Source organism: Triturus cristatus, chromosome 2_2 (genome assembly GCF_964204655.1).
Source record: "Triturus cristatus chromosome 2_2, aTriCri1.1, whole genome shotgun sequence".
In the NCBI taxonomy this organism is placed as follows: domain Eukaryota; kingdom Metazoa; phylum Chordata; class Amphibia; order Caudata; family Salamandridae; genus Triturus; species Triturus cristatus.
In genome coordinates this window covers 829,979,017-830,051,105 of record NC_140582.1, presented here as the reverse complement: position 1 = coordinate 830,051,105, position 72,089 = coordinate 829,979,017, and positions in this window count along the sequence as shown.

The window sequence follows — 72,089 nt, the reverse complement described above, 5'->3', positions numbered from 1 at the left end:
TTCATTGGCTCCCACAGGGTCTATTGGGAAGATGGGCTCCTGTACACTGACCCCAGGTGCCCTAAACCAGGGGCAGCCAGGAGAGTAGTGGTCCCCCAAGTGTACAGAGAGTGCATCCTAACTTTAGCCCATGAAATCCCCCTAGCTGGACATCTGGGACAAACCAAAGCCTGAGACAGGTTGGTTTCTCATTTTTATTGGCTATAGATGTCAGAAATTGATGGAGTTCTGTTGCTTCTGTGTCACTTGTCACGCCAGTGGCAAGACAGGTGGACAACAAAGGACATCTACTTCCAGTGTTTGGTGTCATGACCCTGACCTCCTTGTGTTCTCACTCCTCCTGTACCTTGTGTATGGGGGGCTTGCGGAATAAAGTACAAACCTTTATGCCTCCCTGGCTGACTCATTGCCCCAGGAGTTTAACAACGTTCTTGGCATGCTAACTATCTCCCAAGGGCCTAGGCCACCGATTCATGAAACACACAAGTAACAGTAACATCCCCCAAGGCCTTCAGACTGACTCATCATGACTGTGGTGATATTTGGGCTGGCTTGTGACTATTGGGTTATTTGGGCTGACTCATTAGGATTTGGGAATGGTATTTATACCATACTCATACCACCAGTTCGTTGCTTACCCGCTGGTTGAAGAGGACAAAACCTCTTTAGAAATCCCATTCACCTGAACAGCTCCATGACCTGTCCGAGCTTCTTCTGTACTGCGGCTCTCCTGCGAATCTCTGACGCTGCAGACATCTTCTCCCCTGCAAATCCAGCGACATAGCAAACTCCATCCCTGCAATGCCGCACTGCTCTCCTGCAAATCTCCGAAGCTGCAGTCATTTTCTCCCCTGCAAATACAGTGACGCAGCGAATATCATCCCTGCAATGCTGCATCTGAAAGGAGAAAACATGGTTAAGTACCATCCTTAAGGTTACTACACTAACAGAAAGCGTATCAACCAAAGACCTGTTTGTTGATGCAGAAAATCTAAACACAGGACAACTTTTGAACATTGAGACATTGTGGGTATTATTTAACGTGCATACTGAGGCCTTGGTATTAGCACCTAGGCACATTCTTATGTGCCATCCTTTATTGTGCTGTAGTCTGTGAATCCAAAGGGACACTCAAGGTATACCTTAGTGTGTGATGTGAAAATACGCTAAAGCTTCTGCTGGGAGGGACCCAATACCCAGGGTAACAGGTAATTATTGGAAGTCTATGTAGCAGTAGATTAATTGTCGTGTAAGTGGCTGTTAGTACACATGTAAAAGGTGGGAGGGTGTGTTTCATGACTACTTATTTGTTGAATAACCTCTCTACTAGTATTTGTAGTACTGGTAACCACACACTACATTACTCACATATCACAGCAACGCTCTCCGGGACTGAGAAGAGACGTACGTACGACTACAACAAGATTGTGGTTGAGCTCAGAGGCACGCAAGATTCTGTTTGTTATTTTGTCCCAAATCCCTTCTGAAGTGGCAGTTAATTCACTGTTACAATTCCATGATCAGATGCCACCCTAGGAGAGATAGGAGATACATCATTGTCCTTGTAGACAACAGCCAGGTGAGTGGCATGAGAGTTGGGACTCACTTTGAGGGGGTCAGGATTGACATTGTTGGTTCCCTTGTTTCAGGACTCAGTCCAGGACACTGGCATGTGTCTGGGACTCTGGCAATGACTGGTGCCAGGGAAGACAAAGTAGGCAGAATACTGGGTACAGAGCTGCCCAAGTCAAACGAGAAAGGGAATCCAAAGAGGAGGCTCTGTACAAGAGAATAAGAGAGGTAAGGCTCTCGGGAGCTCCACATCCACATGGTAAAACTGAAGCTCAGTAAGTTCCTCACCCCCATTTGCTAATACAGATACTGACTGCAAATACCCACATATAGGATATGCATGAAAAGGCAGGGTCTGTGGAGCTAATACCTATGGTGATATTATAAATGTAACTCAAAGACAATACTCACAGTGAACAAGAAACACCACCTAGGTTGTCAGCTGTGCCCACAGATCCTGGTGATCAAACAGGAACACGCAAGTCAGTAACAGAAAGAGGGTAGAACTAAACACAAGCACGATAGACAAGGAGCTAGCAAGGAGAAGTGCTTAATAGGAAAGGAAGGAAATCACAGGACACACTTGGCAGAAAGCAAGTAACAAACATACAAGGTAATCAGAACCAAATAGCAGGAATGGAAAGACAGCAAACTGGGAACTGGAACCAAGGAAATAGGAAGAAAGGCAGGGACTGGAAAAGGATATACAGAAGGGGAGGCTACAAGTCTATACTAGAATAGTGCAGATTCAGGAATCAAGAAAACAAAGTATCATTGAAGGCAGTGCTGGAGCAGGAACAAGAATTGAGCTAAGGCTCAGGAGTCAAAGTAGCACTGTAGGCAGTGCTAGTTCAGGAACAGAGATTTACTAAAGCTATAGGAGTCAAGGTAGCACTGCAGGCAGTGCTAGTTCAGGAACAGGGAAATTACTAAAGCTCAGGAGTCAAGGTAGCACTGCAATCAGTGCTGGTTCGGGAACAAGAAAATTACTAAAGCTCAGGAGTTAAGGTAGCACTGTAGTCAGTGCTGGTTCAGGAACAATGATAGCTATAGTTCAGGAATAAAGGAATAGCAAAAGCTCAGGAAACTAGGATCAGTCTCACCAGAACACAACTACAATGACCAACACTGGACTGGAGGGAGCTGGAGCTTAAAAGAGCTCACAGTAATCAAATGCATCAGGTGTGAGCAGGCTAGCAGCAAGCCACAGGTGAGCTGAATTACTCCACCCATCTTTGGTCTGCAGAGGTGGAGACAAAGCAGTGAGCAGGAATTCTAGTTAATGGAGTGTGCAGCATGAGCAGACTGGCTTCCACAAAACCCGGCATGGATTTGGAATGGATGTCAATTCCCAAATGGTGTCCAAATGCCTGGAAGTCAGGATATGTATGCAGGGGAGAGTCTGGGAGCTTATTAGAACACTGGAGAGCATGAATCATGACACCTTGACACTCAATCTGCATTTGAGAGCAGATTTATTCTAGAAGTAATGGATTATGCTGCTAGGTACACAGAAGCAATTCCACTCAGGACTGTCACTGCTGCTGCAGTGGCAAAAGCCCTTCTTGGTATCTTTACCAGAGTGGGTTTTCCTACAGAGGTGGTATCTGCTAGAGGGACCAGCTTCATGTATGCATACCTAAAAGCTATGTGGGAAAATTGTGGTGAGAGCTATAAGTTCATTACCCCACTCACCCCTAGACGAATAGTTTAGTTGAGTGATTCAACAAAACCATGAAGGGCATGATAACAGGCTTACCTGCAAAACTCTGAAGAAGGTGGGATAGCCTGCTACCTTGCCTCTTGTTTCCATACAGAGAGGTGCCTCAGAAGAGGATTGGCTACATCCTCTTTGAACTTCTGCTTGGACATCCTGTAAGAGGCCACTTAAGTTTGGTGAGGAAAGGCAGAGAGAACCCCCGGAAACAGCCCTATCTTGATATAGTGGACTATGTACTGGGCCTGCGTTCTCACATGACTGAGTATGGGAAAAAGGCAAGAATCTGGATGCCAGACAAGAGCTTATCAAGCTCTGTAATGACCAAAAGTCAGCACTGGTTGAGTGGCAACCAGTACAATTGGTGTGAGTGTTGGAGACTGTGGCTCCCACGGCCCTCTAGGACAAGTGGACTGGGCCATATTCCATCCTGGAAAAGAAAGAGGAAGTCACCTACCTGGTGGACTTAGGTACCCATAGGATTCTTCACAAAGTAATCAATGGAAATCACCTGAAGCCACACCAAAACGGGCTGACATGACCATGCTTATGGTCACTGATGGAGGTCAAGAGGAGGAAAGTTAGCCCCTCCCTGATCTACAGTCAAAAAAACAAAAGGTGGTTCAGTAGAGGGTTTCCTGTTAGACTCTTTTACTGCACAACAGCAAGCTGATTACAGGCAAGTCCACAACTCTTTTCCTTGAACCCTGGTCAGACAATATAGCATATTCATGATGTGGACTCAGATGGAAGCTTGCCTGTCAAAAACTAAATTGGCTGACTGTCTGACCATGCCATGGTCTGCATCAAAGCTAAAGTCAACAAGATGGTAGAGCTAGGGATTATAGAACCTTCTGACAGTCCCTTGGCTAGACCAGTGGTACTTGTCTCCAAAACTCACTCCAAGGGTGGCAAACTGGAGGCGAGGTTCTTTTTGTATTACAGGTATCTAAATGGAGTTCATAAACCTGATACACACCACCTTCTAAGAGCAGATGAGCTTATAGACAAGCTGGGTGCAGACAAATCCTTGAGTACATTTGATTTAACATCAGGGTATTGGCAAATTGGACTCACCTGGGAGGAGGGATCAGCCTTTTCTACTCCTGAAGGCCACTTCTAATTTAAAGTGATGCCTTTTGGATTGAATAAAGCACCTGCCACATTTCAAAGGTTGGTGAACAGAGTTGTTTCAGGTTTGGACAACGTCGGTGCAGCAAATCTGGATGATAATGCTGTATTTAGTTCAACCTGGGAGGATCACCTGCTACACCTGAGGGAAGTACTACAGGCCTGGCAACAAGCAGGCCGAACTATCAAGGCCAGTAAGTGCCAGATTTGGCAGAGTTCAGTTGTCTACTTGGGTCACCTTGTAGGTAGAGGCCAAGTACAACGTCTCTAGCCTGGACCTTGATCCGGGGAGAACATGGCGGCCAGCTGAGGAAGTCCGGTCGGTAGCTCCTGAATTCTCCAGGTGATTCAATCAGGAAATCAGGATGAATGAGCCTCTAATGTACACTATATTTGATTTCACGGTCCACAAAGATTTAACTTAAAAATATATAAATACCGTTGTTCTCGGCGGGTATTATACTTGATACTCAAGGGCCAGCGGCACGGCATTTAGAATCCTGGAAGAAACTAGCTGACTATCGCAGCCCCACTGGTACTTTGTGGGCGGAGGCAGCAGCTGTTCTCTTGCGGAGTTGGAGGGCCGCCGCTTGATTTCCTTCCATGGCACAACAGTCCCCACAGCCCAAGAAACAGAGGGAGCAGAGATAAATGGAAGAAAACATACACCGTTAGAGGTGCAGGCTCAAGATTATAACCAGAAACGGAACACACGTTACTGTTTGCTAATATTGCTGCTACTACTTTTACTACTACTTCACGGAAAAGCCTAGTTTTGGTGCCCATATTTCATAAACAGAATGGAAACGGCACAGCAGCCCAGAGCCTGGAGATACTACCTTTTTCTACATGAGGAAGGCCTTTAGGAACTAAGATAAAAGTTACTCCTTCTTTATGTTCCTTTTATAAAGTTTAAGCTAAGTAGGATTCCCCAGGTTTTCTCACAGGAGAGTTGCAGGAAGGGGACATAGCCAAAAAAACGTAGACCCAAAAATGTCGATGAAGGGGGATAAACTGACAAGGAGGAAGTCACAGTTAGCAATAGATTCCAAGTCCGAGCAGTAGAAGTGAAACCAGTGCAAAATACAGGGGACGAGTTTGGCCCTAGAGGCAAAAATCAATGCACTGATGGAACAAGTATCTGTAGTGGAAGCCTCCTTAGACGAACTGGATCTGGGATAGCTGCCTTTCCAGTGGAGGTGAACCATGAAAAGATACAGTCTCTGAAAATAAATGAAAAAGAACTTAGGGACGAAATCAAGACATTAGAAAATAAAGCAAGGCGGAATAACCTAAGGATCTTGAATGTCCCAGAGGGGGTGGAAGGGGAGAATGTCAAGAGCTCTATGGTTGACATTCTGAAATAATTTATCCCCTGGTTAGAGCCGACAACGCTGGAAGAGGATTTACAGAGGGTGCATCATTACCCCTTTACAAAAGGGGGGATGAAAAGAACTCATGAAGAATCCTAGTTAACTTTAAAAGCTATATTTTAAATGAGAAAAACTTAAATGAAGCATTCAAAGTTGGCACTTACAATTAAGGAGAATGGTCTTTTCAATTTGTTCAAATATCTCGAAGGCCGCGTAGGACAGGCAGTGGGAACTAGGGAAACAAATTCAGGAGCTAAGGTCCCTGGGGGCGACCCCCCAGATGAGGTTTCCAGCTTCCTTAAAAACCAAATGCTCGAGGGGCGTAGCTAACGGCCGTGGAAAATGGCCGCAGACTAGAGAAGCTCCGTAATCCAAGGAGCCCTCTTTAACTATCCGATCACTCATCCGGCGGTTTTCTGCAGTAAATACCTCGACTGGTGGTGGCGGACATCGGAGAGCGACCGATCATCCCGGTCTGAAGCTGAGCGGGGGGCGCCGACACCATCGGCAGCGCGGCAACGGAGAGGGGCCTGCTGCCGGTGCACAGAGCCGGGGAGTGAATTTCCGGCGGGAAGGCCCGTGGGGCGCGCGGAGCGGGTGTGCGCAGGGGCTGACGACCTGGAGACGGCTGGAGAGGGGCCCCCCCCATGGGCGGGACATTGGATGCGGCGCCCCTGAACCAGCGGGAAGGAGGCAGGCATAACACTGGTGCAGGCGAGGGGGTGAGCGGACTGCCGCCCCAGGGGTGAGACGCGTCCCCCACCGCGGCCATATCGAGGAGTTGGTGGCGCACGCACGCGGGCTGCCCAGAGAGCCGCGACCACGACAGCGCGACCCACCGCAGGAGTCGAGGGACTACCCAGGTACTGTGGCGCTCTGCGACGCCTGCCAAGTGCTGTCGGGCGGCAGGCGCCGTCCCGCTGTTCCACACGCCCGCTCACGCGAGTAGCGCCTCAGCGGCTTAGATGAAGACCGAGGAGGAGATCCCCCCGCTTGAGCCTGAACAGTAAGCATACTCGTGGGGCTCTTTAGTGCCAGAAGGGACGGAACACGAGTAGCCCCAGCGTGCGTCGTGGTCAGAAAGCAGGCCCAGGGAGAAGCACAGGGGAGAGGGCGAGTCTGCGCGTGGAGCATACCCATAGCTACAGAGGGCGCCACGGAGTGGCAAGCGGCACCAACCTAGCCCAGAGCAGAAGGCCTGGTCCGGAGCGCCTGGCCGCCGGCACGTTGCACAGCACTGACCCAGCGAAGCAGGGTGGGAAACCCGACAGGCCGCTCGGGCGGAGTCAGCCCTTTGGCAGGCGGCGGTGATTACCACTCCTGCGCGTCTTCCCAGTGCGGGCATACCCCAAGCGACAATGAGCGGCAGAAATGCGAAGGGGCCGAACCAGGCGAAGCTGGAAAAGTACGCATACACGAAATCGCAACCGGAGCCTGCGAGTCACGAGGCGGGGCCGGGCCCGGGACCGACCATGGGGGATGCCAAAGAAGTGACGCTACAAGACATTATGGCCACACTGAATAAAGTGCACACGTCCTTGGATGCACGCATTGGATCCCTGTCGGCAGAACTATCCTTAATCCGGGCGGACCTTAACAAGATGTCCGCCAGGGTAACGGAGGTGGAAGTGACGGCAACAACTCTCACCACCGACACGGTCGCTCTTAAGCAGCAAATGCAGCAGCTCACAGCAGACAATAAACTACTAGCGGCCAAGCTGGAGGACCAGGAAGGGCGTTCCAGACGGAATAACATACGCCTTATTGGGGTGCCGGAACAGGCAGGGGGGCCTGCCATTGACCTGTTTGTAGAAGATCTTATCACAAAGCATCTCCGCCCCCGGGGCCTATCCAATTACTTCTCCGTGGAGCGGGCGCACAGAGTGCCGGGGGGTAAGCCTAAGCCTGGGGCCCCGCCGCGCCCTATCCTGGCCCGCATTTTCAACTACCGGGATAGAGACGCGATACTGCAGGCAGCGCGTGTCGCCCCCCCCTCTGCGACTCGATAACGCCAATATCACCATCTTCCCAGACTACACTGCTGCAGTCACGAAGCAGCGCCGCAGATTTCTGGAAGTTAAAAAACTGTTCCGCGACCGTGGACTCAAATATTCAATGCTGTTCCCTGCGAAGTTGAGGGTGGAAGCCGACCGAAAAACATGGTTCTTTCTGTCGCCAGAAGAAGCACAAGAATGGCTGGAGGGATGGCGTAGAACCCCGCGTTCAGAGCGCCGACAAGGAGGACACACTCACCGTGAGGAACCTGAAGAGGGAGAAGATGTAATGTGACAGACTGCAGGCGAGGGTGGCATTCATAGCTGCAGTGCGGAGGAATAAAAGGTACTACCAAGGCGGACGGGGCCTAACGGCTACAATCTGGAAATAGGCCAACAGGCCGGATACTCATTGACTTGGCTGGGCCACCACCGAGACTTCCCCGCGCAGAGGATCGGGGGAGTCATTGCTGCAACCAGAAAGATCCGAGGGAGTGAAGTGAGACTGCACCATTGCTCGCTCTCTGCGAACTATCAGAGAGGGACAACGAGACCGCTACGAATCCAGAGGGAAAGATGGGTCTCCGAGGACAGCGGCTGACTGCTCTTGCCCCCAAGTAATGATATCGGGGAGGGGTTTTAGGCACTCTGCACTGTTGGGGTGGCGGGTAGTTCGGGGTCCGTCAAGCGGGGAGGCAGGGAGGCGGGAGGGGAGGCTGGGACTGTTAGCACATTGTTGGATGCTTTTAGTTGTTGTTGTTTCTCTTAGGGCATTGGATGCACTTGTGTACACAGACACTGGGTACAGAGAAGGCAGACGCTCAATGTCACAGACTGTAAGTCTCAAACGGGATAGACATGATGGCTCAGGATCCCGCAAACGCTGAGACACTGCAGTCACAGGTGGCCCAATTGTTCCGTTATCATTGGTTACATGGAATGTCCGCGGGCTGGGGGATAAGATTAAGAGAGGTTTAGTCTTGCAATACTTGAAACGATGTGCACCAGCGATAGCTCTCTTACAGGAAACACATTTAACAGGAACAAAATATAAAGCGTTGGACAGATTTGGTTTTAAAATGGTTGCACACTCCGAGTTCTCTTCCGGGTCGCGGGGAGTAGGCATCCTGGTACGAAAACAATCCCCCCTGATTATCTATCAATCGTGGACAGATGAACAGGGCCGCTTTGCGGCTATAGCTTGTCAGTGGGAGGGTAGATCCTTTAATATAGTGTCCGTCTACATCCCTCCGGCGCTCCACGCTGTGGCCCTGCCAGCGCTCAGTAAATTTCTGCTCGCTCTCCCAGCGGGAGAAATGATAATTGGGGATGACCTCAACGTGACAATCAGCGGGACTGATGACCGGCATCCTCCCAAACCCCACACTAGTAAAATTTCCCACATAACGAGTTTCATAGATGCCCTGGGTCTCCTAGATGCCTGGAGATGCCGTCACCCCACGACCCGACAGTTCACTTACCAATCGGGAGTTCATAATAGTCTATCCAGGATAGATTACTTCTTGACATCGGCGGACAGCCTACAGAACGTAGTGGACATAGAGATCCACCCCAGAGGGATATCGGATCATTCCCTACTGCTGCTTACATATACGTGTCACCGCACAGTTAGGCGACGCATTTACCCCATATACCCAGGGTATCTAAATAATCACAAAATCGTTGCCGACCTCACCAAGGCGACGCACCACTACTTTACAGAAAATACACTGTCAGCCTCATCTTCAGTCACACTTTGGGAGGCCTACAAAACTGTTATCCGAGGGCAAGCCATTGCCTCCATAGTTGGTCATAAACGTGAGCAGCGACGGGACTTAGCGGACATAGAATCGAGCCTGCAGCAGGCTGAAGACCACCATATGCAGCACCCAACACCAGAAACGGCACAATCCCTCTGTGTTAAGCTGCAGGAATATAGAGAACACTTAAAAGGGATTACGAAGTACAAGTTAAAGAGTACACAACATAAGATATATGAAATTGGGGATAAGGCGGGTAGGCTTCTGGCTTGGCTGGACAAGAAAGAACGAGCAAGGAGCTGGATAGCGCAGCTTAACACTCGGGAGGGAGGGATGGTATCCGACTCTCAGGAAATTGTAGACGGCTTAGCCGCGTACTTCGCCCAGGTGTACACCCCTGCGACGACCAACACGGTGGAGGAGGCGCTGGGTTACCTCCACGACATAAATATGCCCACGTTACCACCGGAGGCGGCAGCCACGCTGGAAGCTGACCTCACGGCGGACGAACTGAAGTCAGCAATTGAGTCCCTACAGTCTGGGAAGGCGATGGGGCCTAACGGCATACCCATTGGATATTATAAGAAGATGGCGGGTACGCTCTCCCCTCACCTCTTAAACATGTACACCGAAAGTCTTGAAGCGGGGGAACTACCGAGGGACCAAAGTGTAGCGACCATTGTGGCGATTCCGAAACCGGGAAAGCCTCCCGCGGAATGCACCTCATATCGCCCCATATCATTACTTAATGCTGAAACTAAAATACTCGCAAAACTTCTGTCAACACGCTTAACGCCGTATATGGCGACCCTCATACACCCGGACCAATCAGGCTTTATGCCAGGTCGCAACACGGCCCTTAACCTGCGACGGCTCCATGGGGTACTGGGCCGTACGCCCTATATTGAAGAACCGGCTGTTATTCTCTCCTTAGATGCCCGCATGGCGTTTGATATGGTGGAGTGGCCCTTCTTGTTTGCGGTCCTTCGGCATCTGGGCTTGGGCCCTAAATTCTGCGCATGGGTGAGCCTGTTATACGTGAAGCCGCTTGCACATGTCACGGCCAATGGGCACATGTCAGGAGATTTCCCGCTAGGACGCGGCACTCGCCAGGGCTGCCCGTTATCCCCCTTGCTGTTTGCCATGGTGTTGGAGCCACTGGCAGCCCTGATCAGGTGGGAACCAACCATCAGGGGACTCAAGTGGGCGGTGGGGTGGGAGGACCGCATATCGTTGTATGCAGATGATGTCTTACTATACCTGGCCTCACCCAAACGTTCCCTTATGGTGCTGCTGAACGTGTGTGACAACTATGGGAGGGTGTCGGATTACACCATAAATTGGTCTAAATCGGTCTTATTTATACTTAGCGGTCCGCCACCACAACTGCCTAAAGGGTGTGACCTCCTAATCACGACAGACTGCTTTAAGTATTTAGGGATCTATGTGACACCTAGGCCAGAAGACTTTATTACCAAAAATTTACTGCCCCCCTTGGACCGTCTAAAACGGGATACCGCGCATTGGCACGTATTGCCCTTGACGCTGTTTGGGAAAGCAGCACTCTTTAAAATGATGGCACTCCCCCGATTCTTGTATGTTCTGGAAAATACTCCATTCCCAGTACCAGCGAGCTATTTTAATGCAATAGCCACAGAGGTCTCTAGTCTATTGTGGGGACACAAACCAGTGTGAATTGCAATGGAAAAGCTGGTTAGGGGTTGGTATGATGGGGGAATAGCGCTACCTAACATACAGCTGTACTATTGGGCTGCACAGTTAAAAATAATCAATCAATGGATACACGCCCCGCAGTCCGACCCTGCGTTCCAGGCGGACAGATATCTATTAGGAGATGGAGGAGTTATGGCAGCCCTATACAATAAAAAACGACCTAACCCACTGATTGGCCCGACGGCACATACAATAGACGTATGGTATATGGCGCAAAAGAAACTGGGATGGCAGGGGGTAATCACACAGCTTACACCAGTTTGGGATACAGGAAGGCTGGGAAAGCTTAGAAAGAGTAAAGAATTTAACGCCTGGGACGTCATAGGTATTTCTACGGTGGGAGACCTATGGGTGAGGGGTGGGGTGGTGGCATTCGAACGCCTGCAGGAACGATACGAGCTGGCCTCTGCTGAACAATTCAGGTACATACAGATTAGGCATGCACTGCAGGCAGCAAAACCGCCCAACACCGTCCTGCCGGAGGCCTCTCCATTAGAGGACAGACTCCTAACTGACTACATGACGAAAAAAGCCATCTCCTTCACTTACCGTAAATTAGTTAATAACCTACCTGACCCGACACAGGCGCTGAAGGTCAAATGGTCTGCAGACCTTGGGGACATGGATGACTCGGAATGGCAGATGGCACTCTCGTCACCGCGGGAAGTTGCAATACCCTCTAGATTGAGACTCATACAGTTGAAGATACTGCACCGGGTATACTTCACTAGATTAACCTTACACAAAATAGGGAATGCCTCACACCCGTATTGTCTGCAGGAATGCGGAGAAGAGGGGACTTTCTATCATACTATATGGCAGTGTCCAAGGGTTATGACATACTGGGTGGCAGTAATGCGGACTATCTCACAAGTGGAGGGGGTATCGGTAACACCAGAACCTAAAAGATGTTTGTTGAATATATGGGAGCCAAATGATCTAAACCATCCAGCACAGGACTGGGCCACATTAGGCATGATGGTCGCCAAATGGAATATAGCCAGGTTGTGGGGCTCCAGACGCCCGCCGAGGGTCGGGGCATGGTGTGGGGACATGGATGAGGCAATGGTAGCAGAGAAAACTACATATGTTAACCGAGGTTGTCCGCAGAAATGGGGGAAGGTTTGGGGTGCCTGGAACAAGTACAGGGGATTTATCTGTGAACCACCAGAGTTGCCAAATGAGGATATTTCCATCTGAAGTGGGGAGGGGGTGAGGCGCTATCTATGGGTCCGTAGGTGAGCTCTCACCAATATTCTGGTGTAACAGTGTTATGAGCGTCGACGTCTGATAATGTACCAACAGACTGCATTTGTATAGATATTCCTGTGATTGTGCTCTGCCCTAACTTTAATAATAATAAAAACAATTTAAAAAAACAAAAAAAACAAATGCTCAACAAAAGAGAACCCAAAGAGGTGGAGACTTTGATAGAACAGATTAAAGTGCAGCAAAATAAGTAAAAGTTAATATGACTAGAGAATAGGGATCTCGAAAGGGGTAATTTTGATTCGCCCTAAGAAGGAAGGGAGGATTTTCCCAGGGGAGGGAGGTTGGGGGAGTTTATAGGCTCTTATTTTGACTTATTCACAGAGGGTGTTGGAGCATATGGGTAAAAAAATATAAAAATAAAATTGTCAAAATTTGTGGAAATTGAGAAGCCCAGACCAGGCAAGGCACAGGGGACAATCAGGGTCAACAGAAACAAACTAGATGTCGGTTAACACACTTATTGAAGGCGACATGGGGGGAGATAATGAAGAAACAAAACTGGGCGGACACCGATGTCCGTACTAACCAGGCCTGCTGTGTTAAGGTGGTCGCTATTTTATTTAAGAAGTCAGTTAAAGTGTCAGTAGAAGAGGTGACCACAGATCCTAGGGGAAGATGGATCTCCATGAAAGTCAAAATGTTAGGGAAAACATATATTGTGGCAGGGTGTTACGGCCCAAACATAGATGACGCTTCCCTCTTGCAGTCCTTATATAGTCATCTTCTAGATACCACATCCCCTATAATCCTGGGTGGAGATTTTAATTTGTTAATGAATCCTAAGGAAGATAGGCTACCCATCAGGAAAACATCTAACCTACCCAAAATGAGGCTGTGGTTGAAACGTTGTATCGAAGATGTGGGGTTGGTGGATGTCTGGAAAGTCAAAGGTGTGAGAGAGCATAAGTTTACTTATAGAAAAAAAACATGGGCATGCCTCAAGGATAGATTTTTTCTTAATAAATAATGTCGTAAATAAAAAGGTTTGAATAGTGGAACATCAACTGGCACACTTTTCGTACCATTCGGAAGGAATTAATAATAGATAAGGCACATTCCACCTCAAGACTGGCGTTGGACCAAACTCTACTCTTAATTCAGCAAGAAGTGGCAAAACTCAAGGAAGAAACTAAAGGATATTCCTCTCTAAATGTATCTAGAACCCCTATTCAGAATACCTGGGATGCGTGAGGCAGTTATCAGAGGAAAGCTGATCAATTTAGTATAATTTCAGAGCAAAAATACTAGGAATAAAATAAGCCAATTAGAAAGTAGATTACACCAGTTGGGCAGGGCAGCAGAACAAATAAATAATCCTCAAGAGTTAAACAAAATTGATAAGGAAAGAAAAGAGAAAAAGGAAGAACTGGTCAACATTTTAGAGCACATAGTTAGAAATAAATGGGAGGTGAGCAAACTCTCACATTATGACTATGGGGAAGGATGGGGCAAACTATAACCTTGGAAACTTAAAAAAGAACAAAACCGAAATACGATTCCACCAATCTGGTTGGAGGGCCCGGTAACACCCAGCACAGGAGACTCAGAGATTGAGAATGTCTTCACTAAGTTTTTGGAGGATCTGTATTCAGAGGGAACAGTGGCCTCAGAAGATCAAATTAATTCCTAACTTGAGAGGATAGTAGTTCCAACTTTGTTGCAAGAGCAGAGATGAGTTAAACTCAGAGTTGACAATTGGGGCGGTGACAAGTGTGATAGGGAAATTAAAAAAAGGAAAGGCAGCTAGCCCAGATTAAATACCTAATGAGATCTATATGCCCTTAAAGGAGGAGGTCGCCCCTGTCTTGACGGAATTATTGAACAATGCTTTCTCAGAAGGTGTTGCAGGGATTCTGCTCATGCACAGAACTATGCGCAGGAAACCAGGACCTCAGTGAATTGTTGTGTACCAAAAACTCACCTCAGTACCCAGAACCCCTATCCAACTTGCATCAGTGTCTCATTCGTTCTCCGTATCATCTCGAAGCTACCAATGATTAGACAACCCAGAACAAGCGACTTAGAGTACTCTCAGGAATGGTGTGAATCAGAAACACCTTTTCGTTATTATTTTCATATCAGTCCACAACAAGAGTAATCAGAGACACGGTAAAGTTTAAAAATGTTTATTTTTAACTACGTGCCCTAAGGTGCAGTACTTTGGCTAACATAAGCAGACAAATGATTAAAAACAAAACCATCAGCATTGTTACAATACCATATAAAATGAAGGGAGAAATCATATTACAAATGATAGTAAGCTAGTTTTATGAAACTATTAGAAGGTCTCTAGGCTTGAATGGGGAACCCCATACCATAAATATCAGCTTAGGTGCATCACATCACAGGATCAGCTCTGCTCTGTGTCTGGAAAAGGTTTTCTCCAAGTGCCCGAATCATGCATGCAAATGCAATATTAAAGGCACCCGAGTTTCAGATATTTGCAGCTGTGTGCGTGTTATGGCTAGAGCGTGGGCCGATCAACCTGAATTCAAAAGCATACATTGTTATTTGACCTTGACGGCTTCTGCACACAGTGTTCAGACTAAGGTCATGGTGCACGTCGAGGGATGTGAACAACAGACCGTTCTCATGTGAAGAAAAAGCAAGCAAGCAGTTTTTCTTGTAATAACAGCTACCTGCTGTGTCGTGTGCAAAAGCAGCAAAGTGGCAAGATGGCGTTTTACATCTAAAGCGCTAATGCTAACATAGCAATGTGTGCACATAGAACCCCGTCTCCACTACAATGGGCAATACTTACCAAAGTCATTGGATGATACAACTATCTGCATTATGTTGAAACTGGGGAAGGACCTAAAATTTTGTGAGTCTCATAGGCCCATTTAATTATTATATTGCAATTCCAAGATATATATTCAGATAGTGGCTTGGAGATTGGGAGGGGTGATAGATCAGTTGATACATCAAGATAAAAAAGGTTTTATTAAGGGAAGGCAAAGATACAAGTTGACACACAAGTTGTGTGGGGCAATAGCTTTGGCCATTCAAGAGGGGATCCCCCTGAGAGTGCTTACTTTTAATGCAGCAAAGGCTTTTGATAGGGTTTGAAGTAGAAGAGACGTTTTTGGATGCAATAAAATCTCTGTACAGGAACCGAAATGCTAAGATACTGGTTTACAGCAATCTCACAGAGACGATAGTCATCACAAGGGACACACGTCAAGGTTGCCCACTTTCCCCACCGCTCTTTAACCTTTATATTGAACCATTAGCTAGTGTAATTAGAGCCAACCAAAACATTACCCCTTTTGAGTATCAAGGCTGGGAGAAGAAAGTTGCCTTATAGGCAGACGACTTAATGGTCTTTAAATTACTAAGCTCATTCCCAATAATATCAGATGTCTTGGACCAGTTTGGGAAAATCTCAGGTTGTCGAGTCAACCGACAAAAAACAGAAATTATGGAGTGGAACTCCCAAAGTAATAACCCTTTAGTAAAAGAGAGGATAAGATATTTAAGCGTCACGCACTAAAGGATATTGATGCAATAGCTTCTTGAATTTTATTAACATTGTATCTGAGACTAGGAAGTTAATAAAAGTACCCACTCTCATTTATGGAGCGATCTAACATTTTAAAGATGTCAATATTGCCAAAATGTACATATATATTTAACAAAATAACATTAGAATTCAAGCGCGATTGGTTCCGAAAACTGCAAGGAGAATTGAGCAGTTTCATATGGACCTCAAAAGGAACAAGAATAGAGTGAAAAAACAGGGAGGGATAGCCAGCCCGAAATTTGTTTAGTATTGCAGAGCATTTCAATTTAAAAACATAAGATCATTACTTAAAGAACATCTAGCATAAGCCCCACATCTTCACGTTATGACGTGGATGGAGACCAACTTCTTCCTCTATAAGTTCCGGCATCCAAAGTACTTTCAAAAGGAGAAACTGAAGATATTGTTATCGGCATGTAAACTTTGCTACCAAATCAGAAGATTCCTAAAAGCACCATACCACAGTGACTACGCCCTAATATGGGCCTCCCTAGGAACCCCAGAAAGCCTGAACAACAAACTCTCAAATCCTTTGATCGAGGAGGGCATAGCAAAATGGGGTAATCTTATTGTAGAGAACACCTTAGTAGATTGGGAACATCTGTCAATATTACTAATGGTAATTTATCTAAATTCAAATACTACCAATTGGCAAGATAGGCTAAGATCTTGGAGAACGATGGGCCAGGAAATAGCAAACTTGAGGGGAAATAACAAGGAAGCCTAGCACAAAAGAAGGAAGTTTCAAGATATTATTGGATGTTGACACTTGCCGGTGAAGAGGATTTAGCTTTGCCTACATGGGTCTGGGGGAAGGACCCCCTGACGCTCGATCTACAAGATCTATGGCAAGTATTGATGTCTGCTTTGTGGTATACTATTAAAACAACACCTCTCAGAAAATAACATTTATTCACAGTACACAGAGCGTATTGGATGCCGAAAAAACTGACGAAGATAAGTATTCAAGAGAGGAAGAGCTTCCCCAAATGTGGAGAAGAAAAGGCAAACAATATCTATATGTTTCGGTAGTGTCCCCAACTCCAGACGTACTTGCGAGACATGGGTAAGGTCCTCATGGATGAGTTGGCTCAAGAGGTCAAGCTAAGCATAGAATTAGTCATGTTTGGGGTTGTAGGTGGTGATGAAAATAGGGCTAATTTAAGTAATAAACAAAAAATCTGCTATTAGTTATAGTACTGCTGATTAGACGAGAGATCTGCATTAAATGGATAACCCATAGTCCTCCAACACAATGGGAGTGGCTAGCTTCAGTCCAAAAAGTTAGTAAACTGGATCCCAATAGAGTACAAGGCAAGAGGTCTGGATTCTAGGATTTATGGGAACAGGAATTCAACTTGGGGTCTAAATGATTATAAGGGTTTATGATGTCCAATGATTATGCATCATAGCAATGACCCATAAGCAAGGAAATGAACCTGATGTAGATCCCTCCTTGAACTACAGGGACAGGAAGATAGGGGGCCCGTTGGACTGATGGATCTCCCTTATCCCTCCTCTCCGGGTCATGGAGGAGACCCAAGTCGGCACAGAGGGAATACGGGACCCCTGAAATCTTCTATGTTGTTTATTGCACAAATGAGGACATAACAAACCTCTCCGGCCTAAAATCCAGACCATCCTGAATTAGGAGGCTCCCAAGACTCGGACTCGAGTCAAAGCTTTCCTTGGCTTGACTATAGAAGATTTGTGAAAGGGTATGATACTATTGTGGCCCCTCTCACTGTACTCATCTCCAAAAACCAGCCTAAGAAGATCATCTGGACAACAGGATGCCAAAAGGCCTATGACACTCTGAAGGAGGCTAGGAGAAAACAGCCAACCCCCTGCCCCAGGCACATTTGCAACCCAGACAGGTGGGAAAATTAAATAGTCAGAAGGCTAGCCGCACCCCTTGGGTAGGCTACCTGGGCCGTACAGTAGAAGAATGGTTCTGCCAATTTTAAAAGTTGCACAATAGAGGCTTCTGGGTCGAAAATGTGCCACCCTCCCCAGGAAGTGGTCACCTCAGGGGCAGATTTGCCACTGGGGCTAGTAGCCTATTGGCTACTATCACCACACCCCTAGTATCCCTAAATATAGGATTTAAAAGCTCTCCTGGCACCAGAACCTCAGTTCTGATTGTCTTGCAACCAGGGAAAAAATAGAGACCTGAGTCTGTGACTTCAGGATCTGCACAAAGCAAAATCAGGATAACGTACACCTTTGGCAACCACCCTGCAACTCACAACTGTGACTCATACTGAACCAGAGAAAGTAGAAAGCCCTCTGAAAGCCAAATACAACACTAGAACTTTCTTGGACTAGAGGTACTAGTCCCCTGCAGCCCACATGTAAAGCACGCTCCCAAAACCGAAGAATCACTGGCCATCGGGCATGTTGAGGGATCATCCAAAAGTAAATGGCCTAGTGCATTATGGAAAATATTGTCCTGACCTCTAGCAAGTTTCAGGTGGGTACCATTTTCCCCTGGACTCCAGGACTTTGAAGTAACCCAAGGCTGAGCTTGCCACTGCCAAGGGTTGTTGATGGCCAGTCCAGCTACCACTGCCTATGCCTCGAGGGAACCCCACAGCATCTACAACCCGATGCATCAGTGGCCCTGTTCACAAGATTTTGCACCCCTTTCTTCACCAGCCCTGTCTAAGCGGTAAAACCAGCAAACCTGTGGCTCCCACTTAGGCACCAGGGCCAGCCAGGACAACTATGTAACCGGAGTTTACGAGCCAGGTAAAATTCAACTGACTGTCAGACCCTGGTCCTCGGACCCACATCACCTTACCACCAAGTGGTTCCCACTGAACTCAACCTGCAAGTTAACGATTGCCACTATTATTTTGTCCCATTGAACGCAATGTTAACATTTTGCAAGAGTGAAATGCACTGATTTATTTTTCCTTTAAAAATCTATAACTCCGGTTATACTAATATGATTGTCTTCATTTTGTTGTCTAAATTTACATAAAAAGCTGCTTTATTTTTATAAATTGGTGTTAGATTTCTTTCTAGTCGTGTCGATCACTCTTTATCCATGTTGGTACTCTGAAAAGCTTAACAAGTTTCTCTAGTAAAGCCTGACTGCTCTGTGCCACACTACCAGGACTGAGCTAGCGATTTATTAGTGTGACTCCAAAGGACATATTTAGGCTACCATGAAGCTTTTGCATAATGAAGCTTATCCAGCCTGACCAAATAATACCCCACTGTCCTACATTTTTTATTAGTTATTTTTATTATTTCAGACGCTTCCTTCTTGACTTTAACACAGTTCATCACACATTGTTGAAGCTATTTTCAGTCTGAAATAAAAAAATAATGATTGCCAAGTTCTCAACTGCAATATTTATTTCAATTATTTTGTTTTAATCAATGCTGTTTTTCAGTGTGGCATATCATGGAGGCTTAAACATCCCAGAGCGCAATTCATCTGGACTTTGTTTGACCCACTTGGCACTTTTCTCGAATTGTAGGTCAACTCGGGTGCTGAATACTTTCAGCAAAGTAAACTTGCTCATTTGTTCCTTAGTGTCTGCTGATCCTCTTCAGTGTCACTTATACTGTTATGTTCATTGGATGACAGTAGGTGGTCTGCGTTTGATTGACACACTTGATCACAAGCGCCTTTTATCACTTGGCCAATTAACTCTCTAGATTTAGCCTTCGTCTCCCACACTCATTCCTTTCATCTTGGTCATTTAACTGCCTTTGTGATACTCCAACAATTGCTTCAGAGGTGCTTCTACACAACTCTGCGATATTTCTGAAACTTGCACTCATGTGAGATGTTGTTGTTCTTCATCCCTTTCTTCTTCTTCCGAATGTGCCATCACAGGTGCTCTTCTTGACTTAATACAAAGAACACTACTTCTTCATGCATACATCTTACTCTGTGAGTGTGTGATGCATGCAGACAGTGAGGTATCCCAGCACATTTTACAGCAGTGCTTGTGGTCAGAATGACTTGATAGGGGCCTTTCCAGCTTGGCTCCAAACCGGGGCCATGGTCATGGCACACCTCCTATTCAGAAACAGAATGCACCACGTCAGCCAGTCCTTTGCAGTAATCAAATATCATGTCATCTGTGATGATCACAAGTGCACTTGCAGGCACAGCAGGCAGTCTCATTGCACATCCCAAGAGTGTTTTACGAGGTGATAATTCTGTTCTCTTGACAGGTGTACTTTGAAGACTCATCAAAACCAGTGGTAATGCATATGGCAATTTCAGATAAGTGGAAGCACACACTTTATCCAATCGGGACTTCTACATTGTAATCTCTGTTCCACTTAAAGAGACACACACAGCATTCTAAAGACCTCATTATTAAAATGAGTCTCTTGGTCTGACTCTAGACAAACCAGAACTCTGTACCTGGATATTAGTTCCCACAACAGCAGTTTAGGTACAGTGAGACTGTCATTTTTCCGTGCTTGCTAGGCTTTAACCCAGCAAAAGAAAATGCACACTATAACCAGGACATATCTCAGCCCATTACATACAGGCATCTCAATGAACTCCATCCTATTGAATGGTCCACCTGATCTTCCTACATGACCCGGTTACTGGTGTTCTTTTTCTTATATTCATCTGTACATATGTTAAACATCTGTGGCATACTTCTTCTACCTAGAACTCTGAAATGTAGATTGAACTAATTCTATGAAAACAACCTATCCATAGCATCCCTTTCGATGTGTGCAAGAGCATGGAAAATCACAAAATGTCTGGCAACCCAGGTCTTCCATCAGCTGAACCCCAAATGTCATTCTCATCCATAATACAACATGCTCTGATCCAAACCTATTGTTCTGCTCCTGAAACCTCTTCATGCAACCATTTAATTTCTTCCCAAGTGTCAGCTACTGACAACAACATAGAGAAAGCAGTGTCCTCATCAGATTAATTTGTGCAACCTCCATTAAATGTGTAATCCACAAGTGCACAGTAACTTCATCTGCATATCGATTTCCTACTGTAACATAATCATTACCGGTTCTGTGAGCAGCTCACTTCACTACTCCATTTTCCTGGGGCAACTACATTGCGTCTAGCAATTTTTTCACATATTCCCCATTTCGTAAGGGGGTCCCTGAAGATATTATAAACTCCCTTTTGGACCATAACTGTTTCAAGCTATGGACTACACCTGTCATACTGACTATCTGTAAATAAATTCACTCTCATTTGTGCTGAAAGGCAACACGTTCTCGTGAGGGCAATCCATTCCTCTACTTGTGCACAAGTAATACATTGAAGCCACAAAGCTTCAATCACTTCTTTAGCTGTGCAGACAGTATAGGCTGCTCTCAGAGTTCCCCCATTGTTTCTTAATCATGAGCAGTCCCCAAAAATTACAGAATCAGGCTCATCAAGAGGTTCAACTTTTATGTCTGGTCTTGGCTTGGTGCAAATGTCCATAAAATCTAGACAATCATGTTCAATTTTTTCCTCAATAATTTCCTTTTCAAGAGCGGCAATAGAGTAACTGGATTCAGCATGCAACATCTCCTGAGTATCACAGTCTCAGCTGCAAGTATCTGTTGTTCATATTTTGGGAGACTGCTGTTTGTCAAATACAGTGTTTTTGTTTGAGTGAGCAAAATGTCTACCGAGTGAGGAACCATCACTGTAAGAGAATGTCCCATCACTATGCTCTCACATCTATCTCACATTTTTCAATACTGACCCTAACTACTGCAACCGCTGTAAGGCAGCCAGGCAAACCTGTGGCAATGGGGTCAAGAGTACTCAAAAAATATACCACAGGTCTTCATGACTTCCATCCATCTGAGTAAGCACTGAGAGAGAGCAGCCCTTCCTCTCACTGCAAACAATGAATATCTTTTTGTAATCGGCTATTCCTAATGTCAGGGTATGACAGAGATTTCTCTCAGCTCTAGGAAAGCTTTCAAGCAAGCATTGTCCCATGGAAGCAGATCAGGCACGTCTTTGTGCATCAGCCTTTGTAAAGGCTTTGCCACTAGGGAAAGTTTGTTATCCACTTTCTAAAGTAGCCAACCGTTCCCAGGAATATTCTGATATCTCTCTCAGTTCATGGTAGATTCATCATTAACATAATTTCCACTTTCTCTTGCGACACCTTTCTTGTTCCGTTCTCAATTATGGGTCTCAAATATTGGACTTAATTTTGATAATATTACAGCTTTCTTGTGGACACTTTATTTCTATTTTCAGCCAAATGATTCAGTAGAGCAATTGTATCCTGTTTGCAAGCTTCTCGTGTATTTGATGTAACAAGCAGGTCATTAATGTACTGTATGAGAACTGAATTGCAAGGCACCTGCAGAGTTTCAAGATTCCTTATCAAAATCTGATTAAAGATTGATGACTCTCTGGATACCCTTGTGGAATGCGGCACCATGCCAAACTCTATCTCTAAACACGAATGAGAACAAATACTGACTATCCTGATGCAACGGAATAGAGAAGAAAGTTTGACAGAGATCCATAACAGTAAACCATTCTACAGTGCAAAAAATCTGAAAACGTATTGTTACTGGCTTTGGTACCATGGGATAACGTGTCATCTTTTGAAGATCCTGTATAATCTGATATTTCCCATTGGGTTTTGGTAAACTTAACAGGGGAAATGTTATGGTATTTACTGTACCATGCTGATTTTGGTGCATTGGCCACCAAAATCCACATGTTATTTTTCACACACGATAAATAATGTACCCTGTGGTATGGTTATGGTGGTATTTTTATGATGTGCAATAAATAATACCTAACTCATAATCAAGCCCATTGTGAAAAAGTACAAGTACACACAAGCTGTAACAATTCCTGGAACCTATGACAACCATTCACAGTTGATAGAAGCACAATGTACTCACAATTCATGAAGGCTGGCAGTAAATACCACCACATTTGTTATCAGCAGGTGCAATTAAAGAGAGCACACTTTTGATAATGATGGCAACATCAACTAAGTTGTTCAAATATAAACATATTGTTTGGACATTGGCACTGCTGCTAAAGCCGATATTCCTGGCTTCCTCTCTTATAAGATCTCTCCACATGGAGATTAAGTCCAAACAATCCCAGTGAAGACCGTTTGTGATAAGTCCAGTGAATCAAGAAATTAGTCAACCATTCTCCCAACCTTTGGTAGGAATCTCATGTTGCAGGTACATACAAAGATTTCAAAGATCCTCCAATTCCTTGGTGATTGAAGAAAAGTTAGAATTGCCAGGTGAGCCTAAGGTAAATGTAGTCCAGGAGTGTGCCTACCTTTATAAATATAAAACATTGATAATGACAGTGAGGGTGGGTTGGGTGAAACACAGCAGTGTCCTCAGAAAGAAGTTCAATAGGAGAGCAATAAAGAGGACAAGGAGGATGGCAAATTCATGCCCAACTTTATTAGTATAGAATTAATTAACAGACCTAATAAAGGGGCAACATTTTCTCAACCTTGAGACTGATTATAAAGTAGACCAGAATTGCTAAAGAAACCTTTAATTTAAGCGTTTGTCCTAATTTGGGAAGGTGTAATAAACAAGAGCTGGTATCTGTGCTGCAGACAGACAATATTTAATGCTTACACTTAATTATCCTGTAAGGCCTTGCTGCTACTGATACACTCCCCAACATGGATACTCTGCTGTAATTAATCGATCACTATGTACAAAGCTGATGAGAGTGAGAATAAAAAAGGACTCAGTCTTCAGATAGGGTCTTAAATTGACTGAATACAACTTTTCAACCTACAATTGTTGAGGGTTCAGGGAATACACGATCAAGCACTTGCACTTTATTGTCTCTGTTATTTCATGCTGCTATCGACCTATTCTCCTACATGTGAGCTCTGTGAGCTCTGCTGATATTCTCCTGTTTCCATATAAATAGAGGAGTTGAGAGCAGGAATATAATAGTTGGCAAAGATTCAACTATGTTTGGCTGAAGAGGCCTTTGAACATGCTTCTGACATTGGTGCATTTCATGCCGATAATGTCACTGTATTTTTTATCACCATTGTAACCATTACTTTTTGCAGTTACTGATCCCCCACAACAAGGATCCTCAGCTGCTATTCATTAAGCAATATGAATGTAGTAGATAAGAGCAGCAAGACAACATGGGGAAGTGTGTTAATATTTCACAAAGGTTCTGAACACAACCTAATAGATTCTTCGCGACCAACAGCAAGCGCAAGTTTGGGTCAACTTACCAACTGCGAGTTAAAGGAACAGGCAAGTTACAACTTATACATCTCTAGCAACTTAACAGGAGATTATGGGGCTAATTCAAAAAGGTAAACTTATATGTGAGCAAATATACTAGTGTAAGTTTACTCTTTCACTTTTGAGTAACTTTACTACTTTGGCATATTCACCATTTATAAATGTATGGCATTCAATTTATGTAAGTTACTAAAAAGTGTACATTTACATGTATCCACCCCCTGGATCATTGGGTGAAGTCTGAAAAAGCATACTATATGACTTGTTAGTTACTACAAGTAACTTGGCAACTGTATTTTAAGTCTGCACATTTGATGGGACATCACACTCGAGGTGGGGACCTCCTCACAGCTTGCAGAACCTCTGCCACAGGGGTCGAAACCTCCACACAGAAGTAAATAGGGAAATTACATACACCTAAACCAGACTCCCATTCCCTCTCGACCATATACACAACGCCTATAATATAGGATTCGCTTTTTTCCTTTTTATCTTGCCAGCAAAGAAACATGCACTCATCCCTCATCAAGAGAAAAATACATTTCAGCGAGGAGGAGACAGCTCGTGTAGTGAAATTTGAGGTGAAATGCAACAAACAACTAATTAGACTGCCTTCATTCACCCTTCGTGGAAACCAGAAGGCAGCTTTATAGCAGGAGGTGACAGAGTCTGTCAACACATTATGGAAGGAGTCCTGCACTAAGAGGAATATTAAAAAGAAATAGAAGTTCAAATGGAGGTGGGTGAAGAATCAACTGGATAATCTTTTGTCTGGAGGGTCAACTGGATCCTGCCTCCATCTCAACCCCTCTCGAGGAGACTGTCCTCTCTACAGTGCACCCTACCTTCTATATGGGCTGCCACTGACAATTTGCAGTGTGCTGCCTGGTAAGATTATAAACTCTTCTCCATCTCTCTCTCTCCTTTTCTCTCTGTCTGCTCCTTGCTCTCTATCTCTCTCTAACTAAAAACAAACCTACAAACTCTTTCCCATATCTGCCCTACAACTGTACCGGCATTGTTAGGCACACATCACATATATTTCCCTCAAGAACACACTTAAACACAAGCCGTATGAATTTCTACATCCTGTATTGTTATTTGTATCCTCTTTTCAAATAGCCACTTTTTTGAGTACTTTGGTTGCAGAAACTGAGGAGAAGTAGTTCCATGTGGAACAGGGCAGCACACAAGGCAGGTCTTGTAAGGCAACTCACATACGCACACAGGTATGTCCTTTTGCTGAAAATCTGGCTAACACATTATGGGGATTTTTATTACTTGTTTGGTTAATCCCTAACACTGCCTCTTATCATTTGTTTTGGGATTGCATATGCTCTACTTGGCCCTCTCTGCAGGGTCACCCCCAACGTTTTTGCCTTCACTCCTATTTTTCTGAATTTGTTGTTGTTGGCCCTAGGACCATGTGCAAATTGCCACTGCTAACCAGTGCTAAAGAGCTTATGCTCACTCCCTCAATCCTGGTAAAAGTGGCCTACACCTGATTGGCATATTTGATTTACTTATAAGTTCGTAGTAGAGTGGTATACCATATCCCCAAGGCCTGCAAATTAAGTGCATTTAGTGGGCCCACAGCAAGTATTGTGCCACACACTTCAGTAGCCCCTTAAAAGATGGTCCCGGTCTGCCACTGTAGTTGGCAATATATCTTCCTTGCCAAGCCTTAAACTCCCCTGATATTGAATATACATCACCCCTAAGATAGGATCTAGGTAACCCATGGATCAGGGTGTATTGTAAGTAAGAGGTTGGGCATGTACCTTTAGGTTTTGCATTTCCTGGTAGTGAAAACCCTTAAATTATTTTGTCACTACTGTAAGGCTTACCCCTCCCAAAGAATAAGATTGTGTTGCCTTATGACATTTAATAAGAGCTAACATTTGATTGGGAAAAGTTGGTGTTTGAGAAATTGTAATTAAAAGGCCTCTTTATTGGTAAAGTCAGATTTTAAGTTACAATTTTTAAAATGCCACTTTTGGAAGGTTAGCATTTTCCCACTCTAACTATTTGGTACCTGCAGCCTGTTCCTGGGTCACATGACTGGGTGTAGTTGGCAGTTGAACTTTGTATATCCCTCCCAGACAGCCACATAATGAGGGGTTAGGTGTGCCCTGGATGGGCCATCAACTGGCAGGATTGGGGGGAAGAGCTGGGCACAGCCCTAATTGCGACTGAATAGGCTGTATGCTGCTTCACACAAAGGACTTGTCACCCCTGCCTTGTTGATGCAGCCAGCTTAGAGCCCGAGCAGGGGAAGCAAGAAACTTGAAGTTCCTCTTTTTCTTCAATGGGGCTGGCTGTATCCTGGCATCTGGAACTGGTGTGTGAGGTTCAGTAATTCAGCTTCTGTGTAGACTAATTTCATATTCACTACCATTCTGAGATTTCGTCCCAGTGATGTAAATGCCCACTCCAGTGGTAGAGATCTCAGAAAACAGTTGCATAATAGAAATATAAGGATTGACAAATACATTCATAAATCCAGTCGCAGGAGGCCCAATTGCCTCACCTAAGGGATTGGAGTCTCAAACATCTCCTTTTACACTGAGATTCCCACTTGGAATTGAAGACTTAAATCCAGGTGCAGATCTTCACCTATATCGAGTTTTTAGGTGGATGTGTCCTTACATAGACATATCCACATGGAAATTTACCTTTGTGAATAGTAGTGGTATAGTCTAAACAGCTGCTAAAATGAAATAATAAATCTACAAGGTGGCATGGATGCAATTCTACACGTTTTGTAATCCTTAGGTCTGGTCTTTATTATCAAAAAATCCTGAAAATCGACACAAACATAAATACATAGACATACATGCATAGATATGGCTTTGGATCAGCCCTCCCCAGTCATTGGTCTGTTTGGATGTCATTCACATTTTGCTTCTACCCATAACAGCAGCATTGGTTAATGGATCAGTCCAGTTCAGCCACAGGCTCAATTGCCTTTTGAGTGACTGGCTTTTTCCTGATTACATGTGTGCATCCACCTGAAAAGGAGAGTGCTTCAGAGCACACTCTCCCTTCAGAAGGGTCCTCTGTGAACTAAAGATGGTGGTGTGCCAGCATCATGGAAGGATAGTGAAATAAATAACCAAACCTCCTTTTAAGAATGCAAAATTGGATTCTAATTATGTTACATAGTATGTATGGCAAAGTGAACTCAATTTCGATAAATATTTTCTCTCTAATTACGAATGGCTGCTGTAGTCTTATCTCTGCCCCAGCTAGACTACAGATTAGTACTGTGCGTCCTATGAGGCGCATGGTAAACTTTTGATAACTAGGGGGCACATGCATCATTCTATTTTGTGAACGCAAACATTGGGAATCACAAAAATCGGCCATTTGCGAATGAAAAATAGCCCTAAGCAAGGCATCATGTAAATTCGCTAAATTTGCGATTACCTATTTTGCAATTTCCAATTAGCGAATCTGTATTTGCAAATTTGCTATTTGGTAATTGCAAACCTATGCATGAAACATTTGAAAATTGCGAATGAACCCGGATTTGCAATTTTGGAATCGCAAAATAGCACCAATTCAACTTAGGTGGTAAACAGGTGAAAAACACCTAATCAGGTGGGAACCATTGGCAAACTATGTAAACAGGCCCAGAAGGCCTCGGAATGTTGCACAATGGCAGCGCTGTACATCATGGCGAGGAGGATGAGGCTACGAGCAGCAGCACGGAGAAGCAGGAGGATACAGGAATGCATTTTTAGAGTGGGCGTTACATTGATGGGGTAGACAGAGGAAGAGATTTATGACAAATATAGGTTGGATGCAGACATGATCTATGATATGATAGCTGAATTAGATCCCCTACTGCAGCATCAGACTCGTAGGAAACATGCCATACCCACTCATGGCAGGTCCTATGTTCACTGCACCTCCTAGTGTCAGGTAGCTCCAGGGTGTAATAGCTGCAGCTGGAGGGGTTTCACAAAGTGCCCTATCGTGCTTTTTTAACTCATTCCTGGATGCCATGTTGCAGAGGATACACCACCACATAAGGTTTCCCACAATACCACAGGAATTTCAGCAAACCAAATTTGACTTCTATCAGATAGTCCAATTTCCCCATGTAATTGGTTGCATTGATGGGAAGCATGTAGCTATATGTCCCCCCTCAGTGAATGAGTACATTTACAGGAACAGGAAATCATACCATTCACTGAATAAACAAGTCATATGCAATTCCAAAAATATCATCACAGCCATAGTGGCAAGATTCCCAGGTAGTACGCATGATTCCTACATCTTCCGACCCAGTGGCATACATACTCGCCTCCTCGGGGGTAAATTTGGCGAAGGATACCGGCTCGGTAAATATATGTAACACTGTCTTGATGACTCTCTGGTCATTGTAAAACATAGCAGTGAGTAATATGTTGCCTTCTACCCTGTAGGTAACAGCGCATATGCTGTGCGCTCCTTCATACTGACACCATGCCTAAATCCAAGTACACCAAGTGAGCAGCAATACATTGCAGCACACATTTCTACCCACAATGTGATAGAGAGGACCTTTGGCTCACTGAAAAGTAGGTTCTGCTGCCTACACAAAACTGGTGGTGCATAGCAGTACAAGCTAGATACCTGCTGCAAAATTGTGGCCACTTACGCCATGTTGCACAACATTGCAACTTCAAGAGGCATAACCCTGGAACTATCAGACAGGGAGACTGAGGAAGACAATCAGCCAAGACAAACACTACAAGTAGGACGTGGTCCGAGGGCAGCAGAGGGGAGACAGAGACGTGCATAAATAACACAGAATTATTTTTAAGGTGGGTAATGATGACACGAGACACTACAGATTTTCATTGCTTATGTCATTTATTTAAAAAAAAAAAAACACAGGTAGTGTTAGTGCACACATACCAGGTGAAAACGTGCAGTGTGGCAGTCAGAATGCAAAAGTATATAATTGCCATGGAGCTTGAACGTCAGCCCTGACAAATGGATAAAACTGGTTACCTCACCAAATTACATTCCTTTTCTCAATACCACACTATTTTCTGTGGCCACGCACTCCAGTGGACCATCTTGTGGGCTCTATCACATCCCTTGTGGAGCCTTCTGATGCAGAAGTATTCCTTGTACTGCGCCTCCTGCATGTGGTCACTGGTGCCAAGATACTACTTAGGCTGAAGGCATCCTCACTATCCCCTCCACCCAGTAGATTGCTGCCCCCAACTGAAGCATTTTACAATAGCTCCACAGCATTGGTGACCTGTATGAGTGGCCTGGCCACGCCACCACAGCAATGGGTCATTTTGACCTGCATGCCCCCAGCACGAAGAGACAGCAGAGCTGTTGTGGTGCTCAGGCGGTTGATGGCCCTAGTGTAGTCATCTAAGTGCCAAAGTAACTGATGGTGCCTTTTGCGGTGGGTCACATGGTCTTCCTGCATCACCTTGCATAAATCCTGGAGGGCTTGGGTCACATTCCTAAAGTTTTCATTTGTTTCCCTCTATCCTTCCACCACTGCTGTTGTGAGCTCCTTCATGCTGTCCCTCATCTCTGCCATGTTTGTTGCAAATGTACCAAGTTGTGCCTGCATTAAATGCATGTGTTTGCATTGCTGGCGCTGCACTTTCAACATTTGGTTCTCCAGCCTATCAAAGCCAGTTGAACCATTGCCTTCTTCAGCTCTCATTTGAGCTCTTGCCCTTCGCCTCCTGATGAGGACATTGCTGCGCCGCATTTGGACTTGGGGTCTTGGTGTGGGGGTATGCCCAGCCTGTGTTGTCTGAGGGTCAGGTTGGCTCTCCTCTTCTATATCAAATGCAGGTAGTGGTGCCACTGGGGTCGTGCGTCTTGTAGGTGCAGGAATTGGGGGTGATGGGGCCACTCTGTTCTCATCTCCTGACTGGGCCTGAGTCTCCAGAGTGTCAGGGTCTTCACCTTCGTCAAACTCCTGCACAGCTGCATTTGTGATGTCCAACAGGGCCATTTCAGTTTTTATGTTTTTATATGTATGTCACACAGCGCATGGTTTTGTTTACTAACGTTATTTAGCAACACGGTGACTAGATATTTTACTTGCTTGTTGTACTTGAATGCACCTATGCTGTTTGGATCCCTTCTTGCCTTTCCTATTGGAGTTGCTGACTGCTGATCTCATAATGCGGTTGTGTGTAGCAAGTAAAATGTGGGCTGGAGTAGTATTTGTGAAACTAAGCCTGGTTTAACTTAAGGGGTATTTTTTTTAATTTAGCATTGAATGGTCATTTTCATGCACTTTACCTTGGGAAGCACTGGGCTGTGCAAAGGTGTCTACCTGCATCACTCCAACGACAGCTTCAGGCTGAAGGGTTGACTCCGCCAGGTCCTCTAGGGGTGTAGTGACTGTTTGGGTCGATGGTCCTCCTCCAATCTTCTTTGCATCAGCAAGCCTGGCAGTAATTGTTTCCTTTGCACGGCTCTGCAGGTCATACCAACGCTTGCACAGATCCGCAATGGTGCGCTGTGTGAGCCCACTGCACTGATTTTAGTTTGCATTCACAACCATATTTTTTGTTTCTCCGACTCAGGGACCTGGAGTGACAGTTTCCTGAACAGTTTTTCATGGCTCTTGATCACTTAATCACTGAGGACTTCCAACTCCTTATCGCTGAATGTCAGCTTCCTCATGCGCTGTGCTGCCTCCTTCTCACTGTTTCCTGTAGCCATGCTGATTTCCTTGCACAGGTTCAGCGGTCCCAAAAGGCTTCCTTGTGCTGTGCTCCTGCAGTCTGCATCCTACTCCTCTCTCTCAGTACACAGGTAACAGTATGGGATGACTCACTTCCTGGTTATGTCATCTGGCTGCATTGAAATCCCGGAATCGCTATTAGAGATTCTCTAATTACGGATTCGCTATTTTGCAACTCACAATTAGACAATCGCTAATTGCCATTGCGAATTTTACCGATTTGCTAAAATAATGCTAATTTTTGGATGCATATGCATTTGCTATTACCAAATAGCGATTCCTTAAAAATTGCTATTTAGTATCCGCAAAATAGAAGTTGGATGCATGTGCCCCTAGGTGCCTTAATGTGCATGTAAATACATAAAATATCTGGGATGAACAACTAACAAACAGTAAAAACTATTTAAGCCAATGCGAGGGAGCTATTTCACGTTATTCTCACAAATGTGGCATCAGGCTAATTGGATCAGCCATCACTGCTGAAACTTCCTATGGTTCAGAAATATGCGTTATAACTTATAAATGATCAACAACTGACAATTGAGAACAACTTCTTACAATGCTTGTTGCATTTAGGACCAGGAGCCCCAATGACGATATTAAGAGTAGAACTAAGGGGTATATTCACAAGGAAATGACACAGCACGCCACGCCATTTAAAAAATGCAGGGATGCGCCACATTCACAAGAATATGGCACACCGCTGTGTTTTCCCTTATGCTAAAAATAGCTGCCTAGCGCCGACACAGACACCCTTATGCCACAGTGCAAGGGTGCCTGAGTTGCAAGGATGATTCTGTGCATCCGAGCAGTGGCGGCCGGCACAGGTAAACGTGGTGAGGCGGAGAGTCCAAGTCGACAGACGACAGAGTAGGTATAATTTGAATAAAAATTAACACCTATTCTATCATCTGTCGGTTTCCCCTCTGCCGCGCCCTGCAACGCCCCATGGCAATTCCCTGTGCCGGCCGCCGCTGAACAAAGGCTACCTTGCACCATACTGCAAGGGTGCCTGTGTTGCAGGGAATCATCCCTGCAACGCAGGCACCCTTGCACTATGGTGCAAGGGTGTTTGTTTTGTAGGTAATGATTGTTTATGTGCAGAAAGTGACTCCTTCCTGCACATAAACAATCTTTAAAAGTGAATTTGCTCTTTCTATGTGCGCAGCAAAATGCAGCACACATAGAAAGATTAAAAATGAGAAGTAAAACTATTTCTCCTTTTTGTCCCAATCTAACGCCTCCTTTTGCATGGCGTTCATTTTGGCGCTGCATCATATTCACACATCCTTGTAATTCTGGGCTAGCATCTAAAGCAATAAGTGTTGCAGTAAAACGCCCACAGCAACATCCATTGCGATTGCAACACCCATTGCACGCCCCTTTTACACATATACCTGTGTGAAAAGGTACCATATTTACAATGCAAAGTTAATTAAGACAAAAAAATTGGATTAACGCAGCTTTGTAAATACGGCTCAGGGCATTGCGTAACTGGAACGTCGAAAAAAGTTATGTTCCTTTGGCGCAATCGCCTTGTACATATGCCCCTAAGAATGAAAAAAAGTAACAACCATTTCACACTCCAACCAGCCCTTTACTAGGTATGCCTTTGGCCCAATCCCGATCTTCAGTGTATCAGAAGGCTATGCAGGATCTTTGTGGATGCAACTACTATAAGTTGCTATCTTGGTTCTGGAATACTGCCATGAACCTTACTGACATTGTTAGCTAGAATCTTTGGCTAAAGCCAGAGCTCATGACTAAAGCAATATCTAGTTCATCAATTCTGGGCCTTTGCTTGGAAGAGGGGCAAAACCAAAAGAAGTATGCTCCTGTCAATATTTCAAAATTTTAAATCCGTTTTCTTTTTTGAGCCCATTTGGATTTGATTTTCCACCAGACGAAAGAACACTCTATTAAAAATTCAGGACAGGAACTCTACATGTTCTCTCTTACACTAAGGCCAGTAACAAGAATGCTAGCAACTCAGATCAATGCTAATGCTCCTTGGGATGAACTGAAGTTTTCACACTTCATGCCATGTGTAAAGTCACTGCATGTTCGGAGATAATATTTATGACCCTTGTTTATAAAGCAGAACATAAGGTGTAGTAGGGAGGCATTGCTGATCTGCTGCAGAATACTCCAAAGATGTGTTTCTGGTGGTAGCATCAGATGTGAATGCAGCTTGGAAGGTGACGACAGTGACAAAGGTTTGACCATCGAGGGCATGCACTCTGATACAGGTCACCAATCGCACTCTATTTGTACATATAACTGAGATGAGACACTAATTGCACTCAAAAAAATAAATGTTATTGTTACTCTCATACAAATTGGCTGAAAGATTGTAATTTATCTGTTTTATAAAATGCTAAGAGTTGCATTATAAGTCTTTTTAAACTGAAATAAAACTTAAATCAAATCGTAAATACTAGAGGCTGTCGCTCAGGGAATTACATTTTCCATACTTTCAAGATGGCCGTAAATGCAGGATGATGGCCGCCTTCAAAGTATAAAAAATACCATCGGGCATCTTGGAATGTTTTTGTTTATATTTCCAAGATCTCACAGTTTTGCGTCATTCCACGTTGATTTACACATTTTGCATTCTTTGTTTTCCATACACAGCTTGCATCCAGTTTAGGAATCTGGACACAGCACCTCCTTTGGGCGTACTTTGAGTAAATGTTCACTTGCTTTTAGGCAGCTGATAGGGCTGGATCAGGGTATCCACACATGGCATGGAGTCACTAGGATTTCAATTTTCCAAAGCGATGTAGGCCATTTCAAAAACGATATGCTCCACATGAAAAACTAAAAATATTGAATGTGCTCTCTTTTATTGACATCATTCTTTAAGGCAAGCCCTGATAATGACAAATGTGTGGCTTTTTGTGTAGCGAAGAGATTAACAGCCAGCTGGGCAACCGCTGTCCACCCTTCCTTAATACGAGGACAAAGTATACTACAGGAGTCTGCAAGAGAGCAGAACAACGTCCTATCTGAAACACACAGAACAGGAATGGATTCTGCAGATCAAAAAGACACATTTACTACTTGAACATGCAATATTAGATTATTCTGCTGTTGGCCCATTAAGCATACACCTAGTATTTCCTTCCCCATAAATCGCCTCTTCCTATCTCTTAGCTCTCACACCCTATTCCCTTTCACACAACTTCTACAGTCAATTATTTTCTATCAAATATCCTATTCCTTCGTGGGCGTCCAAGGACTCACCAGAATAATCCTGTCTCAATATACATCCACTTACAAATCTCGCTGTAGAGAATCCTTGTGGCTCCAGAGAGGTTGATGGACCTTTTTCACAGTAGGCGAATTAGAGCTTCCAAATCTATTCAGAACATCAATGACATTTAGAATTTTTGATCAGTCAATGATGAGAGGTTTGTAAAAGTTTCAAAACCTTTATTTCTCATAAGGTTAAAATATTGATCTCATTAATTAGATTATTACATTTAAAGAAATATATAAAAAATTGGTTAAGAGTCAGCATTAGGAAAATATGCACAGTGTTCCATAAAGAAACCCCATAAAGTAGCTAAAAGGACCTATTCTAAAGGAACCCATGACGAGTTCCCCGGGAGAAAACCGATTAAGAAATTAACTTCTCATAAAGAGTAATTCTGGAAACTCAGCCAAGTTCTCTACAGCTGCATTAACAACTGTATATGAGAGTGTGATTCTTGCAGTAGCATTGATCACCAAATATCTAGATGTAGTCGGCTTAGAGTAATAAGAAAAGAAATCAACTCTCCATAAAGAAGAGTTTCAGGATAAGGAAAGATCTAGCAGCGGGAACACTGGAATTAGGAGTCTGAGTCTATGTCAGAAAAATCCAAGAATCTCTGCATAACTTCCTAGGAACACTCATTAATATAGATTAATACTTTTGTAACATTTCAGAAGGCGTCATCTGTCGATATCCAATAAGGGTAGTTCACAAAATGGTATTGTCGGTGACACAATGCTCCTTCTTCCTGTTCCCACAGTCTGCACCTTCATTGCCATTACTCGATACAATTTATTCAATTCTTGTTACATGAGGAAAGGTGTTGCATGGATTCTTCTCATGCACAGAACTATGCGCAGGAAACCAGGACCTCAGTGAATTGCGGGGGACCAAAAACTCACCTCAGTACCCAGAACCCCAATCTGACTAGCATCAGTGTCCCATTCCTCCTCTGTATCCTCTCGGAGCTCCCAATGTATAGACAACCCAGAACACGGGACTTAGAGAATGGTGGGAATCAGAAATACCTGTTCGTTATTGTTCTCATATCAGTCCACAACAAGAGTAATCAGAGACACGGTAAAGTTTAAAACGTTTATTTTAAAAACTACATGTCCTAAGGGGCAGTACTTTAGCTAACATGAGCAGACACATTATTAAAATTAAAACCATCAGCATTGTTACAATACCATAGAAAATGAAGGGAGAAATCATATTACAAATGATAGTGGAATACAACCACCCTCCCTTCACTAGTGAGCTAGTATTATTATACTACTAGAAGGTCTCTAGGTTTGAATGGGGAACCCCATACCGTAAAGTTCAGCTTAGGTGGATCACATTACAGGATCAGCTTTGCTCTGCACCTAGAAAAGTTATTCTCCAGAATGTGTATCTAATGCATGCAAACTGCAATATTAAAGGCTCTCAACTTTCAGATATTTGCAGCTGTGTGCGTGTTATGGCTAGAGCGTGGGCCGATCAATCTGAACTCAAAAACATACATTGTTTGGTGGCTCAGACTGTTTCTGCACGCAATGTTCAGACCAAGGTCGCAGTGCACATCTAGGGATGTGAACAACAGACAGTTCTCATGTGAAGAAAAGGCAAGCAAGCAGTTTTCAAATAATAACATGTACCTGCAGTGTCGTGTGCAAAAGCAGCAAAATTGACAAGATGGCGTTTCTAACATCTAAGGAGCTTATGCTAACATAGCAATGAATCTATCCAAAACGCTGCCTCCACTACACCCTCCCTTGATCGGACCATGAACAATTAGGGATACAATTAAAAGAACGCAGAGTTCAAGTTCGACAGAGCGGAACCAAGTGCATGTATTGGAAATCCAAATAAAGGGGAGTGAAAGTTCGAAAAGAAAAAAAACGCGAAAATAAAAAATGTAGGGAAAAAAAGGAAATAAAAAACCATGTAACATCTTGCAAAGGCTCAGCGAGCCCAAATGCCGAATCGAAAAAAAAAAAAATGTGTCTGGGTCGTACAAGGAAAGTTTGGGCGACATCCAAGTTAATCCATCAACGTGTAAGCCGAGTAAGTAGCGACAGCTTCCAAGAGGAAGTCATTAGAATGTTCTGTAAATGTTTCCGCCATCCAGTCTAACAAGGTAAACGAACATACATGTTCCTCGATAACTGGGGCTTCTAGCACAATCAGAGGACAGCTGGCGTGTTCTTCAAGATAACTTCTTGCCAAGAAGTCATACGCTGCCGTACATATGTCCCAATTCCCTAGGACTCCATATGACGCTCCACAGGCCATGATCCTGACACCAGAACACTCCAACTCATGTGCCACTAAGGGACTCATCAGTCGATCATAATCCGGGGCAGGAGACACTGAGTTTGACAAGCACAAATCCAGAGCCCATTCGAAAGGACAATCTAGGCAATGAAAAACAGGTTGTACGCAAGTAAAGTAGGAAAACCGGAAGGACAATCCATAGGCTATGCTCAGGGTTGCCAGTGGTAATGTTCCATAATATTCAAGCATCCGGTTACGAAGATGGAGCAGCCTGGATAGGCTGTTGTGTGACACAAATTGTGCAGCCATTGCGCAGTAAGCAGACCAACAACAGTACACCAGCCGTGAGGGCGAGAATCAACAGGAGCCCGCCAAAGACGCTGGAGAAAATAGAATGAAAAAATGCCGGTATCACACCAAAAATAGTTTGGAAGGAGGTCACGAGGCCGGAGCCCACAATTTTGAAAAAATGCGCCAAGCCAGTTGTGGACGAGGCATTAAATATAGTTTGAATCAGGGCACCGAAATGCAGTGGAAGATGTTAATGTTAATAAACATGTATAGAGTGCACGTACGCCGGGTGGCTTCATGGCGCTAAGGCTCGAAAAACTGTCAGAGAAGACATAAGACTAGCCCTGTGCAAATAGCCACATTTTCAGGGATTTCCTGAATTGCAAAAGGTCTGTACAAGACCGTATTTCTAGTGGGAAGGAATTCCACAATTTAGGAGCAAGGATAGCAAATCTGCGGCCTCCTTGACGTGTCCGTTTGAAACCCGGGGTAGAAAGGAGTGAGAGATGGGCAGACCTTAAGTTGCGCGTGGGGGTGTGCCTGAGTATCAAGCTATTAACGAACTCAGGACTGATGCCATGCAAGGATTTAAAAATGATGCACCCCGTTTTAAAGGCACAGCGCTGAGAGATGGGGAGCCAATGTAATTTCCTCAACAGGGGGGAAGCTAAATGCCATTTAGGTTGTCGGTAGACCAGTCGGGCTGCATGGTTCTGGACCATCTGTAAACATTTAAGCAGGTAATGTGGCATGCCAAAATACACAGAGTTGGAATAGTCCAGGTGAGATAAAACCGTGGATATCATGACCTGAGTCAAGGCATCATGAGTGAGGAAACGATGTATTTTCCTGATTTTGCGCATTTGATAAAAACACTTGGACACAACCGCTCCAACCTGAGTTTTCAGGGAGAGATCGCTGTCCAGAGAGACTCCTAAGGTTTTGGCTGAAGTGGAAGGGAGGGGTGGAGAGCCAAGCTCAGGAGGCCAATAGTGGGGGCCCCAGTGCTTGTGGCTATCCCCGGTAAGAACTATCTCTGTCTTACCAGGGTTTAATTTGAGATGGTTAAGATCCATCCAACTTTGGACGTGTAACATGGTTGCCTGGGAGTCAATGACAGAATTGTGTGAGCTGTCAACCTTGAGAATAAGCTATAGATCATCTGCATAGTTGAAGACCAGCACATTCCTGTCTTTAAGAGACTGGATCAGGGGTGCCATATAGAGATTGAACAGATGAGGGGAGAGGGACGAACCCTGTGGGACTCCACAGGTGGTATTGCGTGGAGGCGCTAGAAACTGTCCCTGACGAACAGCCTGAGAGCGATCCTCCAGGAAGGAGGTGAGCCATCGAGCCGCTGTCCCTTGAACGCCAGCCTGTCTGACACGGTCGGCCAAAATGATATGGTCGACCGTCTCAAAGGCTGCGGAAAGATCTAACAGGACCAGGGCCCGGGGATAACTTCTATCAGCGCTTTCCCGGAGGGTATCCATGACCGCTAGGATCACGGATTTGGTAGAATGGGCTGGCCGAAAACCAGCCTGATGAGGGTCCAAGTATTTCAATGCTTCTAGAAAATTGGAGAGGCATTTAGCTACGTGGCCCTCTAGAACCTTAGCCAAGAAAGGTAGCAAAAAGATCGGGCGATAGTTGGATAGGAGCACGGGGCCAGCTCCAGATTTTTTCAAGAGAGGTACCACTACTGCTTTTTTAAAAGCTCGGGGGACTATGCCAGATGAAATAGATTCATTCAGTAATGCAAGTGCAGGACCCGAATGAGTTGCAAGGCAGTCTTTCAGTATATGGGGGGGGGCAGCAGTCAGACGGAGCGCCTGATTTAATTTTCACTAGCAGATCTTGAAAAATCTCATTACTGATTATGGGGAAGCAACTAAGAGTCCCATTGTTTCAATGTGCCACACAGGCGTCAGGTAAGGAGAGGTGGTTAGGGATGCTGGCCTTTATAGTAATAATTTTATCAATGAAGTAATCATTTAGCGAATTACATAATGCTTGGGAGGGGATGGCCTCCAAAAGAATTCGCTCAGGATTAGATAGTTCATCAATTATGGTAAAAATTTATTTAGACTTTTTATTAGAATTGAGAATACGATTGGAAAAATGGGCAACTTTGGCGATGAGGATGCTTTTCTTGTAGTCTTTCCGAGCAGAAGTATATAATAGTTTTTTTTCAGGGGAATACTTCAAACGCCACTGCCTTTCTAATTGGCGTAAGGCCAATTTCTGGGCCTTGAGGTCATTGGAAAACCATCTTTGTGCATCCGCGCGACGTGCTAATGTAACTTTTTTTAATGGTGCATGCTTATTACTAGCGTCAAGTAACCATTTGGATACATTCATTTCCATGGTATTAACATCATTACCAGGGGGTGGGACTGTATTTAATAGTGTGTCAAGAAAGTCCTCTTTATTGATGGAATTCCATCTCCTGGCAGGGCCTCCTTCGGTCACATTGATATTCCTAATAGATAGTCGTCGTGCCAGCGTGAATTTAAGAAGATGGTGGTCTGACCAAATACAGGACATAACTATAGGAGAGGAGGTAGACAGATCATTCGTCCAGATCTAGTCAAGGATCCGGCCCTTCAGGTGGGTAGGGGAAAGAACTTGCTGAGTAAAGTTTAGGTTTCTAAGTAGAACAGACATCTCCACTGATTGTGGCCCTTCCTGGGGGTCATTATACCAATAATTGAAGTCACCCACTATGAGGACTTTGGCATGATCAATCACAAGCTTAGCCATCTGTTCGCAAAGTGATAGCGGAAAGCGAGGCATATGATTAGGTGGCCTATATAGTAGAACACAGACAAAGGAGTCGTTAGCAGATTCCAATTTTATGACTATGTTCTCGGTGTCTATAAGAGAGAGACACGTTAGAGAGCGGATGTATGACATTACAACGCACACTTTTACAACGCATGCACTTACAACGCATTTTTTACAACGCAAAATCCATTACAACGCACTACACTTACAACGCATGACACTACAACGCATTTTTAAAAACTACCTTTACAACGCATACCATTACAACGCATAATATAAAATTGCATTTAAGGTAAGTATTAGATAGTATAGGGGTAAAAATTACTATTCTAACTCCAGGGAGTGCAACAGTAGGGTAAGTGTTGGATAGTATAGGGGTAAAAATTACTATTCTAACTCCAGGGGGTGCAACAGTAGGGTAAGTGTTGGATAGTATAGGGGTAAAAATTACTGTTCTAACTCCAGGGGGTGCAACAGTAGGGTAAGTGTTGGATAGTATAGGGGTAAAAATTGCTATTCTAACTCCAGGGGTTGCAACAGTAGGGTAAGTGTTGGATAGTATAGGGGTAAAAATTGCTATTCTAACTCCAGGGGGTGCAACAGTAGGGTAAGTGTTGGATAGTATAGGGGTAAAAATTGCTATTCTAACACAAGGGGGTGCAACAGTAGGGTAAGTGTTGGATAGTATAGGGGTAAAAATTGCTATTCTAACTCCAGGGGTTGCAACAGTAGGGTAAGTGTTGGATAGTATAGGGGTAAAAATTGCTATTCTAACTCCAGGGGGTGCAACAGTAGGGTAAGTGTTGGATAGTATAGGGGTAAAAATGACTATTCTAACTCCAGGGGGTGCAACAGTAGGGTAAGTGTTGGATAGTATAGGGGTAAAAATTACTATTCTAACTCCAGGGGGTGCAACAGTAGGGTAAGTGTTGGATAGTATAGGGGTAAAAATTACTATTCTAACTCCAGGGGGTGCAACAGTAGGGTAAGTGTTGGATCGTATAGGGGCAAAAATTACTATTCTAACTCCAGGGGGTGCAACAGTAGGGTAAGTGTTGGATAGTATAGGGGTAAAAATTACTATTCTATCTCCAGGGGGTGCAACAGTAGGGTAAGTGTTGGATAGTATAGGGGTAAACATTACTATTCTAACTCCAGGGGGTGCAACAGTAGGGTAAGTGTTGGATAGTGTAGGGGTAAAAATTACTATTCTAACTCCAGGGGGTGCAACAGTAGGGTAAGTGTTGGAAAGTATAGGGGTAAAAATTACTATTCTAACTCCAGGGGGTGCAACAGTAGGGTAAGTGTTGGATAGTATAGGGGTAAAAATTACTATTCTATCTCCAGGGGGTGCAACAGTAGGGTAAGTGTTGGATAGTGTAGTGTAATATTATGCGTTGTAATGGTAGGCGTTGTAATGGAATGCGTTGTAAAGGTAGTTTTAAAAAATGCGTTGTAGTGTCATGCGTTGTAAGTGTAGTGCGTTGTAATGGATTTTGCGTTGTAAAAAATGCGTTGTAAGTGTAGTGCGTTGTAAAAGTTGCGTTGTAAAGGTTGTTCCCCTAGAGAGCAGAACCTGAAATTAGTATGGATGATGGCTGCAGCTCCTTCTCCTGATTTGCCAGAACGCTGATTGGCATAGATGATATAGTAGTCAGGGGGAAGTGCAGCCAACATATCTGTCGTCGGTGAGCCAGGTTTCGGTCAGTAGCAGGATACTGGGTTTGTCGGTAAGCAAGAGTAAAAAGATATCCAGCTGATGTTTGACCAGGGAGCACGTATTAAGATAGTATATTGATAAAGGAGCATCCCTAGGTTTGGCCTGAATCCGAGGGCTGTGGTTAGGGACAAATGAAGTCTGTAATTCAGGGAAACTGCTCTGTATTTAAAAGCGCATGCACCTCTGTGCGGGTGTTTGCTACGTGAAGGACAAATGTTTCACGGGATGAAGTCAGAGCGACTTCTTTTTGAGAAAATAGAGCCCTTATTCTGCTCATCTTGTTGAACTCTGCTTTCAAGGTTGGAATGGAAGGCCAGATGGATACATCCAGCCGCCCATGCGGGGGTGGAAAAAGGACATTTTTACAGCAGACTACTCTCTGAGATACAGTCACAATGTAGGGAATTCCCACTAGCATCCCGCAGCAAGCCTAATTATTTAAAAGCAAATAACTACCGTTAGCTAGCAGCGTGAAAGAGGGTGTAATAGCTGGCACCGGAATACCTTTCAGGACGCATGCTAAATTAGGTGCTTGCACATTGCACGCGCCATGCAATTGGATGTGCCTACAGACTACAGAGTGATCAGTTGTGGAAGTGCACTCCTCACCCCTCAAATAAACTTTTTTACCTTCTCTCATGCAGCTATATGTAAATGGGAGTGACCAAGCTTCATGCAGAAAAGCAGTACCCAATGGTTCATACTTGCCTAGGGCATAATGTTTCATGCACGAACTGAATTTAAACAAAGGAAATGGTAATGTGATTAACCCGTGGATAAGCCACACAGCGGAGTTCAATTCAGCCACAGAGAAAGGCAAAGGTTCTAACTTTTCAATATGCAGTAATGAGTATGTCGCATCTTTCATGGACATGAATTGTTGTTTCGCAGTTAAATTAAAGGGAAGGAATAAAGATGAAGTATTCATGTAGTCCCAGGGGACTTTCCCAGCCTTTATGTTTGCAAAGTCCATGCAAACTGCATTATAGAACGTAATTGATTTTGACCATGATACAAAACAGACATATCATCCTGCACAATATCAACAACAGATGAAACAATATTATCTAATTTGTAAATTCTGGAAGAAAGGGTGTTAATGCTATTATCGATGACGGCTAGTACTTTTTCAAAATTGGCTTGATCAATGGCTCTCAATCTGGAAGCTGCTTCAATTTGCGATAATTTCCAAACTTCGTTATAAACAGCATACACCCACCTTTTGGACCTGCCACCTACAGGACCCTTAACAAAATCATTCAAATCTATCTTGTCATGTAATTTAGATAAATGAAGTTTAACAGATGCCAAGGTGGAATGTTGCAGCCAAGATTGGCATAACTTCCCCACAGAGTAGGTAGTAACAATGAGGAGATTCAAAACGGGGGTCTACGCAAACCTGCGCATACCCAGGTTGCAGACCCAGAAAACGATGTTGACAGGAATCTGAGCTCGTCTGCCACGTTACCCATCCTTCCGAATGTAATTTGGAACTATTGAAGGATGTATTAGTAACGTATGACTGCAAAGCATCAAGGGACAGATCTGTATGATTATCCAAATTAGGATAAGCACCCAGATCTGGAATAGAGGGGGAATTCATCTTTTTAGAAGTAGCCAATCCAAAGCAGGTGGTCTGAAAAATAGTAGAATTCAAAAATAATATGTGGTTCGGGATGAGGCAGACACGATGCAAAGCTTCTGTTCCTTGTACCTGCCATGGTTTAGAACCCCAAACAGATTTAAGATCAATAGTAGCTTTCCACAGATCATAACCCCTGACTGCCAAATCATCCATAAAGGATTTGGAATACAATAATTTAGTGTGTGTCAGCCTAACCTTTGAGGCAGACTCTGCTGCCACTTTAAAATAAAAGGCGGCAGGTTTTGAAACACTGAAATCAGTAAAATATGCAAAGTTGTTCACCAGTGTGTTGGAGCTGCCTTGCATTGGCGTCGACAATGTTCTCATTGCGTATAATTTACAACATTTCGAAATGTATTGGCCTTATGAAGGAAATGATTGCCATAATGTTGATAGCAAAACAGTTCCCCATAATTAGCAGTGTCTAAATACAAATCTTCAGCATCAAATGCGGCATAATATTTCAAATCAGAAAACAGTGCCTTTATGGCCTGAACGTCCCAATCATCAGAGTGGATGTTTTGTTTCACTACATCCCCCATAGAAACACGAAGAACATGTGGAACATTAATAACCTCAGTGGGTCCACGAATTTGAAATTTAACAGCATCCCACACAATCCCATCTAACACACGCCAGGCAGTAATATTCACAAAAGTCTGGTCCCTCTTCATGATGTGTGATGAGGAGTGTGGGGCCAAAGTTCCATCAATTAGTCTAATTGTAGATCTTTCCTTCAGGTAGTGTCCATTTACAAGTCGAAAAAATACCACCACAAATGCAATGGACATAAACAAAAAAATACATATGAGCACCAGCCAAATGTAAGTCCAAGGGGGAATCAAAAAATGTCTTTTAAACCAAACAGCAAAAATAGAAACTTTTGATGGAGCTCTGGAAGTCATAGAGTTAGTGTCAAAGGAGAAACGTGACTGGTTAACTGCAGTTGATTGTAAAACAGGCAATGATACATCTGCGGGATAAGCATACTCAGTATCTTCAAGTGGACCACCAGCCGGTGGTGGCAACAAAGGATTATTAACTGTATGCATCTCGATGGCAATATCAGGCATGGTTGTATAAGCCAGAGCCAAAACAGAATTTCTCAGCATCGCAGGGCAAGAGACCGCTGGAGTCATACTAAGAAGAATCGGCCACTCGCTGTAGTTTGACATTGTCAATGGAGATGTACCTGTTATCCTTGCGACCAGGAAGTGGAGGTAAAATGACTGTTCTTGTACCCTGCATGCCAAGCACTGGAACCGGGGCACGATAAGAGGGGCCGAACTCCTTCTTGTTCTCCACCTTCTCACGGACCAGGTCTCCAACTCGAGGTAGCAAGCTGACTAACGGAATCTGAAGCGCAGCATCAGATGTGGAGGGCAAGTGTTCTTTTGCGAGACTGTCTCTTGTCTCTTGTAGATTCTGTAATACAGCACAATGATCATCTACGTCAAAGGGTGCGGCTGACGCCGCCATGTCTAGACCATCAAGGTCCGGGACAAACATTTTTATGCCAAAGAGCATCATGTATGGGGTCCGCCCAACCAGAGACCTTCTAGGGAGATTATTAAGTGCACATTGAATGTTATACAGATGGGCTAACCAGTTCTGGCCAGTGCCTAAAACCCTGGCTGTCAAGGATTGCTCCACTACAATATTACCCACAGGTCGGCATGGAGACGAAAATTTGACTTGGACCCCCAAAGATTTCATGGCTTCTTTGTACGCCCTAGAGGTGAACGCAGGGCCTTGATCAAAATGAAAGGTACCACACGCAAAAATTCCCACAAAGGCACACAAATCCCTTATGACAGTACGAGCATCAGCACTCCTTTGAGGCCATAACCAAAGAAAACGTGTGCACGAATCCACTGCAACTAAGATGTACTTATATGCAGTATCAGAGGAGAAAGGACCGCAGTGATCTAAATAAACACACCCAAGTGGTTTATTAGATATGTACAACTGAGTTTGTGGTTGGCGCGCAGCAGTTGAAGGCTTAATCTGCTGGCAAATGTCACAATCAAGAACATAAGTGCGAGTTTGTTTATAAAATCCGCACCACCAGTAACGCTGTTGTAATTGAGTAACAGTAGCTGACACGTCGGCATGGGCAGAGGCCATACCCTCGTGAGCCGCTGTTATCAAGGACGGTCTGCAGTCTGCGTTGGGAATCAACCTGTCACCAACGTCGTTAATTCTCACATACAGGACGTTATCAGGACTTAAGTGATAATGGTACCGAGAAGGGAAACCTCTCGGGTAATTACTTCCCTTCTCTGTAGCAGCAATAGCTGACAAGATGTCATCATCGATCTTATTTTTGGATCTTGTAACTGCTGCTACTAGATATGTCGCCACTGCTGTTTTCGCTGCCTCGTCAGCTAAGCTGTTGCTGACAGCGTGGACACCAACTCGCTGGTGACCAAGAGTGTGAATTACATTCACGAGAGACAGATGCTGTTTAAGTTCTGCCACTCGAACCCAAAGCATTTTATGCTTAATTGTGCTACCTTTGGAATCACGATAATCATTTTGGGACCAAAAGAATAGATTGTCGTTAAAAGACTGAACACAGTAAAACGAGTTACTCACTACAAGAGTAGTGACCTGAGGATCAGCAAACTCCAGTGCAAGCACCAGAGCACGGAGCTCTGCCAACTGTGCGGTACAATCACCCAATGACTGCGTATGAAAGTACCCGCCACAATTGCGCAGGCTGCTGAGTAGGCATGCTTCGATTCCGTCGCCGATTGCGCCGAACCGTCAGTGTAAATGACACAATGGTAATCTTCAAGCGGACGCAAAGACAGAGGAGCCGGATGAACGAATTCATACTGTAAGTACTCCTGAGTCTGCAATGAGGCATCAAAGATATAGGTGACATCTGGCGATGTCAAAGAAGTGGCCCATTGTATCCAACGTGGATGCAAAGCTTTAGAGTTAGGTACACTGGCTTTTGTCACTGCCTCTAGAGCAGGATATGGTGTTACCACCAACATGCGCTTTCCTTGCGATAGCGCTCGTTCTTTAAGAATCGCCATCTGCACTGCAGTCAAAACTTTTTCGACTGTGGAAAAGCGCAGTTCAGCCGAAGTGTACAGGTATGATTTGTAGGCAATGGGGACGGTGTCGCCCTCTTTGAACATTAAGTATGTGAAACCCACTGCACCCGGCACAATTCTTATTACCAGGTTTGTGTGGTTATCACCTGTCAGTAAGGATTTCGAAGCAAGAAGATCAGCTTGCAAAGATTGCAAAATAGCTGAATGCTCTGGCAGCCAGCTCGATTTGGAAAAAGTAGGTTGTACCAAGGCATATAGCGACTTGATACGCTGGGCATAATCGGTAATGTAAGTACGACCGAAATTCAGAAAGCCCAGCAAAGACTGTAATTTTTTCAGTATTGTAGGAGCATGCAAGCATGCACACTTCTCCAGAAAGTGAGGAGCTAACCCTCGACCCTCATTGTTGAGCTCGTAGCCCAAAAACAACACTGTATACTCTGCAATGTGAGACTTCGCAAAGTTGAATGTGTAACCGAAGTCTGCAAACATAACAATGATGCGATCAACAGGACACAGATGCGGCCACAACTCGTCGTCTGTTTTTATAGTCCATGGCTAAACTCTTAAACTGTTTTTGTTTGTCGCCGGAGGTAAACGCTGTCCACTAACTACTAACAGAGGACAGGTTATGGCTGTAAAAGCCATTGGATATGTAAAGTGTGGTCTTAAACCTTTCACGCACGAGACTATCAACGAGGGCAGAACTGTGGGTATTCTGTACAGCACACGTCCGACAATGAGAGTTCAAATGCCAGTAATCCAAAACTAGGCAGTACGACCCATCATGCTTCGTTACAGTGAATAAAGGATTATTCATTGGTGACACACATGTTTCAATAACACCCTCATATTCCAATTGCTCAAGGATTTCCGCGACGTGAGATCTAGCTTCACGGCGCATGGAATATTGGGGTTGCGGCTGGGGCATGGACCGTAAAGGAATCTCATGGCCTGGAGACAATTTATCCCAACCAACCTGAGTGCGGTACAACGCCGGAGAAAGCACCTGAGCCCACTCTTCGGCAAACCTTTCAGCGTGCTCTTTTGGCACCGTGTGCGCAAAGGATGGGAGCATAACCTCCTCCCCTCTTGGAGCATCCAAAATGAAAGCGGGGGGCCAGTCCGCCTCTGCTAAGAGAATGTCATAGGAAGAGGTCAGATTATCCCTTGTATTGTACGTTATATGTCACCTTCAATTAAGAGGACTATGTCATATAGTCTGTCAGGGGGAGCCACTCTAGTGTCAGCAGTTTCTACAGTAATGAACGTGTCAGTTGCTGTTGCCTCCAGATATGGACGCAGTGCTTGCCGCACTACTGTAACCTCCGCTGCGCTGTCGAGCAGCGTTAGTGCCCATGTCAGGTTCTGAAGCTGCATTCTCACTAACTGTGGCATACCTTGCTGTTAGCGCAGCAACTTTCTTCTTCTGAAACGGGGGACGTTGACGTGCAAACTCGTCCTGCTAGCCTTTACCGTCAGGCTGACGGGGTTGCTCACGTCCTTGTTGGGCACCCCGACCTTTGCCACATTCTCCGCCACCGGACTGTGAGACCGATGTTTCCTGTGAAGAACGAGGAGAACGTTGTTCAGTAACCTGAAATCTATCAGGTGACCTAATACTAGTGCGATCGCGCAAATCGTATGTGCGTTCACCAGTCGACTGTACTGGAGACGCAGGACGAGACCCCTGTTTCTGCTGCTGCTTTCCCTGTTTCTTTGTTCGCCAATTTTGTTTAGGAAAAGTTGGACGATCGTCTTTGACAGACGAACTCACCTTAGTTTGCTGTATTAAGTCTGGAATGACAATAGTTGGCTTAATCCCTAAACTACTGCGGCCAATAGTTCTATAAACTTCGCAATAATTTTAGGCAACTCTCGGGGCTTATCGAGCTCATCGACGCGGGATAAACCATTAGCCACTTGAAATTGTACCGCATCTCCCTTGAGATTACCAAGGACGAGAGTGGCAAACCGACAAGTCGCATTCCCAACTCGACTGCCGCCTCCGGACCGTCTTGATCTTGAACACGTTTGATGACAGAGGGAAGCACAGCCATAGATGGGGTGCCGAAGCACTACGAGTAGACCGCTGCAAAAACCTTACCACAGTTGTCACAATTGGACAACTCTGGGACTAAGTCTTTCTGCAAACTAATGGTGAGGATCCTGTGTTTCTCCACAGGAGTAGAATGCGGAAATACTGCTTCCAGCTGGTTAAATTTCTCAGCAAGCCAATAAGGCAAATCGTCCTTATTCTGGGGGCGCTTGCCCATTAGCGAATTAACCATCACGGGACTAATAACAACCCTGGTCTGGCCAGCTGGCTGTCCTGCAACAGCAGGTGCCCCCACTTGCACGTTGCACGAAAAGTATTGCACTAAAACCCTATATACAGTAATCAGGGCTGTATGGAGGACACGTAACTCATCCACCGCAACATTCAAATAACAAGGATGAGGTGTAAATCCGGCCAGCACCGGCCAAGTGGCCCCTGGAATTGACAAAGGGCCCATTCTAACCAGTGTAACCTCATGGGGAAGGGCACCATTACACCAAATGCGATGCTGCCAAGCTGAAATAGGAATTTCTTGCGTCCTATATGGCGTATAGCTTGCCAGGAGCCGCGTGGGAGTGTAGGAGTGAAACGTATCATCATCTGCATTCACCGCCGGCATAGTCACCCAGAGTAAAACAACTCGTAGGGATATAATGCATCAGCACTCACCACAAAAATAACCTCCATCCCATCGTCCGGCACCCCAAACTGCGTCAAATGACGTCGCAGAGGTGTCCGGCTATGCCCTGCAATATCGACCGCCATAAGGACACAGAGAAGAACAACAATGGCTATTACTGTAGCACAAGGGATCAGAAATAAAAAAAACTTTTTAATGAACAAGCTTGAGGGAACCTATCGTACAAACAGGTAGATTAAAACCGTCACTCCCGCTATCCGGAAACAAGAGTGTGTGTGTCGTGGACTAATATAAGCACTACTAAAGCATTTCAAATCAAACGTTAGGTGCGCCATGTTGCAGGGATTCTGCTCATGCACAGAACTATGCACAGGAAACCAGGACCTCAGTGAATTGCGGTGTACCAAAAACTCACCTCAGTACCCAGAACCCCAATCCGACCAGCATCAGTGTCCCATTTGTCCTCCCTATCCTCTCGGAGCTCCGAATGTATAGACAACCTAGAACACGCAACTTAGAGTACTCTCAGAAATGGTGGGAATCAGAAATACCTGTTCGTTATTATTCTCATATCAGTCCACAACAAGAGTAATCAGAGACACAGTAAAGTTTAAAACGTTTATTTTAAAAACTATGTGTCCTATGGTGCAGTACTTTAGCTAACATAAGCAGACAAATGATTAAAATTAAAACCATCAGCATTGTTACAATATCATAGAAAATGAAGGGAGAAATCATATTACAAATGATAGTGGAATACAACCACCCTCCCTTCACTAGTGAGCTAGTATTATTATACTAATAGAAGGTCTCTAGGTTTGAATGGGGAACCACATACCGTAAAGATCAGGTTAAGTGGATCACATCACAGGATCAGCTTTGCTCTGCGCCTGGAAAAGTTATTCTCCAGAATGTGTATCTAATGCATGCAAACTTCAATATTAAAGGCTCTCGACTTTCAGATATTTGCAGCTGTGTGCTTGTTATGGCTAGAGCGTGGGCCGATCAACCTGAACTCAAAAACTTACATTGTTTGGTGGCTCAGACTGTTTCTGCACACAATGTTCAGACCAAGGTCGCAGTGCATGTCTAGGGATGTGAACAATAGACAGTTCTCATGTGAAGAAAAGGCAAGCAAGCAGCTTTCAAATAATAACATGTACCTGCAGTGTCGTGTGCAAAAGCAGCAAAAGTGGCAAGATGGCGTTTCTAACATCTAAGGCGCTAATGCTAACATAGCAATGTATCTATCCAAAACGCTGCCTCCACTACAAAGGTTCTCATGAGAACCCTCTTACCTAAGCTAAAAGGATGCTCTATGATCTCGATGCATGAACAATAAATAGTCAGTAATATGAAAGCATCTATCATTGTTATTCGGAAGCATCATTCATCAAGTCTCTTAGTCCATCATTTAACATAAACGGTTCTAATAAGCTCATTGCATTCTAACACATGACCTAACATGGGGTGAGGAGCTGGTTAAACACGATGTTATAGTCAGCATATTTCTGAAAGATATCACTAATGCTAAGCAGTTTTCTAAATATCTCATTAAGTTTTTTTATTCACTTTTGGGCCTTGTTAAGATACACGGTAAGAAATGGTTGCTTAGTGAAAACATTTTCTCTGAAACACTCATTAATACACATGCACTTAGTCAATGCATTTTCACGGCTTATTTTACTGAGATTCTAAATATCATGCATATATTTTCTATGAATCATTTCCTAAATAAACATTTCTGTAACATTTAAAACATTTTAAGTGCAATTCTAGAAGGGTAAGTGGGTCAGTTTTCTCAATTCATGTTAATTTCTTCCACCTTCTAATACATTGTTCAACATAATTTCTCTTTACACCTTATTTCCTTATTTGGTATACTCTACCTCTCTTACACACCCATCTTATAATTTTATTTTCCATGCCCACTGTTGGACTTGGCCCTTTTTGCAGGGTCATTCCTGAACTTTTTGCCTTCCTCCCAGCCTTTTTTCTAACATGGTGTTGGGGGTTTTAGGACTCTGGGCACTTTGGCACTGTTTAGCAGTGCAAAGTCCGTGTGCTCTATGCCCTCCATAGGCTAACATTGGGACCCCCCCTTATGGGATAACTCCTAAATTAAACAAAATAAGTATGTCCTATTCAGTATGTGTCGAATGGAAATTATAAATGCTGTGCAATGGTGTGCGCAGATTTATTTTCACTATTTTAGGAATGCCACTTTTAGAAGTTGGCATTTCTGTGTGATGTGTGCCTGCCTGCCTGATGTGTATTGCATGTCTGTTTCTAGAAGTGAACGGGTCTGGTGAGGTGTGGGTGGCTCCAGGGAGGGCAGGGTGAGTCAGTGTCAGGCTGAATAGGAGATCTGCAATTGAAGTAGTGGGCGGAGAAGCCCCCTGTCCCTGAATAGGTCTGTGTCTGCCCTGTACAATGCTGGCTCTGCCCCCCTGTGGTGTGTCTGATTACCAAGCCCCAGCTCACAAAGGGAGGAGGGAAGCCTGGTAAACAAAGTGCTCTACACTCCCCCAAGACCAGTTGGGATTGGTTTCCCCAAAGACCCTTCCAGAAGCTTCTGCCCTTTCTAGTAGCAGGGCAGAAGGGTGTATAAATACAGGGGTTGTGACCCCATGAGGAAGTTGTGCTTGTGCTGACTTGGAGGGGACATTCTGCCAGGAGGAACCACCGCGAGACCCTGCGTGCTGGCCACTGTGCCCAACTTTGCCCCTCTGCCTTCTACAGAACCAGGAAGATACTTTTTTTTGTAGTGAAGACTGCTGCACCAGGAGGATTGCCACGCTGCTGGATTTGCCTGTTCCCAGGAACTGCTGTCCTGTTTTGCTGAGCTGCCCTACTGCCTGCTGATCTTGCCCAGCATGGCCTCCAAAATTCCTGCCTTCTAGCACCTTGTGAGCGCTATATTTTAATTGCCCAACAGAAGGAGCGTGAGGGTTCCGCAGCGCTGAGTTGCAACTTCATCAGAGGGAATCCCGATGTCGGGATTTCCCCTCATTGCTAGGAAGACCGGTTGCCCGCCCCGCGTTAATGCCACATTTTTTGCTATTTAATTCGCGGGTGCCCACCCCTTTTTTTCATCACCTTTAGCGGGAGACCACCCTGCTTTATACTTTAAATTAAGAGGAAGCCTACCCCTCATTGCCGCCAAGAGAAAAGAAATCACCACCGCGTCCTGAAGAGAAACGCTACCGGAAGCCAGGCAGGCGTCTTGCCTGACAGTGGGCAGGGCATGTACAATGTGTGCAGCTTTTCCCAAAGGTTTGCATTGCTGATTTTATGCCTAAGTATGATTTGTGTATAATGCATTCATGCTGATGTTCTGCTCAATGTGTTTTTATGCCCTATGAGACGCTATGATTATGTCTAATGATGAGGATGCCTAACGTCAGGTTACTAGGCTTATGTCTGATCTAATGTGTTTCATGCCTAATGCTAATGTGATGTTGCAAGTTCACTATTTTACCAGTAGCTACTGGCCGTTATACTTTTATTACTGGCTGTTTTACATTCATGACTGATTGTGTTGCTAATTGTACTTTTATGATGGTTCTGGCAGCAGCCCGATTGGCGCTGCCGTGTACATAATGCCCTGTAAATTGTGACCTGGTGCTGGTTGTCACAGTGTATATATATCTGTGATTGTACTCTAATGTGTTTTACATAATACAAAGGCTATTTTTATATAACCTTGTGTGGAGTCTCTTTTGTAGTGTGCCTAGTGTATTCGCCGCTGTGTGTGTTGCGCAAACGCTTTACACATTGCCTCTGGGATAAGCCTAACTGCTCGTGCCAAGCTACCAAGAGGGTGAGCAGGGGTTATCCTCAGTGTGTAACTCCCTCGCTCTGACTAGAAAGGGGGTTTCTGCCTGGCTTTGGTGCATGCCTTAGCCCACCGGGAATCCCCGTTTCTAACATCCACCATCTTCCCACTTTCTCTATTTCATTTACTCACTCACTCACTCACTCACTCACATTAATCTCTCACACTATACTCTCTGCTTGACCTCCCTTTGACCATCCTTTCTCATGTGTTTCTCTTCTCTCATAATTTGTTAATTTTTTTTTTTTTAACATTTCTTTATCAACCGATATAACAAAGGCAATATACATGTATACGTTATATCTCAACGTGGTTCTAATGACATAATGTTTAGAAGACTTATGTGAACAGTTTTTTCCATCAGAGATGCCAATTATTGAACAGATTACATTGTTTAACCCCTTCAGTGCCCATGACGAGCTGGACTCGTCATGGGCCGCGGTGGCGCTGTGCCCATGACGAGTCCAGCTCGTCATAGACCCCGCCCGCTAATGCAACGGCCGGCACTGGGCGGGGAAAGGGGCGGGCACTGAAGGGGTTAATGAACCTATTAACCCTCCTAAACTCCCCCTCTTGATTTACTGGTCCCGCTAGCTGATATCTCATCTCCATATCTAACGTAGTGTGTTTGGTGGCTATTGTTCTTATTTCCTGACTATGACTAGCCGTCGCATTGTGTTGTTCTTCCTCCCTCGGGACAGATGGAGTCTGTGAGGTCGTCTCTTCTACCTCTTGTATCATTACCCCCCACGCCAGCAGCACTTCTGGGAGCTTAACGTCACTCCTAGTCTTCCTCATATGATTTTCCTCAACCATTGCCCATTCTTTTAAATCTTTCTTCCATTTTTCTACCTACGGACCCTGTGGGGACAATCAGTGGATCGCTATTCTCCTCTTGGCTATCGTAAGACCTAATATCAAGAATCATCTAGTAGTTTTACGTTTGGGATTTTTAGGGCTTCAAGCCAAGAAGGCATGTCTGTATCTCTGAGGCTATTGGCCATTCCGTGATTCTATTCAGTTGTTCCAGAACCTCGGCCCAATATCTTTGTATTACTTGGCAATGCCAAAACACATGGATACAATCAGTTTGTGCATGCTGGCAATGAGGGCATTTGGGGTCTCTAGATGAATTGATAGTGTGAAGCCTCTTGGGTGAGACATAGGTCATATGGACTATATTGTATTGTATGTGTTTAAATCTATTACAGATTGAAACTTTGCGGACACTTTCGTGAATCTTTTCCCAGTCTCTTGTTGATATCATGTGTTCACTGATCTCTTGCCATTTTTCTTCCACTTTCAGGAGCTTAGTCGTTTTATCCTCTCCTAGTGAGCTGCATAAGTGGAAACAAGTTTTCACCCACCTCTCATTGCAATTATAGTGACCAATGTATGTGTAGGCTTAGGGGCATCCAGGAACGTCATCCAAAGATGGCGGTCTAATTCAAAAGTGGCGACTGCATCTTGGTAAGTAATGAACCTATTCTCTGGGTAGAGGTCAGAAAACATCAGACAGCCCCCTTCCTTCCATTTTTCAACAGACATATCATGTTCTATGTGAGCAAACTGTGGCACGACCCAGATATCTGCCTCTGATGCGTAGGTTACCCTTTTAATGAGTCTCTTAAGTGTTCTATCCCAGATGGTGCCCATGGGCCCGATTAAGGGGGGGTATTCCCCCGCATCTTATCTGTCCAGAAAAGCGCCCCCAGCTGTTTCCTACCGTAGGAACCCTATAACAGGGCATGCTCCCAGGAGAGATCTGTATGCAACCACGCTATTGCATGTTGCAATTGGGATGCTAGATAATATAACTCTAGGTCCAGGATTTCGAGACCCCCTTTGCCCCATTGTCTTTTCATCACCTCCAAGCTTACCCTGCATCTCTTTCCGTTCCATAACAGCTGGATGCGAAGCCTGCCCTCTTCCCTGAATACCCTATGTGGTATTTCATAGAAAGATCCTTGCATTGTGTACAAACACCTGGGTAGTACCACCATTTTAATTTAAGCAATTTTCCCCATCAGGGATAATTTTAGGGTGTTCCAAAACATTATACTCCCTTGGAGGCCCTCTATTATCCTGCCCATATTGTGTTTGTAGAAGGTATCTTTTTCTCTGTCCACTCGGATCCTGAGATAACGCACGGAATCCAGTTCCCATGGGAGTTCTAGCTCTAAGGACTGGGAATCTACTCCCGTCTTTCCTTTCGGATACAACTGCGATTTTTGTTTATTGATGCATAAACCAGACGCCTCAGCAAACCTCCCTAATGCTTGGAGCAGTAGTGAAACCGAAAGGGACGGGTGTTGCAAATAGACCAAGGCGTCATCCGCGTACAGTGACACTATGTGTTCTGTTTGGCCTATCATGATGCCATGGCCTTGCAGCTCCGTCCGGAGGCAACACACCAGTGGCTCCATTGCAAGAGCAAATAGCAAGGGGGACAGCAGACATCCCTGTCTTATTAAGTGATATTGCCTTCGATACAAACCGTCCCATTCATACTCTCACCATGGGCTTCATATAGAGTAGTCTGACCCAGGCTACAAACTCTGAACCCAGTCCCATTTTTAGGAGGACTTGCTAGAGATATTCCCAGCGGACCGAATCGAACACTTGTTCGATATCCAAAAGCGCTAATGCGCTCTCGTCTGCTTTTTCCCCAAGAGTCTCCATTACATGTGCAAGATGGCACATTTTTCTTAATGGGTTCCTACCGGGTATAAACCCTGACTGATCCCCATGTACCAACTGGGGGCGATAAGGGAGCAGCCTACTTGCCAGCACCTGACTGATGAGTTTGAGATCTACATTTAGCATAGAGATGGGTCTATAGGAGCTTGGAATCGTTTGGTCGTTTCCTGGTTGTTTTCGGAATCATCACTATTAATGCTTTCCTCATTGAACCAGGCAGTTCACCCAACTGCTTTGCTTCTTTAGCGACAATCTGGGAGCCACCAGTCCGGCATACTCCTTGTAGATTTCAACCGCTAGGCCATCCATGCCGGGGGATTTAGCCGTTCTCAAATGGGATATTGCCCTTTTTATTTCCTCTTCTCTAATGGGGCCTCCCAGTAGCTCCATAACATCAGAGTCCAGGATGGGCAGTTCCATGTCTGTTAGGTATGCTTGTATGGTTTGAATGTGGGTGAAGTTCTGGGACTCAGTGAATATTTTAGTTAGATGGATAGCAATTGTTTTGTTGATTTCATGCTGTGTATAGACCATTTGCTGCCGGTCATTTCTAATTGTAAAGGATCGGTTGAGGTTGTGCTTCCATATTAATTAGGCAAGTGAGCAAACAGCCAGCTTTATCGCCTTCCACGTATCACCTATTCCTACTTCTATTTCTGTTGTATTTGTCTAGTGTGTCCCATAGATCCCCTATCTTTTGTCTTTATGCTGTCCATTTAGTAGGTCCCTCCATATCAGTGGGAAGTGCTTTTTCCAAGATAGCCAACTGTTGTTCTTGGCTTTGTAGATCCCGCTCCAGCACCTTTTTAACTCTGGTTTCAGTGGACATACATGCCCCCCCGTAGGACTACTTTCATTGCACCCCATTCAATGGCTTTACTACTGGTGGTGTTCCAATTGACTTCGAAATAGCCCTGTAGCTCCCTACCGATTGTGTCCTTATAAACTGAGTCAGTGAGTGCTCCGGCATTTATTCTCCAAAGTGGGATCTTAGTACTGGGTCTACCCAAGGTGTACACTATAAGTAGCGGGGAATGATCTGATAAATATCGGGCCAGATATTGTGCCTCCACAATTGTATTCGCTATTCCTACCTGTACAAAAAAATAATCCAGTCTGCTATGAGTATTAGTCGCAGTTGTGTGGCAGGAATATACTTTTTGGTGGGGATTGTGATGCCGCCATCTATATCCACTAAGTTATAATTTATTAACATCTGACGTATAGCCTCTCTGGTTTTAGGTTTGGCCTCGGGGTTGCCTATCCAGGGTAACATCCAGGGCACAGTTGTAGTCTCCCGCTACAATCAGCTCTACATCTGGAGCAAGATCTATCTGGTGCAGAACTGACTCCAGGAACTCACCGTCATCACTATTTAGAGCATATATGTTTATCAGGCAGACCTTTCGCCCATCTAGTGTTCCCTCCACTATAACATACCGTCCTGATGGATCGGAGCTAGACTTCTCTGCTCTAAATGGGACTCCCAGTGCCACCCATACCAGCGTGCCCCAGGCATATCCCGAGTAGGACTTTGCAAAAAACTGGCCCTCCATCTCCGTTGGATATATTTAAGGCAATCCCCCCAAAAGTGTGTTTCTTGAAAGAATGCTATGTCCACTTTATATCACCTGAGGTATGCAGCCACCTGAAACCTTTTAATCATATTATTTAGTCCCCTAACATTCCATGTAATTAACTTGTATTTCTGACCATTGTATTTCATGGCTGCAGTAAATGATAACAGTATTTCTTCTCCTCATCTCGTTGGGGAAGACCAATCTATAAGCTCGGGCAAATGCCCTGTTTAGACTAATAAGATTCACGGGATATCCTCTCTGCGGACTTCCAGTTTTAAACTTTTTAACAGAACTGTGCAAACTCAAATGACCCCCCACCCCCTCCCCCAGGCAAAAGTAACAGAACCCCAAAGCGCAACCGTTGTCTAAGTCGGGAACCAGCCCCATGTTGAATTCCCTCCCCACCCTACAGCCCATTCCCCAACTTTATGATCAACCAATACATTAAATGAATTAAAAGAAAAATCAGTTTTCTGGAGTTCAACCAGACTGTCGGGCACCAGGCCACCCCGTCCATCCCGAGGCATAGCAAGGCAGCTCCAATGCACCACAGCTGGAACATTCTAAGCTGGATTGCGGCAGAACAGTGTTGCAACTCTGATATTCCAGTCTTTATCTCGCAGTCTGTCAATCATACCCTTCCCCTTAATTAGCCAGTATCACAGTCCACCCCCTCATACTGCTAGTTCCTGTACTTACAACATCTGAGTCCGTATCAGTTTACAGCATCAACTCCCTTTTACACTTCTACTATTCCTCTGGGGTCTTTTTCGGTTAAGCTGGGTTGACCCTCCTCTTGTGATTGGGTCTCTTGTACCAGGCAGAGTGGGAAGAACGGGTTGTGCATTGGTATCCCCTCTAATTCGGTCCACAGGGTGCCGTTCGGGCCCACCAGTATCCGCCCCATCTCAGGTGCCTTCTGGGACGTATGTCCCTGCTCTCCAGTGTTACGGCATTGACTTTTCTGCTGTCCAGTCCCCCTTCGCTGTTCTCGCTAGCCTCGATTTTCGTCTTGCCCAGGGAGACCAATCGAGTCCATCCAGTCCATGACCTCTTGTGGTGTGGAGTAAAAATAGACCCTGCCGTCGTTCTGTATGCGAAGCCGGGCCGGAGACATCAGGCTGTATTTAATGTTGAGGTCTCTGAGTCACCATTTCACCCCCAGGAAATCATTCTTAAGGTCCTGTACCTTCTTGGTATAGTCAGGGTAAGTCTGAATGTCTCGATCCTCAAACTTGGGAGGGCCATGAGTACGTACATAGTGCATTATTACGTCTCTGAAATTAAATAAACGAGCCATTATAGCTCTAGGCGGTGCTCCCGGTCTTGGAAGGGGCCCCAAGGATCTATGGGCCCTTTCTTTAGTGAATATTTTGGAGAGTCTGATGTTTTTGAGAGCCAACCCTATCCAGTGCTCAAGGAACAGATCTGCAGCCGGGCCCTCCGCTTTTTCTGAAAATCCAAGAAATCGGAGGTTATTTCTTCTCGACCTCACCTCCGGGTCTTCTGCTCTCTCTTTCAGGCGGGTAGACTGCTCCTGGAGCGAGGCCACCGTTGTGTGTAGCCTCTGGACTTCCTCTCGCATCGTGCCCAATTCTCCTTCTGTGGTTGTGACTCGGTCCGCTACTTTTCTCAAGTCTAGGCACAAGTAGTTGATTTCCATTGCCATAGTATCCATTTTTGCGCTTCAAGTGCTACTCAAGAGTCTCTGATGGCGTCTAAGATCCCAACTTTATCTTGTGCCATATTTCCGTGATGTGGCACCTGTCCAGGGTCTCTTAGAGTGTGGTCAGATGTCGTCGGGCCTGGTACCGTATATTGCATTATCTTGTTGGCCTGCGCTCTCCTTGTCGGTTTGTCTTTGCCCATATTCTGGCTGTATCAGACGGTCTCAGTCCCACCCAGTATCTCTCACTCCTCCAAGCGGCCTGGGGACAGGATTGATCAGGACCCCTTAGTCTGGTAGCCTCTATTACATTGCCATTGTCTCCAACACACCTATAGCAGCCCTCTTAGGCCAGGTGTATATCCATGCACTTCTCTGGGCGCTTTATTGAGGGGGTGTCTCTCTGTGAGGTCTCACCCCTGGTCTTCCAGGTCCAAGGGGTGCCAGAGTGTGTCTCCTTACTCTCTTTTATGTTAGGGGACCACTCTGCTACCGAGTCCCCCCCTGACTTGAAGTCTCAAAGTGTGTCACAAATACCAGGCCCGCAGGAATATTCAGTCTTGGCCCCCTTTTACCACTGCCTCTTCCACTCCTTACCAGCGTTGTAGATGGAAACAAATTCTGCCACACAAGAGGAATCTCTCTCCAAGCGGCCTCCATTTTCACTGTCCTATCTTTCGGGGCCCTCCCTCCGCACCTTTAGGCCGCTTGCTGCCATTAATCCGATAGGGCAGCTTTATCTTGTTTTATGGGGCCCTTCATGATGTGTCCGTGGGTAGAGCCACAACTGTGTCCCTCAGAGGTGACTCTGCCAGCCCGGGCCTAGGATTTGCCTCCCTAAGCACCTCCGAGCTCCCTCGAGCTCAGTGTTACTCCGTGCGAGGGGCAAGCATCGCTATTTGGAGGTCAGGCAGGCAGCCTTGCCACAATACTTGCGTTCGGTTTTCCGTTGCCGTCCAGCACCGGGGGCCCCCGGCATCGACTTCACCAGCTGGGGCCCAGGATTCTCCTCCCGCACCTCCTCCGGGTCCCACAATGTCATCAAATTTCACTTGTAAAAACAAAGGTGGGGTAGTTTTGCGTAAGTGTGGTACTGGTGCCTCCTGAGTGTGCGTAATTACTTATTCACTCTCTATGCGGTGCAAAAGGTGAGGGAAATACACACCCTGAACCCTCTCACTGGACCGTCTATACGTTCCACTATTTAAATGTAACACCTGTCCTATGCACACGCTGATATCATTGACATTAATGTCTGATTGTACATCACATGAGATGTACAATCAGACACTAATGTCAATGATATCAGGGTGTGCATAGGACAAGTGTTACGTCGTCAAATTTCAGGCTGCAGACGCTTCGGGCGGGCTCCGACGCCGACTCCGCCGTAATGCAGCGATTAGTGCCACAATCAGAGGGGCTCTACTCTTCACAGGGCCCCCGGCCCCAGCTACCCCACCGCTGAAGCTCCTTCGAGCTTGATGTTACTCCATGCAAGGGCCAGGCACTGCCATTTTGAGGTCAGGCAGGCCGCCTCGCCGCAATTCTTGCACTCGGTTTTTCTTCACGATCTGGCATCGGCGGCCCCCAAACTTACTCTGCTTACTTGGGGGGTATTCTGCTGCTGTTTTTTCAGAGAGTTGGTGTCTGGAATGCCAGGATTCAGGAAGGATTGATTTGTCTGGGGAGGAGCGCCGGTGAAACACAACTAGCCAGCCATGATGTTAGGCCACGCCCCCTCATAATTTGTTACATACAACTACTTTGAACAGCCAAAGATGAGGCAAGGGCCACATTGTTATCTTGGGGCAGTAACTGCCACCCAAGCAGAGGACGTTGTTGACATTAAAGATAGACTTCTGCCAATCGCTAAGTGCCTCAACTGGGGAGAGAGGTGGGAACTGAGGCCTGGGGCCGTGCAGTTGACGCCTCACACCAATGAACTGGAAATCTCTCAGGAGGTCCAGAAGCAGGCAACAGAGTTCATGGACAAAGAGCACAAATAATCAGGTGGCCGAGGTAGGCTGAGTGATCTGCCACAGTCTGCCTTTGTGGTGGGTCCAGACAGAAGGACCCATACAGTGGAGTGTACGTGCCCACGCTTGGCCAACCACCTGGAAAACAGACTGACTGTTACTGCAATGTGCATGAGGCTGCGGCACCTTTCCTTGAGGGTCATCTGAGATGCTGACCAGGTTCAGGGCATTGGACATGCCTAGCTCCCACCCCTTCACTGCGTGCCATGCTGATATCATCTTCTGTGGAGGAAGTGTGGGGTGGGGGTTTGGAGATCTGGGGGAAGGGAATTAGCTACTTTTGCTTTAAGTTTGTCTCTAATGCTTTTTAGTGATTGCACACTACAACATTCAGAAAGCTTATTCATATCTCACCATGGATTTAACACCCTAGTCTGGTCCGCATACTCGTTTGGAATGTTGATAGGCCATTATGCAGGTGATTAAGCATCATACTTTAAATATTATTTTCCATCAAGAAACATATCCCTTAAATTCTATCAGTAAATTTCTTGGACTATACGCTTATAGTGAAGTACACAATGCAGGGTTCACATCTACTTTGTGCGGCGTATCAATCATACTTTACAAGACAGCCCCCTTTATTCAGTGTTAGCCACTCTGATGCGGACTCCTTGGGTAGATGTGTTCTTGTCTCATGCTCCGTTTACTAAATAGTGGACATTTGTCAATGTCTACTCCCCTCCGATCTCCTAGACAGCTCCCTGCAGACACTTACTGAGACTCTGGCCAACCTAACCCCTGGTACCTCTGATCATTGGAGTGGACTTCAATGCAGTCAAAGATACATACATACACTCTCCTCTCTCACCTCGCACACACCCTGTCCTCTTTCAAATACCCCTTTCCAATGCAAGCCCCTCTTATTCGCCCTTCTGACGCAACCTTTTGCTCTCTCTTAAAAACCTTAACCTCCCTCACACCCTGCCTTCCCTTTTTCATGCGGCCTCCTTTTCTCACCTCCTCTTTCTCACAACTTTAACTCACTTGCTAGCTTTCTCTCACTCCTGCAAACACACACATTAGCACTGCTTGTCACCAGTGCAAATGCTAAATTATATAATTTTTCAAACGTGCAATTTTGAAAACAAAGATTTATTCCACAATTATGAATTATGGACTCAACGGGCCTGTTGATGATATGTGTAGAGAAAATCCTGCACAGGACTCTAGATGTAAGACTATAACTTTAAATCACGGGGATGTTGTGATTTCAAGATGAAACAAACTTAGCTATGAACAAGAAGCAAAATATAGGCTGGTTCTTTTACAAAGTGATTGTCTTTGCGTTGATTCTCTGATTTTCCATGAGTGTTAACCTGTCTGGTCAGTGTCAATTGAAGCATCCCGCTTACCAACGTCTTTGGACCTCACATGCTTTGAGATCTCTCAGTCGATGAAATTGTCGAGAATTGTCAGTACCATGCTTAATCTTTAAGTAGCTACTATTATAATTTGTTGCTTTAATTACAATTGTGTTTCCCTTTGGGACACAGGCATTCATGATTTCCTGCTCCAGGATGTCCCATTCACAGAGCATTAGAGTTACAAGAACGTTGTAAGTGTGGGCATCTCACAAAAAGTTACGGTCTGGTCTCACACACCACCTGGTGTCATGCTTCATCATTGACCAGTCCTCGCCCTCTAAAACCTTAGTTTGATAGAGGGCGGGCATACACTTGATGACAAGGATGCACTTCTAAATAAATAAGTGGGGGCCCGTGATATTGTGAGTGAATTTAAAAATCATTATGGTTATCAGGAGTGTTTTTTAATGTGACTGATAACTATATGATATTCAAAATAAATGTGACGGTGAATGGGGTAATTAGTGTCCCCTAACCGTCTCGTGAGTGGTCAACATGTTTCTGCCGTGTCGGCCCGATTGGGTCCAAGGCATTCATCAGGACCTAAAGTAAACAGGGGGCTCCGTTCTTACCAACTGGTGGCAAGATACTACCACTGTGCGGTTGTGGCGTGGGCCACTCTCCACTTCCTAGATGGCTTCCAACGGTGAAGCCTGAAAAGAGTATGGAAGAAATCAGAGTTATTTCGTACATATTGGGTCAAAATATCTGTAAAGGAAAAGAGAACAATGCATGCATTGATTTCTAAAAGTGAGTGATAAATGTACGTGACTTCGTGGCACTCTATTTGTGTACACATGTGTGAGAATTCGAGAGGTGGTAGTAGCTAAAGCTACCACCAGTCTTACCCTAATTATATGGACTACTTGCCCCATGGGGGGAGGGGGAGGAGAAAAATCCTGTTTGTCCGCTCTGCGAAAGGAAGCATAAAGAACCATAGTTTCCATCAATCAAAGTGGTGGAGCAAGGTCTCCAAACATTCGGAACAACAACCATTCATGCACCCAAGCGAGTACGAAAGTACTTGCAAGTCTCTCAGTTCATTCGCACTCTTACTGTGACAAGTAATGGATTCCTCCTGGGTCCTATGCGTCCGCTCCCGGTCCTCCCGGATGTAGAAATGAGAGGGAGCGGTCGCCGTCTTTTATAGTGAGGCTAGGTCACTTAGTGAGTGAAATTGGCATTAATTAGGGGGAGCAAAGTGTTGTCAGATGTGCATTCCCCGGTGTCCCGAGCGCAAAGAAAAAATTCGCCTGGACCCAATATGGCGGTTGAGGGCGTGCCTACGCTGGTAATGCGCGAAGGAGAGTGATCCCATTCGTTGTAAGGCTGGGGACGATCCTCGTGGCCGCGTGGTTGGCTGGTGTACCAGTGGGGGCGTGGACAGTTATAAGACAGATGCCGCTTGTGTGAAAAGAAGGGGATTGTGCTTAGCCTGGGCATGTCAACGCGTGCTTGGTTGGCATGGTGACCCTGTGCGCGCCGTGAGGACAGAAACACTGAAGGCACACGATCCAATCTGTCTGTATGATATAGCGAGAGGGAGGCCACGTGTGCCGTAGGTAGCCGCCCATGATGGGAGTACGAGAGAGCGCGCTGATGGCACAATGATGTAGTGTTGGTGAAACGAGTCTTGATTGGGGCTCGTTCATGAGGGATACTTGCAAGCATGTTTTAAGCACAAGTGAGCATGTGTCAGTAGCCGGGTTCTTCCGCATGGCATCAATTGATGAGAATAAGGGAGAGACCAGTCTGTAATGCATGACAATCATATTAGAAGCGCAGGCCTTGTGGTATAGAGGCGTGCATGGTGTAGCTGTGTGCCACACAAAATTAATGAACCGGGGGACCGATGGTATCGGAGGGGTCATAGAGGTAGTGCCTACTAAAAGAAAATGCAATGGATGGAGGTGTGCAATAAACTGATATACTGGAGAGGTGTATAACTCTGGTTCAGTAGAAATTACTGTAGGTGTATCACCTAGACATGCTTGTGAGCGTGTGAACGGTGTCAATGACTTAATGCGTACTTTCTATAGATGCTGGACATGCTCTTTGTGTAGGTATGGATTTTCAGTTGATTCTTAACTGGAAAAAGCACCTGCCATAATAATGAAAAGTTATTATTGTCGTGCTAGCTGCAGCCATGAGATGTCGTCATTGAGACCCCTTTCGTGGGATTTTAAGCGATAGACCCATCGTTGCTCCCTCATATGCAGGGCTCTTGTTAGGTCGAATTTGCTTTTTTTCATGACCTCAAGGATGGTCAAGCTTAGATCCGTATCATTGTGTTTTTTCTCAATAAAATGCCGTGTAAGCCTTGTGTTTGTTTTCTTGCACCTGATCGTGCTCCGGTGTTCATTAATGCAGGTTTTTATCTTCCTTGTTGTCATCCCCACATATTGGAGGTTGCAGGGGCATGTTATCAGGTACACAACATTTTCTGTGTTGCAGTTGCTGAATGTCCGGAGCTGCCATGGTTTGCCTGTACCTATGTCCACTTCTTTAGTGTTTTTTGTGAGATTGCATGAATTGCACCCGCCGCATGAAAAATTGACCACCGCTGGTGGTTGATCCCAGAGTCTCTGTTGTACCGCACTCTCTTTGGTAGTCATCTGAGCGTGTACTAGTTCGTCTCGTAAGCTTCTGTTGCATTTAATTGCAAACAGGGGGGTTTCCCATTGTTTACCTGCACTGTTCAGTATATGCCATCTTTTTCTGATAATTTTTTGGACTAAGTTAGATGCTGGGGTGAACGTGGTGACGCACACTGGTCTTCCTGTGATTTCTTTTTCTACATTTTCCAAAAGTGCTTCTCTTGAGTTGTTTCTAGCTCTTTTCTTCGCCTTTCTCACCATCTTCCTGGGATAGTGACGTTCGATGTGTTTTTTCTCAAGGCGTTCAGCCTGTTCCTCATAGGTGTCTTTATCAGAGCAGTTCCTCCTAACCCGGAGGAACTGACCGACCGGTAGGTTTTGTTTGAGGGCTTTTGGGTGGTAGCTCTCGTATAGGAGTAAGCTGTTGCTGTCAGTGGGTTTATTGTGTACCCTGGTTGTTATCCCCTCATTGGTGAATGTGATGTCCAAGTCCAGGAAGACTGCATGGTTCTTATTGATGGTATGTGTGAACTTGAGGTGTCTGTCTTGAGAATTGACCCAGTGGACAAAGGCCGTTGCGTCCTCTTCTGTTCCATTCCATACTATAAGAACGTCGTCTATATATCGTTTCCAAATTTTGAGATGTCTCAAAAATGAGTTAGCTGGATTGTGGATGAAATCATCCTCAAATTGCTGGACGTACAGACATGCCATACTGGGGGCAAAGGTACTGCCCATCGAGGTACCTGTTATTTGATGGTAAATAACTTGTTCGTATTGGAAGAAGTTCTCTGTGAGGGCCAGTTCAGCACATTTCATCACAAAGTGATGGGGAGTGATGAAATCCCATTCTCTTCGTAGAATGATGTTTTCCACAACCTCCAGTGTTCGTTGTTGAGGTATGCTCGTGTACAGAGTTTCAATGTCCATCGTTATGAGCCAGTCGTTAGTTGTGTCCACCTCCAGATCTCGCAGGAGGCAAAGGACATCTTTCGTGCCTTTCAGATAAGATTGTGTCTCTTTTACAATGGGCCGAAGAAACCAGTCACAAAATTGTGACAATGGTTCCAAAGGTGACCCAATGCCTGACACAATTGGCCTACCTGGTGGGGGCTTGCGATCTTTGTGAATCTTTGGGAGAATGTAAAATCTTGGCATCCTTGGTTCTTCGTTGATCAGAAAACCCGCTTCTTGTCTCGTGATCCAGTCATTGCTGAGTGCTTCCTCAACTATGTTTTTGATTCTGATCATGAGTGGGCCAGTAGGGTCCGTTTGATGTATGGCATAGCTGTTGGAGTCGGCTATCAGGCGTAGGCACTCATCTCGGTACATGGTCTGATCCATGAGGACAGTGGCGCCCCCTTTGTCGGCAGGTTTTATGATGAGGTCGTGGTTGTTTTTAAGGGCTTGTAGGGCCACTCGTTCCTTTCCGGTGAGATTATTAAACCCTTTTATGCTTTGGAAGTTGATTTCCTCTATATCCCTGAGTACAGCCTGTTCGAAGGCGAGTGTTTGGCATGAGATGCTTTGGTTTGGTGGCTGGAAGGTTGATTTCTTTCGTAAGCCAGTAGATTTTTTCTTTTCATCGGCAACTTCTGTAGTATCTCCAAAATAGTCACGAAGTTTAAGTTTCCGGAAAAACTGGGCCAGTTCTGTATTGAGAACAAAGGGGTCATTTTTGGGTGTGGGGACAAAACCCAGGCCTTTGGAGAGGATGGTTTCTTCATCGCGTGTAAGAGTATGTCTGCTAATGTTGACAATGTTTGTTACTCCCTGCTTGTCGAGGGCATATCCATTCTCCCTCTGCTCCTGGTGGTCATTCCTTGGGGGGGTTGGTCCTCCCACTGTACCCTTGTATTTCTTCTTTTCTGTCTGCCTCTCCCTCTGCCTCTGCCCTGGAATAAAAAAGAAGGTGGTATCCAAAGCCTGGTGGGAAGTAGGGTTGTTGCCAGTAGCCGAAGGGAGGGGTTTGTGGTTGTGGTGCTTGCATCAGGGGTTGGTACCTGGATTGTCTCTCATAGTGTGGTCCTGAGCCCTCGTCACTGCTAGAGTCGCTCCTCTCCTCTCCCGTGCTGAAGGTCCAGTTCTGGGGGGTGGGTCTAAACCGTTGTTTTCTCCCTGGCTGCTGTGGGGCTGGTTTGTTGTAATGCTTATCAGTGACATATGGATAAACAATCTCTTTGCTAAACTTCTGTATGTCTTTCTTGAGTTTTGTCAGCTTAGATTGTGTCAGGTATTCTTTGTATTCTGAATGGTCTTTATTAATTTCTTCCAATTTCTTCTTGAAGACCGAGAGTTGTACTGTTGTTTTTAGTTTACATTCACTTTGCTGGATCTCTACAAGGAGGGCATCAGCTAGCTGTCTGGCAGTGTTGATAATAAGAATGAGCCAGTCTTTTGTGCATTTCCACGCGATGCTGCACCAGTTAATCCTGAACTCCTTGTTATTGAGGAACAGTCTAGGCTCATTGGTAACAATGAGTCCTCTGGGGGCTGTGTTCTTCTGGAGGTATTCCGTCATAAAAGCCCCGTGGAGGGCTGTACGGATTTGTTCTTTTTTCTTCGTGGATAGTGCTTCCCACTCATCTGAGTTTTGTACCGTTTGTATGACTATGGTTTCAGCTGGTAGAGAGGGTGTGTTTAGAATCTCTGCTAGAATTTCCTCCCCGAACGAGAGTTCGGTATCCATATTGAAGCTAGGGAGATGGGATTGTGACACTTAGTCAGACCTTCACTCTGTTTTACTTATAGTCAAGGCAAGACTTTATTCTGTCTGTCCTTCCGTTCTGTTTGCAGCAGTCTGTATAACAGAGCGAGTCCCTTAAATTGGGAAAAGTACCCCTTAGTTTGTTCCCACAGCCATCAGCTGAATGTAAATCTAATCACAAAAGGGGCTCCACTAGATGTGTGGAGGAGGGAACAAGAGGCATGGGATCACTCTCCTTCGCACATTACCAGCGTAGGCATGCCCTCAACCGCCATATTGGGTCCAGGCGAATTTTTTCTTTGCGCTCGGGACACCGGGGAATGCACATCTGACAACACTTTGCTCCCCCTAATTAACGCCAATTTCACTCACTAAGTGACCTAGCCTCACTATAAAAGACGGCAACCGCTCCCTCTCATTTCTACATCCGGGAGGACCAGGAGCGGACGCATAGGACCCAGGAGGAATCCATTACTTGTCACAGTAAGAGTGCGAATGAACTGAGAGACTTGCAAGTACTTTCGTACTCGCTTGGGTGCATGAATGGTTGTTGTTCCAAATGTTTGGAGACCTTGCTCCACCACTTTGATTGATGGAAACTATGGTTCATTATGCTTCCTTTCGCAGAGCGGACAAACAGGATTTTTCTCCTCCCCCTCCCCCCATGGGGCAAGTAGTCGATATAATTAGGGTAAGACTGGTGGTAGATTTAGCTACTACCACCTCTCGAATTCTCACACATGTGTACACAAATAGAGTGCCACGAAGTCACGTACATTTATCACTCACTTTTAGAAATCAATGCATGCATTGTTCTCTTTTCCTTTACAGGTATTTTGACCCAATTTGTTCGAAATAACTCTGATTTCTTCCATACTCTTTTCAGGCTTCACCGTTGGAAGCCATCTAGGAAGTGGAGAGTGGCCCTCGCCACACCCGCGCAGTGGTAGTATATTGCCACCAGTTGGTAAGAACGGAGCCCCCTGTTTACTTTAGGTCCTGATGAATGCCTTGGACCCAATCGGGCCGACACGGCAGAAACATGTTGACCACTCACGAGACGGTTAGGGGACACTAATTACCCCATTCACCGTCACATTTGTTTTTAATATCATATAGTTATAAGTCACATTAAAAAACACTCCTGATAACCATAATGATTTTTAAATTCACTCACAATATCACGGGCCCCCACTTAGTTATTTAGAAGTGCATCCTTGTCGTCAAGTGTATGCCCGCCCTCTATCAAACGAAGGTTTTAGAGGGCGAGGACTGGTCAATGATGAAGCATGACACCAGGTGGTGTGTGAGACCAGTCCGTAACTTTTTGTGAGATGCCCACACTCACAAAGTTCTCGTAACTCTTTTGGGTTATCACACTAAGAGCAGCTTTTTGTGGTAAATATTTAGTATTGGAGGCTGCTAGCTCCTAGAACCCCATGCCTCTTGTTCCCTCCTCCACACATGTAGTGGAGCCCCTTTTGTGATTAGATTCCATTCACAGAGCATCCTGGGGCAGGATGGATGCTTTCAATCTCACTTTGTCCAAAACGGACATGGTCAAAAAACATCGCCAGCGAGCATTATAGGAAGCACTTCGGAAGTTTACCCGACTATGCATGCTGAAGTGTGCACTTTACCGTGCTCTAATTACGAGGTCAGATCAAGCAAATCTGTAAATGCTGCAAATTGCTACTGCAGAATTTCCCTTCATAGCTACAAAATCTATAGTAATCGCACACAGAAAGTTACTACTATCACGTCAAGTAAACCGTGGAGACGTTTACAATTGTATAGTTGTTAGTCAAAATATTTGGAGTGTTTATACCTTGAAAAAATACACAGTTGTATGATTATGCCCAGAAAAGAAAGGGAATAATGTATCAAAAGTAAAAGTCCTATAGATGGCAACACTTGCTTCAAATGACCACAATTTCATTCTTCTCATACATGCAAAGCACATATATACAAAACCACTCACAAAACTACAAATGCCCTCAACGTGATTCCAAACCAAAAGTGTAGAGCTCGGAGCCATCACAACAATGTTCATAGAAAAGCGGAGAACAAATAAAGTGCTACAGAAGGTATATTTGAAAACTGGGGTAGCCAAATCCGTGGTGTTAATTGGCTGAAAAGGCACGTACTGTAAAACTGACAATCACTGCAAACTAAAGAGCTTAATACACACGTGCAAGTGCATGCGTCCTAAAACCACAGTATTGCCAACATCCAGCCTAATGCTCTTACAAAGGGAAGCCCCGTGGACCATGCTGGTGATAAGTCCCTGTCTGAAGAACTCAGTATACAGCTCCAACCAGCACATTGACTCACGCTAGACATCAGTAGAGATAAAAAAGATGTATTTCCAACCTAGACACCAAAGTAGATACTATTGAGGACTTTTACAACATCTGTAGCCTACACATTGCCGTAGGTCAAGTTAATCTGAACACCTCACCATCACAAATCCAGAGAGAGGCCACTTGTCTAGCACAAGCACATAAAATATAGCATTCTTAGTCGTTGTATAGTATAAAGGAAATATTTTAGTAAGGAATAATTGGTGGATTAAGGTCTGTGTACGAGGAGGAACGAACAAGCAGGAATTTTGGGGTGAGACTACTCTTTTAAGTTTAAAAGCTTTATTTCAAATAATGGTAGTACAGAGAACAATAAACCAATGATACAAATTATTTCATTATAAGTGAAAAAACATATCAAATGAGGGGTTTATGTACAGAAGAAAAGAAAGCTGTTTTACATTTTGAAGGGAATAAGGGAGAGGAAAGAAAGGGGGGAAAGAGGGAAGGAAGTAAGGTAAACATTCTAAAACTAATAAATTAAGAAATTGCATCTTACATTGGAATAAGAAAGAAAAACTAATCAAACTAATATATATAGTAATCAAAAAGAACAGTAAAAGGTAATGAATGAGGAAAATAAACGTTCAAGGAGGTTTGAAATTTTCAGCATTTAAACGAGCGTTATCAGTTAATACTAAATAATCTAAATAAGTGGTAAGGGGTAACCAAAAGAGATCTCTATTAAGGAAAGGTTTACAAGAGGAGGCAAAAGCAATATCAAGTTGATGCATATGACAGAGGCTATTCCACCAGTGTTGAATGGAGAGTTTTTTTAGTGTTTTCCAATTTAGAGTGATGTGTTGGAAAGCCAAAGCGAGCAGGAGGTCAAAAAGACCCTTTTTTATCAGGGAGAAGGTCTATGGAATCAGAGAGATTTCCAGAGAAAAGTAGGGGGATAGAATAGGGAATAGAAATATTAAATAGGCGAGACACATAGGACCAAACTTTCTCCCAAAAAGAGGAGACTGAAGGGCAGAGGAAAAGAAGGTGAAGAAGACCAGTATTAGGGGAACCACAGGTCCAACAGTTTGGAGTAGTAGAGTGAGAGAATTTAGCAATAGAGGTGGGAGTGAGACAAAGCCTATGGTATAGAAAGAACATAGATTGAGTAAGAAAAGCGGAACAAGAGATTTTTAGAGAACAGGACCAAAGTTTGTCCCAAAAGGTAATAGACCATTCACATGCCAGGTCAGATTCCCATGCGAGTTCCAACTTGGTTTTCATAGCTCTGGATTAGGAGCTGAGAAATATTTATAAATAGGAGATGCTTTAGGAACTAAGAGAAGAAGTTTAAGAAGAGATTGAGAGGCAGGGGGAAGAGATGAGGATGGAAGAGAATAGAAAATATCAAGAATGACCGTCATTAGAACAGTAAATTTCTGTAGGAAGGAGCGGGGACATTGAAAAGCGGTCTGAAACTGGGGATATAAACACGGAGTTAGACCATCAAAAAGGTCTTTGACCCAGGTTATACCTCTTGATCTCCAAGAGTTCCGAAAAATAGTTCTACCATTGATAGTAATGAGGGAGTTATGCCAAATAGGGGAATCTAAAAAGAATTCTTTAGAGATAGGATTGGGATGTAGCAAAGGTTTCAGTAGAGACCAAGTGTGTTTAAACAAAGGGAGAGAAGTAAGAGGCGTTTTGGCAGAAAAGGCCAGGACTTTAAAGAGAACGGTAATGATAAGGCTCGCTCAATGGAGAGCCACAAGGAAGTGAAAGGGGAGAAGTCAGAAAGGAGCCATTTGGAGGCTTTTCGAAGACAAAAAGATTTATGATATAAGTGAAAATTAGGGAAATTTACACCACCATTATATTTGGTCCTACGAAGAGAAGAAAGAGAGATCCTTTATTTTTTATTTTGCCAAAGAAATGTAGATAGACGGGAATCGATTTGTTTAAAATAGCAGGCAGGAATGTGAACAGGGAGCATGGAAAGAGAATAAATCAAAATAGGAGTAATCATCATCTTTATTGAATCCAATTGACCCCACCATGAAAGAAAGAGAGGATTCCAAGAGGAAAGTCATTTGTCAATCCGAGACAGGATCGCAGACATATTTAATCTAATAGAAGATGCAATAGAATTGGAGAACCATATACCTAGATTTTTGATTCTGGAACTATTCCATGCAAACCCAGTGGAAGAAAAGGAATGAGGAAGACAAAATTTAGTGAGGGGAAGAATTTATGTTTTGTCAGAATTAATTCTATAACCAGAAACAAGGGAAAAGAAGCACATTCTTGTAATAAGGGAGGAATGGATTTGTCAGGATCGGAAATAAAGAGTAGGATGTCATCTGCGTAAGCAGAGAGTTTTAAATGTTGCTTACCGTACGAAAAACCAGAGATGGAAGCATTGTTGCGGATTGAGGAAAGGAAAGGTTCAAGAGTAAGAACAAAAAGAAGAGGGGATAGAGGACATCCCTGACGGACCCCACGTTGGAGGTGAAAATAAGACGAGATATGACCGTT